Source organism: Gymnoscopelus braueri (assembly GCF_963280865.1).
Source record: "Gymnoscopelus braueri genome assembly, chromosome: 5".
NCBI lineage: Eukaryota > Metazoa > Chordata > Actinopteri > Myctophiformes > Myctophidae > Gymnoscopelus > Gymnoscopelus braueri.
The window spans coordinates 18572503-18625002 of NC_137606.1; the positions used below are offsets into that span (position 1 = coordinate 18572503).

The 52500-nt window shown below is 40.9% G+C and overlaps 1 protein-coding gene across 3 annotated transcripts; it reads right to left on the reverse strand.

The window, feature by feature from the left end:
* Positions 1-11242: 11242 nt before the first annotated feature.
* LOC308085386 (acetylcholinesterase-like) lies at positions 11243-34815 on the reverse strand. Of its 3 annotated transcripts, none has more exons than XM_080428536.1 (10): positions 34735-34815; positions 25960-26267; positions 25228-25456; positions 17292-17424; positions 16959-17110; positions 16075-16261; positions 15412-15722; positions 14832-15041; positions 12510-12667; positions 11243-11561 (listed from the first exon to the last, which is right to left on the reverse strand). In XM_080428536.1, exons 2-10 carry the CDS (start codon positions 26246-26248, stop codon positions 11452-11454), a joined length of 1779 nt encoding a protein of 592 aa, XP_080284662.1. In that variant the 5' UTR covers positions 26249-26267; positions 34735-34815; the 3' UTR covers positions 11243-11451. The 3 variants fall into 3 exon arrangements, with proteins under 3 accessions (XP_080284662.1, XP_080284661.1, XP_080284663.1); XM_080428535.1 differs by having other exon boundaries at positions 25960-26264; positions 34735-34813; XM_080428537.1 differs by lacking the exon at positions 34735-34815 and adding an exon at positions 29958-29964.
* Between the last annotated feature and the right edge of the window lie 17685 nt (positions 34816-52500).

Consider the following 52500-nt stretch of genomic DNA (forward strand, 5'->3'; position numbering starts at 1 on the left):
TATCATGTCAGTATCATGTCAGTATCATGTCAGTATCATGTCAGTATCATGGTCAGTATCATGTCAGTATCATAGTTATCATCATGTCAGTATCATGTCAGTATCATGTCAGTATTCATGACATTTGTTGCACTTAAGTATCCAAGTTATATTGGAGCCCTAACAGTTTTTATTTTTCTTCTACTATTAAGTGTAACTACACAGTAATGTATCCGTTGTATAAATGAAAACAAAGCGGTTCATGTCCTACTCGGGAGTGGAACCCGGGTCCCCAGCGTGAGCACTAAAACTTTTACTGTGGAGCTATAACGAGTCAAATCAACCCAACTGAGTGTCCGGCTTTAAACCAATTTGTAATTTGACACGGGAACTGTCCATTTACCATGCCACGTAATTACTGTAGAATGTTTGTGTACCTACATAGTTACTAACCCAGACATTTATGAGAATATTAAGTGTAAAAGAGGAAGGACATGCACATCCCAAAACCAAAATTGGTTAGGTGCTGAGCAAAGATCAGTGCAAGATGAAAGAGAAATAAATGCTCACACACAGTAAGGCTCAAATATAACAGATACTTTATTGCACCAACTGACATTGTCAGTATCTTGGTTAGTATCTTTGTCAGTATCATGACAGTATCATGTCAGTATTATCGTCAGTATCATGTCAGTATCATGGTCAGTATCATGTCAGTATCATGGTCAGTATCATGTCAGTATCATGGTCAGTATCATAGTTATTATCATGTCAGTATCATGTCAGTATCATGGTCAGTATCATGTCAGTATCATGTCAGTATCATGGTCAGTATCATGTCAGTATCATAGTTATTATCATGTCAGTATCATGGTCAGTATCATAGTTATTATCATGTCAGTATCATGGTCAGTATCATGTCAGTATCATGGTCAGTATCATAGTTATTATCATGTCAGTATCATGTCAGTATCATGGTCAGTATCATGTCAGTATCATGGTCAGTATCATGTCAGTATCATGGTCAGTATCATAGTTATTATCATGTCAGTATCATGGTCAGTATCATGTCAGTATCATGTCAGTATCATGGTCAGTATCATAGTTATTATCATGTCAGTATCATGGTCAGTATCATGTCAGTATCATGGTCAGTATCATGTCAGTATCATAGTTATTATCATGTCAGTATCATGGTCAGTATCATAGTTATTATCATGTCAGTATCATGGTCAGTATCATGTCAGTATCATGTCAGTATCATGGTCAGTATCATAGTTATTATCATGTCAGTATCATGGTCAGTATTCATGACATTTGTTGCACTTAAGTATCCAAGTTATATTGGAGCCCTAACAGTTTTTATTTTTCTTCTACTATTAAGTGTAACTACACAGTAATGTATCCGTTGTATAAATGAAAACAAAGCGGTTCATGTCCTACTCGGGAGTGGAACCCGGGTCCCCAGCGTGAGCACTAAAACTTTTACTGTGGAGCTATAACGGAGAGCCCATTTGGTAAAGCAAGTTATTTCCATTTGAGTTTCATGCAATACCTCTTTGTCAACCAGTAGTGGTCCTACCTGACCACAGGATCTAAATGTCTCTCTAGAAGAGCAGGTAGACCAACTACTACCACCACCACCACCACCACCACAGTTGTGATACTTATATTATATTAAAGACGGGGTGCCGTGATTTTCAGTGATCCCCCCCCCCCTAAAACATAATCATCAGGTATTATGGTTATACTAGGAGGAAGATTGTTTTCAAAAAAGTGTACAGAAATTGTTAAAATTATGTTTTTATGTGGACACGTCTCCAGTTCATTAAGTATACCTGGTTCTCACCTTAGCACCTCCTCCACCACCTTAGCACCACCCACCTGTCTTAGTCCCTCCGCCTCCTCAAGCCCACACCTGTTGTGTTATGATAATGAGGGGGAGGGCATGTTTTTACTATGTCACTAAAGCGCTGTTTTTCTATTGGCACGTTTGACCCTCAAGGTTTCAGCCTCCAGGTAGAAACTCAAAATAGTCAGAGAAGACATAAAACACCATAAAACCACCACCGGGGGGGGGCTTAATGAAGTTCTATCAACCTCATAGACACATGAAAAACAGAAAAAGTGCAAAACTATGGCACCACCCCTTTAACGTACTCTGCCATACAGATTGGTTAAAATATCATTGTATACAGTACACTCAACAGGTTATGTATTGCAGCTATACCACTCAGCATTGTACAGTGCTGTGAATAGCTATTATTTTGTATGTATTGCATATTGAGTATCCCTCTGGGTCTGAACATCCATGCACAACCACCAAGGAGAGTGGTATTTGAGAGAGACTTCAGCACCATGGACAGTGCATAACTGTAATTTACATGTTGATGGTGATGATAGATTGAGCACTGGTTCCCAAACCTTTTCAGCTGAGATGCAAAAGATACATTAGGTATTTGGAGACACTAAACTCACCCAAACAAACAAAAACACATTATGAATTAACCACCTAAGCACTATTTTATAGTGCAAATAGCTGATCAACAATGCGGCGCATCGTGCCGCGTTGAGGGCTTGTAGATCTGCTATTTTCCCTACTTCTTAAGGTTTTTTTAAATGTGTGGGGATTCTTTCCTGAAATTCTTTTGATTTTCTTTTTCTGAAAAGGTTATTTTCGAAAGTCTTTGTAACATTGATAACCTCTTAACTCTCCCATAAAATCTAAGATGGTATATGGCCACAAACATTACAAAGTAATTACATCATAGCTACACTTTAACATAAGTGGACAAATCTTGTACTACTGTTGTATAGGTACTAATAATAATAATAATGAATTGCATTTATATGGCGCTTTTCTAAGTACTCAAACTTACTCAAAGCGCTTTACAATGGTTCATTCATTCATACAGGTACTGTTAAATTACAGATCAGTTTAAGCACTGTAATAGTAAAACCACTTAAACCCCTACAGTATATAGTTGACTGGAGTCCCCCAGGGGTCTATACTAGGCCCCTCCTTTTGACCTCTACACCAAATATCTTACTAGCTGACCTACAAGCTCACAACAATGCCACAACTCTTGTAGATCTGCTAATATTTCTGAATAGGGACGGTATAGGGTTCACTCGATTAAAGCTGTATGGAGTAATAGGACTCTATAGTCTCTACTGTACGTCCTCCCGGTGGAGGCTCCTCACTGGCAGGTGAGTCAGTAGGATACGACAGCAGTGACAACACACACATGTGTGTGGGGAGGAATCAATTGGCATAACGACTACATCGGGGAGAAAAAGGGGGTAAAAAGCACAAAGAAAAAGAAAGAAAGCTGGACGATCGGTTGGCTTTACCATGTTACAACACAAACATTCAACAACTACACTACCACATGGTCACTTTAAACAAGTTGGCATTTACCGGCTGCAGTGTAAGTGTCCTCACATTAGATGTGATTGTATACACCCTGTAATACACTAGCAGAGTAAAAGGTGTTATTGTAAAACCAGCAGTTCATAGAGTACAAGCATATTAGCATAATTGCCCTCTCTCTGTTACACATGTACAATTCCCTGAGTGATACAATTCAGTCATGAACCAAAACGGAAGTGGATACACATGTATTTGCATAAGCTGTACTGATGTCATTAAAGGAGAAATCCGGACATTTTAAGTGTTATCTTTGATGTGTAGTTACTCACTCACCGAGTTATGAAGTGGTGTTGAGTTTTTCCAGCGATTCCCCTGTCTGTGAGTCTGGTCGACCCCCACTATTGGCATAGTGGGAGGCGCGTGTCTTAGTGCTGGCGTTCATGGTCAGCGACGTGAATGTTTTCCTCTCGCGTGAAATCTCGCGTCTCGCGAGATTTCCCGAGGAGCGCAGTGAGCCGAGCACGGGAAATCTCGCGAGACGCGAGATTTCACGCGAGAGGAAAACATTCACGTCGCTGACCATGAACGCCAGCTCGTGAGTGATAAACAGTGCATGTGAAAGTATCAGGAGACACCATGAGGAGGATTTGTGGGAAAACAAAGACATTTGGAGCTGTGGAATTAGGCGATTTTCACTAAGACACGCGCCTCCCACTATGCCAATAGTGGGGGTCGACCAGACTCACAGACAGGGGAATCGCTGGAAAAACTCAACGCCACTTCATACTCGGTGAGTGAGTAACTACACATCAAAGATAACACTTAAAATGTCCGGATTTCTCCTTTAATCTGTAACCATGCATACTTACACAGTTGTCACATTAGTTGTATACACTATTGTACAATTACATATTAACATAATCTGGGACCAATACAAATGATTCAACAACTGTTGTTGGGGGAGGGGGGGGCATAGTTGTTTTAAAGTAGACCTAAGTTATGCATGACTTACGCCTGAAGGTTATGGGGGAAATAAATGCCTCCCACTGTATCTCATTTCCATTTTGGATATTTCCCAAAGTGTGCCACTAATGAGTTCATAACAGTGCTGCAAAGTTGTGTTGTGATGATCAAACTTTGCCCGCCCCGTAGAGTTTTTCACCAAAGCAGAATCGTGGCTTTCAGCCCACCATCTTGCCACAGTGTAGATGTCTCTGAAACCCTGCCATCTCTCCTTCTATAATCTGTTTCATTTCCATTTTCGTCAGAGGTTGAAGAAGTACTCCATTTTCTTTTTACTTAGGTTAAAGTAGAAATACCACAATATAGAAATACTCGGTTACAAGTAAAAGGCCTGTATTCAAAAATGTACTTGAGTGAAAGTACAAAAGTATTGATTGCTGTTGATGGGCAAAATATACTTAAGTACCAATGTATAAGTACTCATTATGAATGGCCCATTTATTATTATTTTCCCAAAACATTTTAATAACAGATCTGCAAGTTCACAATGCGATGCGTTGTGAGCTTGTAGATTGGTTATTTTCAACTAGCCAAAGTAATTAGTAATTAAAGTTTTCAAATAATTGTAGTAGAGTAAATGTACAATATTTACCTCTGCGATAGTAGTTGAGTGGAAGTATAAATGATCAAAAAATGTAGTACCTCAAAACCTAACTTGAGTAAATATACCTAGTTAATTTCCACCTTCATATTCACACACGTTCCTGTCTCTTCATTCTCAAGTTGTCCGAATGGGGAAAAGGTGAGCGATATTGAGTTATTGAGCCCATGTGCCAGCAAGCGCATGCAGGCATGCTATTTTTGTTTTCTCTCCCTCTCATTCTGGAAACATGCTGGAGAGCAGGAGCCAAGTGGTGTCTTAAATGATGAGTTTTCCTGGCTGACCCACGGGCTAGAAGGGAACAAATGAATGGCAAAGGCAGAGAAAAGACAAACCAGGCCATGAAAACCGTTGGTCTAAAGCCATCTAAGTTTTAAATGGCAATTAAGAAGCATATGCGTGTGGCACGTGTGCATGTGCTTGTGTGTGTATTCTATATTGCTGACATGAGTAATGGAAAACAATTGTGCCTGAGGGTTGAGAACAATAATTTGTTGTTGAGTTTTGACACTTACAGTACATTGAACATAACCTAGTTGTTGTTTTCAAGAACCAAACATGGCATTTTTTAATTGAGGACATTAAGACACCCTATCTATGGACTCACTGACATGTTTTATTTTTATTTTATTTTCCAGATTCATATATGTGTTACCTATAATGAAATGAAGTGGTGAAACATGACCATATCTCCCATGATACCACATGTCACCAGATACAAAAAAAAACATTTTATACAAATAGTACAACAAAAAAAGTGGGAACAAGATACAGTGGAGGAGGCTGTTTAGGTTACTTGTTGCCAGGCTAGACCTCCCCCACTCTGTCTCTCAGCATGATCCCTATCACCATAATAAGTATGCTTAAGGTAATGAAAGATGCATTACCTGGCATATCAAAAGACACAGTGCCACTGAAGCCTGGTATTGTCTCCCCAAAGACGGCCATATAAAAGCTTTGACAACCGTTTTCTCCTTCACTCTTCCTCGCTCTCTCATCTTGACTGCTCTCTCCTCCCTTGTTTTCCTTTGTTTTCCTTCGTTTTTCTCTCTCTCTCTAACGGTATATTTTTTCTCTCCCTCTATTTATCCATATTATCTTCCTCTATTCCCCTTTTTAGTCTTTTCTGTGTGCCCGGCCCTCTTCTACCTCTCTCTCTTTATCCTCATCCATAATAGATGAGATATGCTAAAGACAATGATGTCCTCTTTGGGAAATGCCAAATGTTTTCATAACTGAGGGCATGGTAATGTCACTTCAAATGTTAACAGTCAGCTATATATGTTCTCTGCACAAATTTCTCTCACGCACGCACACACACACACACACACACACACACACACACACACACACACACACACACACACACACACACACACACACACACACTACATTAAATGCATATGTGTGTATATATATATATATATATATATCGTCGGTGTCCAGGACGAACCAGATAACTCCATTTTCAGCTTTTTTATTTTTTTCATAAATCAACACTATTGTCTGTGTAAAAAAAAAATTTGAACCAATGAAAAGTATTAAAAAGCGCCTCTGACAAAACCTAACAACTCCATTGGATCCTCAAACTGTCCGTCAATACCACGCAACTCCCTCCCTCTCCTCTGCTGCTGCCTGCACAGACAGAGCGCGCTGGCTGCGCAGTCAGAGGAGGAACACGGAGCAGCAGGGTTTTTCTCCCCGTAGCCTGTTAAAACTATGCAGTGTACCTGTTTATCAAACTTAGCACTGACGCTAATGTTATTAAAACAAGTAATTATATTTCTAAAATCTATGAAGTGTTTAATGAGGAGAGCAATGTGACAAGAAGAAAGGAGTTCATAGCATTTCTGTCGCGCTGGTTCTACTAACTCTTTGCAGAAGTTATTGTAATATTTAAAGTCCTGTTTATTATTGTAGGCCTATATAATAAGTGTCATGAAGCATCAGGGCATTAATTCACACGTTGTGATGCATTGTGAGCTGGAGATCCATTGTTAGCTTTTGGGAATTTGTACCCTTTTGAAACCTCTCCCTCAGCAGCGAGTGGAGCTATTGTTGTTCTCCATTTCAGCTTGATTTCTGCTCGTCTGAAACTACTAACTCCACTTGCACTAGATTTGGGTGTGCGTTGATAATATAATGTGTGTGTTGATGATATAATGACAAATGCAAGTATCTGACAATATATAAAGTCACTATACCAACTTTGATGAGGCAGTATTGCTTTGTTTTAAAAATATAAGGTTTTCTTCATTTCCTGAAAAACATATTTATTTTTTTCGTTTCCTGAACAATGAACGTTTTGGAGTTAGCAGGTTCGCGCTGGACAGCAGAGATATATAAAATCTAAAATGACACAGATGCTTTCCCGGTTTTAATGGGTTAAGTGGTGGCCAGGAGTCACTTTTAAAAGGTCTGATAGAAAAGAACATTGCAAATCGCGTGTGATATTGTGTGTATGCATGTGTATGACTGTGTGCGCGTTTGTATTTAAACCCATATAGTGTGACCATTCAAACGTATTATGACTAAAATAAATGAGTATGGCATTTAACAACACTAAACTCATTTTTTATAATCTCCCAAAAATAATGTCAGTAGTACACACGCACACGCACACGTACACGCACACACACACGCACACGCACACACACACACACACACACATGTGGAAAAGGGTAAATATTGCGGTACAAAAATATGTAATATGACATGAAACAGGAAAATGAAATGTGAGTAGAAACATTGTGCATGTAATGAATTACCAAATTAACAAATACATCCTGTTGCTTAACTCACTGCCTGCCAATGACGTCTTTTGACGGCTGATTTTACTAAGCCCACACTTTTGACGTCTCTTTAAAAAAAAAATGCATCACATGCAATTTTTGGTTGTTGTTGTTATTAGCAACCATCAGGGGATCAATCATAATTATTGGAGATAAATATTCTGTGACTTCTTGAAAAGGCAAGATAATTGCAAAATCCTGGCAGAGGGACCACAGGCTTGAAATATGATGGGATAATCAGACAAGTCATTTCAGATTCATTTTAATAATTTTTATAGGAAAAAAACGGATATCCAGAATATTAGCAATGGAGTAAATTATCAATAAATCTGACATTAATGACATATTACAAACAAGAATAAAATAAAATTTGAAACGTCAGTGATGATCATGAGTTTTTTTTAGGACATTACACAATCTATTATACATTCTTACCTTCTTGTATCCAAGAACATACTGTACAGTATCATGTAGCGTAGGGGTATGGCTGTGGGTGTTGTTTCTCCATAAAAAGGCCAGGACATATTGGAATCAGAAGAGTGAATACCTCTGGCAACACTATGCAGTTGTCAAGATATGTCATTTCCATATGTGGGAGAGTTCAGCACTTCATTAATTTTGTCCAGTGACTTGAGACGATCACTCCAGCAACAACATTTTGTTGTTTTGTAACCAATAAAATGTAATGTAGGGTTTCAAGTATGATAAAGATAAAGAAAGATAAAGAAAACTTTATTGTCCATTAAATGGAAATGTGTCTTTGGCACACCAGCAGTCAGTTACAACAATAAAACATTACAAAAATACACAGGTGCATTAAAATACTATATAAAAATGCACTCACATTAACACAACAACAGTGGTCATGAGCAGTGGCGATAAGACTATTTAAACGATCTACACCATGAATTAAAAAAAAATATTTGATATTTAATATCATATGGTGTATGTCCCTCAAACCTTTTTAAAAAGGTTTGAGCCTAAATCATCACTCAGATATACTCATCCCAAGTCAATTGTCTCTGGCTTATACAGCACTTTCAGCTGCAATACCAAAACGTCCTCTTGGGCAGGGGGGGGCTACTGAGCAATTCTGTCTGGCCAGCATCAATGCAATGGCAATGCAAGTGATGTCACTTGCATTGCCATTCTGAAATGGCCTGTTCAGACACGCCCATTCTGAAAATCTCTGAAATGAGTGAATGACTGAATGTTAAAAAAAAATATTTTTTGGGGTACAAGAGACACTGGGGAGCCCAAAAAATACCCCCCCCCCCAAAAAAAAATGAAATTCATGGTGTGGCTCCTTTAAACATTTTCTTATTTAAAATGTCCACAGCAGTTGGCACAAACGACGTTTGTTTGATCAGAGTTTTTTTACGTTATGTTGTGCGAAGCTACAACCCTGATGAAGCCTAATTTATACTTTGCACATTTCTCGCACCCAAAGTAGCGGATCTACAAGCTCACAATGCGTCGCAGTTCTGAGCTTGTAGTTTGGCTAGTTTCCGGGCGAGACACCAAAAATAGCTTGTTGGAGGAAATGTTCTAAAGTTACAGGCCATTCTGTGGGAAGCCTCACCCACCAACACTCCCCTTTTGACCGATCAATGTGAAAAGTGAACCAGCTGTTCTCTAACGTAGAGAGACTATCTCTCCACCCAACATATTTCATATGGGGAATGACCCCACCTCACTTGAGGTGGGCTCATCCCCCATACATATGTTGGGGGGAGAGATAGTCTCTTCACTCAGAGAACAAAGGTTACAATGTAACCGAACGTTCCTTGAACCAAGAGCAACCTTTCCTCAAAGCTGTTGCATCAATGTACGGAAGTTACTGGCCTTTTTATGAGAAACAACAACCACAGCCACACCCCTACGCTACATGATACTGTACAGTACGTTCTTAGATACTTTCTTTCTTTCTTTTTCCTTTATTTACAAGAAGGTAATAATGTATAATAGATTGTGTAATGCCCAAAAACAACTCATGAACAATTCATTGTCTCCGCCAGGCCGAAAGGCATGGCGAGAGAGTATGTTTTACCCCCTGTCCGTCCGTCCGTGTGTCTGTGTGTCCGTAAATATTACTCCTACAGATTTTATCCAAACATCACGCAAATCAGTACACAGTATCTCTATAGTCATGTGATCAACACATCTGTCTGATTTTCCATATTCCATCCTGATTGGCTAAGGTTGGCTTCCAAAGTTTGCAGAACTGGTCCATTTTGAACTAAATGCCTCAAATCATGAACGCAGCTTGCGATTTCCGTGAAATTTCACACGCACATTCCCACTAGGCCGAGGAAGACATTTTCCAATCAGCCTCATGGTGGCGCTATAAAAGGCCAAATTGCGTTTTTAACTGTAACTGCACCGATCTGCGTGAAACTTTGCACGCATACTCCCTAGAGGCCAAGGAAAAACATCTGCCCTGCATTTTTCACATTAGCCTTTTATAGCGCCACCAGGAGGCCGACTTATGTAAAACACATATTTTGAGATTAACCCTTCAGATTTTATCCAAATTTCACGCAAATCGGTACACATGATCTCTATAGTCATGTGATCAAGATGGATCTGTTTGATTTTTCATATTCCATCCTGATTGGCTAACATTGACATCTAAGGTTTGCAGGAGTGGCCCGTTTTGAACAAAATGCCACAAATCATGAACGCAGCGTCCGATTGCGGTGGAACTTTGCACATACATTCGCACTACGTTGAAGAACAAACACCACCCTTTTAACATTGCCCTATTATAGCGCCACCAGGAGGCCGATTTTTCTTTTTTATATTACTCCTACTAGGGGTGTGCCGATTTCATGAAACGATACGATACGATATTGGGCTCACGACATCGATACGATATCGACAATATATGGCACGTTTTTATTATGAAAATATATGGGGGGGGGGGGGAAGCAAATGCAAACAAATATTTCTGTTTTGCCAACAGCAAAGACATGCAAACTTGTAGCTTTTCAGCCAATAGCCGTTTTGAATCCAAATAGGGCAATAGTGTGACACCTGACCCGGAAAAAAAAAAACATGTTGTCACCCTTTTCACCTCAGGGCTGTTTGCATGCCTGATTATTATTATTGTTAAAAAAAAAATCTAAATGATATTTTTTCCCCCCAAAACGATACATATTGTCACGAAAACTCCTAAAAAGTTTGTCCAAACATCATGCAAATCAGTACACATTATCTCTATAATAGTCAAGTGATCAAGATGGTTCCGTCCGATTTTTTATATTCCATCCTGATTGGCAAATTCTGATCATTGAGTGATATCCTGGTAGTGAACTCCATGGTAGTTTGCATTACTACTTTGAACCTGGCGTCCATATTTTGGGAATAATACTGTAGGTAAAAAAAAATGAAATGAAATAAATCAAAACATACAAAAAAATGCAATCATTTCACAATGTGTCAAACCTAAAAATAATATATATTATTAATATCATTTTTCGAAAATAGGACTTAAAGCTCAAGTGGTTAAATATGGGGTGAGGGAACAGACTGCAACAAAGTGGTTATAGTGATTACTGGCTTTCATGTTGAAACAGAAAAAAAGGCAAGTAAAGAAGAACTTAGTTTTTCAGTGTTTCTTTTGACTGTATGACATGTCAATGTGTTGACTTTGGGGTAATGGGTACAACAGACAGCTCTCTTCAGCCCCTCAATAGGCAGTGGGTCACAGTAAAGAACAGTAGTAGAATGAGGGGTGTGTGGTTACTTTGCAGTGCAGTTCCATCAGCATGTACACATGACAGTAGTTCATCTAGAGACAGGGAGACAGACAGACAGACAGACAGACAGACAGACAGACAGACAGACAGACAGACAGACAGACAGACAGACAGACAGACAGACAATGAAAGGCACTTTTAATATTCATAACAGGAGAACAATAAATAGTGACTTACATTTTCAAGGAAAACATATTAACATGAGCGTGGACATGTAGTGTGCACACAATTACAGATGCACACACTGCCCTCCAACTGTCTCTTTCTCTTACAAACGTGTGCACACACACAAACACACACACACACACACACACACACACACACACACACACACACACACACACACACACACACACACACACACACACACACACACACACACACACACACACTTCTCAAGGTTGGGGTTGGAACAGAATAAGATAATCAACTGAGTGCTTTTGTGGCTGATTTTCACTTCATGACCGCTAACCTTTGGCCTCCAACACAGTGGGCTAACACTGACAAATTCAACATGATCACATACTGTAAAATGATCTTTCCAAAGAGGACAAAGGATCATCGAGTGCACTTTAACTGACTTTCACTTGCATTTGAGTGGGATAGTGCTGACTCAATAGTTGAATAACAACGATTTGGGCATGACTGCCCCCTCATAGTATGTGTCATACTGCACGTACACGGAAAGCTAAAAGAGGGAGATGTAATGAGTAGTCAAAATATTCATCACGACCTATCTTTAAACTGGTGGTGCCAGGGGTTCTGCGTGTGAATCAAACGCAGAGGTGTGTGTGTGTGTGTGTGTGTGTGTGTGTGTGTGTGTGTGTGTGTGTGTGTGTGTGTGAGAACAATGTAGGAGTGTAAAAAGGATTATTCACACAGCGTGTTCAGTGGAGTGACAGCTCCCCCCCTGTGGGCGTGCGTGCGTGCGTGCGTGCGTGCGTGCGTGTGTGTGTGTGTGTGTGTGTGTGTGCTCTAACCGGAAACTTGCTGTATTTTAGGTATCAAGTTGTCCCAGAACTGACACCATTTAGCTTCCATTCTGCTCCTGGTATCTGGAGGCCTGGAGTTCAGAGTAACATACTCTTGCTTCTCCAGAGTGAAAATGGGCCAATCACTACCTCCGATGGCTGGGTTCCTGACAGGCAACAGCAGAGAAAGGCAGTCATTTAGATCAGTGGTTCTCAAACATTTTCATGTCAAGGACCCCTAATTGATATGTATTTGGCCGCGGACACCTGCTTGAAAATATGATGTGATGCATTTTTTCTTTTGATACAGACATGATACTGACATGATACTGACATGATACTGACCATGATACTGACATGATACTGACCATGATACTGACATGATACTGACATGATACTGACATGATACTGACCATGATACTGACCATGATACTGACATGATACTGACATGATACTGACATGATACTGACATGATACTGACATAATACGGACCATGATACTGACCATGATACTGACCATGATACTGACCATGATACTGACCATGATACTGACAATGATACTGACATGATACTGACATGATACTGACCATGATACTGACATGATACTGACCATGATACTGACCATGATACTGACCATGATACTGACAATGATACTGACATGATACTGACCATGATACTGACATGATACTGACATGATACTGACCATGATACTGACAATGATACTGACAATGATACTGACAATGATACTGACCATGATACTGACCATGATACTGACAATGATACTGACCATGATACTGACCATGATACTGACATGATACTGACATGATACTGACCATGATACTGACCATGATACTGACATGATACTGACATGATACTGACCATGATACTGACCATGATACTGACATGTCACTGACCATGATACTGACCATGATACTGACATGATGCTGACATGATACTGACCATGATACTGACCATGATACTGACATGATGCTGACATGATACTGACCATGATACTGACATGATACTGACCATGATACTGACATGATACTGACATGATACTGACCATAATACTGACCATAATAATACTGACCGTACATATTTCACTTTAACTCTTTGACTGCCAGAGTATTTTCATAAAGTACTCCCCCAGTGCCAGCAATTTTCGTGTTTATTTATTTTTATATTTTGAATTTTTCTCATGAAAATAATTTAAGGACACATAATTTAAAGACCCAGCACAAATCCGCCACTAGAGAGCAGCACATGACAGCTTGATCATGTCGTTGGGTCTCTCTCACCCTTCTTGATAGATTAGACAAGGAAAAACATGAAAACGGATGTGACGTCGTCCCAGATTGTTTTGATCGGCGAAAATTACGATGTGGTACACGACGGCGATGACTGATCGTCACCCAGACCATAGATTATAGAAGAGAACCTGTCCGTTTGTCCGTTATACCGTGTGAAAACCCGTTTATTTACCTATTTTGGACGAAAATGACTGGGGAAAAAAATCAAAAACCGGAAACGGAATCCAGGACATGAAACCGGATGCAGATGTCCGTGAAGTAAGTGGAACTCGAGAATAACATTGAATATTAAGCAGCATAGCGCAATCAGAGATTAAACAATGAACGCGCGTCAAGCGCGTCGAACGCGTTGACGGCCAACTGGACAAAGTAGCACTTGACGCGTTATCGCGTCGTCCGCAGTCAAAGAGTTAAAACCCATCTGAGGTTATATTAAAGTCTATTCTGGCTTTTGTGTGCACCGGCACCCCAGACAGTTCTTGAGTTACTTGATTCAATATTTATTTGGTATTCATTTCATCAGACACACCTCACTCCTACTGTGATGCGAACTCCATTTGAACCATGTTAGACTCATTGAAAACACATGTCCCTTGTTCTAGTGACTGATATTGTCCTAATGTGTGAGGGGGCTGTGTTATTTCAATACACTTTTTTTTTTTTTTTTTTTTTTTAAGTTCTTTAAAGTAAAACCCCCTCAAGGAACCATGGTGATCCCTGGACCCCACTTTGAGAGACAATGCTATAAGTACAACACCAACCAATGTCATCCCACCTTGAATGTATCCTGTTTGAATAGTGGGAGCCAATATAAAAGTCTCCCCACTGTGGGATTTTAGTAGACAAACCATCAAAGTATCAGTATATCCACAGTGCATTGACCAAGGCATTTCTTTTATACTTAAATAGAGGTAATGTTACGTATGAATCTACATTATGTACAACATATAATACAAACATAATAAATATTACATTAATAAAAATATAATATTGGATGGATGGATGGGTGGGTGGATGTTTACCCTGTTCGGGCGAAGTTGGCCCAGTGTTTCATTATCTTCTTGCTCATGGTCACTTCCTCCTGTGTGTATCGCAGGGTTCGATTCAGTGGCATTCCGAAGACAAACTCGATCTCATAGCCATGCATAACACCCATCCACTTTGGCCAGGGGTTGGTGGAGGAGCGGTGGTCAAATAGGTATAGGCGGGGTTTCCCTCCATGTTCTGCATACCTGGGAGAGGAGGTGACCATATTGTATTACTTTGACTCTAGAGAGTTTAAAGAAGACAACTGCACAGCAAGCACACTTTTTTTCTTTTTGTTTTAAGAATGCAGAGGGAAACACAATCCCTGTGTATCTTTGGTTTCCGCTATCAGTGTCATTTAGCACTAGCAATTAAATAAAATTGATATTACAGTGGAATAAGGCCATGGATTCCACGCATCTCCCTATACTCCATAAAGCTGTCCAAGGTACCCACAGCAAGTGCTATAAAATCCGAAGAAATTGAACTGGGATTCAAAATGATGACTTTGTGATGGCCCTCCCTAACTTCAAGGCTTCCTAAAATCAAGTAGTCAGAGTAGCCTGGATCAATTACCTGTGACTGAAGTCTAAGACAGGACAAGCGAAGTCCTGGTCTCCAACCAGGTGACCCAAATAGTCTCGAAGTTTTGTGCTATTATTCTCATCTGTCCAATCTGTGTAGAGGAAAGCAGCTGTCTCCACTGTGACATTACTGGCTCCGGGCATTGCAAGGTCAACCCCCTCCAGGAAGTCCCTCCTACTGATCAGACTCTCACTGGTGACGTCATATCCTGGTGATCCATAGATTAGGAAGTAGGTTCCTTCATCTTGGTTGACGCCAATCAGTAAATCTGTCTTCAGGAAGTTGCCAGTGCGAAGAAGCACCTTTATGAGTGAAAACAAAATAAGAGTCTCAGTTGTTTGCTTTTACAAATTTTAAATGTGTCAGTTTCTAGGGGGACCTATCAATGTAGTATTGATTCTTTTGGATCCAGCTATAGAAGTTTGTTCTAAGCTCAACCTTAATGTGTGCATGCTATAGCATGCTTCAGATTCCCATTCAAAACATGCACATCTGAACGTGCACAACATCCACTACATTCCAACATGCGGCAACACCAACATCATCTTCTTCAACACACCTTTACTGCGAAGCACAGTAGTATGGCCCACCCACATATGTGTACACCCACAAATTGCAAGATCACCCTTGCAGAAACTGCACCCACACACCTACTTCTGGTTCATCTGGTAGGAAGTTGTTATCTACAGTTGGCACGAAGGGCAGGCCTAGGAGCCCAGGTTCAAGAGAAACGCCATATTGCCGGTTCACGATGACCTCCGGGTCTGCCTTCTGCAGACACGCCTCCAGATCAGCTGCAGGGGAGAGCGGGCAGCCTAGCAGCTGTCCAAGACTCACAGACCTGAGAAAAGAGATAGGAAATGACAGAGAGGAGTGAGAGTGCGGAGGAGAGAGAGGGATTGAAGGAGGAAGGAAAGATGATGATATTGGGGAAATTGAGAGAGAGGGAATGTGGAAGGGTGAGAGAGAGAGAAGAGAGAAAAGAGGAAGGGATGTAAATGAAGAAAGGGAGGTGGAAACAGGGAGAGGGCGGAAGATGAATGAGAGCAGTATGAGCCATGGTGAACATAATTGAGTTTGCATGCATCTGAGAACAGCGTTTGAGACGTGTGTGCCACTACTTCTGAATAATAATGATGAACTGTCTTCCTCTCTTCAACACGGTTGAAGAGCGGAAGAGAGGGTAGATATTTCTTCTGTCTGAGTGCCCTTCTCTTAATGAGCATGGATGTTTGGTTGGCCTTTGTTTGCTACCCGGTACACTCTATGAATCACTAATTATAATTATGAGTGTATTCGTATCGGTCAAAATAACAAAGTGCGTGAGTCATAATACTTCAATGAATGAGGAGACAGAATTATGATGTGGTGTGAGTGAGTGAGTGAGTGAGTGAGAGACAGACAGACAGACAGACAGACAGACAGACAGACAGACAGACAGACAGACAGACAGACAGACAATGACTGGCTGAATGAATGAATTCACAGCTGATTCAACCGTTGAAGCAGTGTCATGGTTCATGTAGGCTATACTGTACCTCTCCCAGGCCTCGATCTGACTGAGGAAGGCCCAGGGTGCAGTAGGAGAAGCACTTTGCATCGCTGCTCTCTGAAAGAGTCCATGGCTGCCTGGGGAAAGAAGGTGGTAGCCAACAGACGCTGCCCCAGCGCTCTCCCCAAACAAGGTCACCTGGACATACAGTAACAGCAAGGCGTTACCTTATACTTTTGTTTCTCCCAAATGATTTCCCTCATGAAAAGTCTTATATTGCATGGTGCTAAAACAGTCAATTGTATTTATGGTAAATAGCATGATATTTAAAATATATTAAATCTGCATTATATAATAAATAATGAATAAAAAGCTGTACCTTAGAGGGGTGCCCTCCAAAAGCAGCAATATTGTCCGTTACCCAGCGGAGGGCCAGTTGCTGGTCTAGTAGACCTGCATTTCCACGAATAGACTTGCTCTCAGGAAGTGACAGGAAACCCAGTGCTCCGACTCTGTCACGGATCAAAAACAGTGGTTACAGTATGTGCATATACAGTATGTACCAGTCAGTCAGTTTGGACACAATCTGGGAACCCAGAATCAAATGAGAAGGAAAAACAGCGCCCTCTGCTGTTTGTACTATCTCACTTGGCTCTGGGACAATGACGACGTAGCACCCGTGCGCAAGGAAACCGGGGTTTTGGTCTGCCTTCAGCGTTTCACTTCCGGTGGTGCGAGTATGTTTTCATTCCCACTAACAATATTTCTACACGGAACACTAACACCACTTCTCCCAGAGAACATGGATCGTTTTGGTTATAAGCCCAGTTGTTTCTATGATGAAAGAGCAAGTTAAAATGTGAATATCTTTTCGTGGTTTTGTCTGCTCCGCGGACGCTATTGTTAAATTAGTTTTGGTTGGTTTCGAGTGGGGAAGGATCGGCGGACACGTAAATCCCGCCCACTACATTTGATTGGGTAAAGCGCGGCCTGCTTCCTGATCTGAAGGCACGCCCACTTGTAGCCCAGTGTGTACACGTTATGACGAACCTTCACGACAGATTCCAACGCAGAGCAGAATCTGTTCTTGAGAGATTAGTTTGGACACAACTATTCATTGAAGGGGTTTTCTTTCATTTTAATTTAAATGTTCTTTTCAACATAGTGGAATATTAGTGAAGACAGGTTTTAATGATTAAAATATATTTTATATTTCCAGTCCACTGTTGCTTTAAAAAAAAAACGTAATTATCATTTTTTTTCCCTATGCCCTGATTTTACCTATAGTTTTTAATTTAACCCTTTAGCCTAGTAGGGTCCCATGTAATTATTTGGTTGCTGTGCTGTTTTATGCCATGTTTTTAAACCCTGTAGCACTTTGAGATTTGCAAAAATGTAAAGTGCGTTGTAAATAAAAAACGTATTATAACTATAATTATAATTATAATTATAATTATAATTATAATTATAATTATAATTATAATTATTATTATTATTATTATTATTATTACATTTACCCATATTAATATTATTATTATTAGAGTTATATAGTACTCAATTGCTTTACACGAAAAACGAAAAACTATCTAAGAACTAACTAACTAAGAAATAAAAAGGTGAAATAGTGCCTGAAAAGAGTATAATCAAAGTGTGGGGGGAATCGGTTTTGTGGGCGTTTTTGAAGGACAAGATGGTGGGGCATCTTTGATGTGGTTAGACAGAGCGTACCACTGGGAGAAGTGAGCAAGTGAAGGCCCTGTCACCCCAGGTTCAGAGTGGACCTAGGGGTTCAACGTCTCTTTATTGGTACCCAAGGGTAAAGCTGTTGTGCAGATGGGACATTCAGCAACCCAGACTTAAAAACAAGACAACATAGCAATAGAGATCAAAATACATCAAAATCTATCTGGGAACCCATCGCCAAATGAAAAGGAAAAACAGCGCCCTCTGCTGTTTTTTACTATCTCACTTGGCTCTGGGAGGAAGTCGACGTAGCACACGTGCGCAAGGAAACCGGGGTTTTGGTCTGCCTTCAGCCTTTCACTTCCGGTGGTGCGACTATGTTTTCATTCCCACTAACAATATTTATACACGGAACACTAACACCACTTCTCCCAGAGAACATGGATCGTTTTGGTTATAAGCCCACTTGTTTCTATGACGAAAGAGCAAGTTAAAATGTGAATATCTTTCCGTGGTTTTGTCTGCTCCGCGGACGCTATCGTTAAATGAGTTTCGGTTTGTTTCTAGGGGAAGGATCGGCGGACACGTAAATCCCGCCCACTACATTGAATTGGGTAAAGCGCGGCCTGCTCTGAAGGCACGCCCACTTTGTAGGCCAGTGCGTACGCGATATGACGAACCCCTCCGACAGATTCAAGCGGAGAGCAGGATCTGTTCTTGAGAGATTACATCAAAATAAATACTTTAAAACAGTATCATCATTGTATCAAAACAGAATTAAAGTACAGTGTAAGGACTCCTGAGAAGGTCCTGACAAAGTGCTTCTCCGTGCGCACTCACACACACGCGTGGTGTAAATTAACAAATTACATTTACTCAAGTACTGTACTTAAGTACAATTTTGAGGTCTTTTTTACTTTACTGGAGTATTTTCAATTTTCAGTACTTTTACTTCTACTCCACTACAGGCAAATGTTATACTTTTACTCCACTACAATTATTTGAAAACTTTAGTTACTAGTTAGGTTATAGATTTTGATTATTATTACAAAACATGCATTACCCACTTCAGCCCTACAGTATATACATTTCGGCAATCATTGTGAGATTGAAGATTTGCTAGTTTTTTATACTTTTGAAAACGTTGACATTCTGCATGATGAGTACTTTCTACTTTAAGTATATTTTGATGCCAATACTTTAGTACTTTTACTCAAGTACATTTTTAATTCCGGACTTTTACTTGTAACAGAGTATTTCTACATTGCAGTATTGATACTTTCACTTAAGTAAAAAATGTGAGTACTTTTTCCACCACTGCGCTCACGCACACGCACACAATTGATTTTACTGTGTGTACGCACACACGCACGCACGCGCACGCGCGCGCGCGCACACACACACACACACACACACACACACACACACACACACACACACACACACACACACACACACACACAGGTTAGCAGGAGGTGGGGATATTATGTTGGAGGGGGTCGGAAAAAGAAGTCGAGTGGCGTATTGGTGATCGGTAGTATTGTGAAGTAAATAATGTGTTTGACCAGGAGCGGCTACTGGTAATATAAAGGTGGTCATCTGAGTGTTGAAGATTTTGGAATTTATCAAGGACTTTAGTAGTGATACAATGGAGGATGTTGTTGCAGTAGATTGGATGTAATAAATGTGTGAATGAGTAGTGGAGAAAGACAGAGAGGGCCGGAGGCAGGCAATATTCCTTAGATGGAAAAAGGCAAGCTTTTGTGCTCCGGATTATGTGGGGGAGGAATGAGAAGGCGGGGTCGAGGATGATTCCGAGGTTGAATACGTGGGTGGAGGGGGTGACAAGCACTCGATATTGAGTGAGAAATCCCGGGTTGAGCAGGTGACAGAGTTGGGCTGATGATAATTTCTGATTCATTGCAGTTGAGTTTGAGAATGTTATTTTGCATCCATGTGTTCACGTCTGTGAGGCAGAAGGTGAGGGTGGAATGGTTGGATTTGGTGAAGAGGAAGAGTTGTGTCTCATCGGCATAGCAGCGAAACCGGAGGCCATGGCAGCAAGTGGTAGAATGTACTGTATGAAGAGGAGTATTATTGTATTGATTTTGGTCAGAGTGGTATGATTTCAGCAAGGAAAGGGCAGTGCCAGTTATGCCTAAGGTCTGTGATGAGGATGGAGTGGTTGATGGCGTCCAAGGCAGCACAGAGGTCCAGGAGGATGAGGATGGAGAGGAAATTCAACAGATAGACTGCTCTTAGAGGTCACCAAAACATTATTCTATGTACTCTGTATGCAACAGAGGAATCACCACACGCACGCATGCACGACCGCACGCACGCACAGACGGACGGACGAACGTAAGCACACACACTGTCATAACGGATCTTAATTCTACTACTGATGATACTAAGCAAGGCATGGCAAGCAGTTTCTGGTGATAAAAAGCAGTTTTCAGAAATATGGCACACTTTCAGGAAGGAAGGAAAACCTGCTGTCGTCTGTCCCCTGCTATTGAGCCTGATACATACAGTGGACCAATATGAACTACACAGGTCAGCTGACACTGCTATACCAATCACAGCTCACCTCACCCTGCTGAGCTCACATTAGCACATCATTGCTGCCTTGTTCACAAACTGCACACCTAGTAACTTGCTATCAATGGTTACAGATTGCACGGACACATTAAAGACATGGTGGTGACAACAGTAAGTTTTGGACAGGGGGTACAGGGGATACGAAGCCAGAAGACAGGGAGGAAGTTTAGGACTTTGGTGATGAGAGCAAAGAGTGAGGGTAGACAGGCCATAAGTCATTATTACTTTAAGCCATGAAGGTCAATTTAAGAAGAAGAAAAAAAAGGAGAAAAAAAAGAACTTGCAGTCACAAACCACGAACATCAAAGCACTATGATGAAACTGGCTCTCAAGAGGACCGCCGCAGGAAAGGAAGACCCAGAGTTACCTCAGCTGCAGAGGATAAGTTACCGGGTTCAGAAATTGCCAATACATGGTTTGCTGTTGATGCTGTTGGTGATGTACAGTACAGTACTTCAAAGCATACGTACTGTAATCAGCATGACTACCACTCCCCAGTATTACACCATGCCATCTGGTTTGCACTTAATGGGAACCGCAGCATCCTGCAGCATTAAGCCAACCCATCTGGTTTGCATTTAAAAGGAAACAATGATTTAGTTTTTCTACAAGACAATGACCCAAAACACACATCCAGGCTGCTGCTGGCTGCTGTATCAGATGACCTGGCCTCCACAATCGATCAACTAACCCCAATTGAGATACTTTGGGATGAGTTGGACTGCAGGGTGAAGGAGAAGCAGCATGAGTGGGACAGTGTCGCAGCCAGCCAGAACGCTAGAATAGGCTGGGCCTGAGCAGGAGTGGGTGGGCAGCACGTGCATGTGTCCCCGACCCGCGCGCGCGAAGCGGTTATTGCGCGGATAATGGGCTTTTTTTTGTTTCGGTTTTAGGGTTAGGGTTAGGGTTGGATTAGGGTTATGTTATTTAATATTTTTTTTTGCCCGATTCTACCGATTCTTTATCCAAAAATGTATTATAAAAAAATTAAAATTCCCCCTAATTTTGTTTTTTTAAATCGATTGGGTCGGCCAGCTCTCTATGTGGGTGGGCCACGGCCCACCCAGGCCCACCCATGGCTACGCCCCTGGAGTGGGGACTCCAAGAGTGTGTAAGCTGTCATTAAGGCAAAGGGTGGCAACTCTGAAGAACTACCTGGGGGCGGAAGTAGATGAGTGGGTAGAAAGGCCACCTGGGAATCAGAAGGTCACCGGTTCACCGCCCAGCTGAAGTGTTCCTGAGCAGGACACCTGCCTGAACCCCACTCCCTGTGCGCTCCCCATGCACCTGAGCAGCCATCTAGCTGGGTGAAGCTTAAAGAGGTGGTGCCGTGGTTTCGCACTTTTTCTGTTTTTCATGTGTCTATGAGGTTGATAGAACTTCATTAAGCCCCCTGGTGGTGTTTTTATGGTGTTTTTTTGTCTTCTCTGACTATTTTGAGTTTCTACCTGGAGGCTGAAACCTTGAGGGTCAAACGTGCCAATAGAGAAACAGTGCTTTAGTGACATAGTGAAAACATGCCCTCCCCCTCATTATCATAACACAACAGGTGTGGGCATGAGGAGGAGGAGGGACTAGGACAGGTGGGTGGTGCTAAGGTGGTGGAGGAGGTGCTAAGGTGAGAACCAGGTATAATTAATGAACTGGAGGCGTGTCCACATAAAAACATAATTTTAACAATTTCTGTACACTTTTTTGAAAAAATCTTCCTCCTAGTATAACCATAATACCTGATGATTATGTTTTAGGGGGGGGGGGGTGGATCACTGAAAATCACGGCACCCCGTCTTTAAGTACATGTTTTAGTATTGCAGCGATGTCATCTGACGCTCAGTCACTATACTACATGTATGTACTGTATATGTTACTGTCATGTGTTTTGTTTTGTTTTGTATTGTAATGTATTTTTTAACATATTAACTGTTAACTGTGAGAGTACCTCAATGGAAACTAGACGCGTCGCAATTCAGGGCAATTGCAGAGTGTGGTTGCACCGACGCTAGTCGCGGGTCGCTGCCGCCGGGACTCGAGGAATACGCTGGGAGGAATACCGTCGGAGGCTGTGCCAATTACATTGTCACGTAACTCCTGAGATCACTTGCGTTTCATTTTGAGAGGATTGATCCCCCCAAAATATGGTTTTTGCATCAAACGGTTACATTTTGAGCATTTGTGGCGCCCCCTATGGATCAAAGTTGAAATTCTTTTGGGAATTTGTTGAGTAAACCACACTTGACATGTGATTCAAATTTGGGATTGACTGGACGTTTTGTTCGGGATTTGTGGGCTTTTTTGTAAAACGGGCCCCTCCCGCTAACTTTGGAAGCCATTTACGGACGAACGGTATGGACTATCAAAATTCTGTTTCGGTCCAGATTATCGCATGGGTCCAGAGATCATGTGTACCGATTTTTGTGAAATTTGGACAAAATATATGGGAGGAGGAGCTAAAAGTGTGTTTTGAAGAAAATTCAAAATGGCGGAAAATCTATCCTGACGCAAATGGGCGTGGCCTATATGGGGAGTTGCGTAATGACCCAAGGAATCTAGGGGAAAATTTTGATTTTACGACCTACGGTTCAAGAGTTATAGGCCAAAACGTAAAGGGCGCTGTTATAGCACCACCATGTGGCCGATTAGTGTAATTATTTTTTCAATAATTTCGGACTAAATTATGAACCTCCATTCAAAGTCTTTTAACTCTAGCACTTACGGTTTCCGAGAAAAAAATACTTTGTGATTTCTGGCATTTTTGGTAAAACGGTTCCCTCCCACTAACTTTGGAAGCCATTTACGGACGAACGGTAAGGACTATCAAAATGCCGTTTGGATATGTTTATCGCATGGGCCCAGAGATCATGTGTACCGATTTTTGACATAGGAAATTTGGACACAATTTGTGGGAGGAGGAGCTAAAAGTGTGTTTTGAACAAAATTCAAAATGGCGGAAAATCTATCCTGACACAAATGCGTCATGACCCAAGGAATCTAGGGGAAAAAAGATTTTTATTTTACAACCTACGGTTCAAGAGTTATAGGCCAAAACGTAAAGTGGGCTGTTATAGCGCCACCATGAGGCCGACTGGTGTAATTATTTTTTAAATAATTTTGGACTAAATCATGAACCACCCCTCCAAGTCTTGAAACTCTAGCCCTTACGGTTTCTGAGAAATAAATACTTGAATGGGAGTTTTTTCATTTTCCCATGAAAGTGGATGGGGAAGTTTAATGCACTAATAAATCAATATCAATTAAACTATGGAACCAATCTCTTAGCAAAATACAAGCGCACGATTCCCGGTCAAGACGGTCATTTTGACATATGGCACGACATTGGGGGATAAAAACTGTGGGAGGAGAGACGGTCTAAACTAAACCGCTAGGGCCTCTGGAGGATAACAATAGTCTGGTTGCCCTGTTAGGGCAACCACACTAATAATTGTGTCATCCTTGAGCTGCTGTAACTATGTGTTTTTTTTTTTGCTTTTCAAATAAATCGAATCAAATAAAAAAATACACGCAAATCATCAAGCAAGTAGGAGTAAAGGCCAACCACCACATGTCTCATGATGTCCAAGGCAAGCCCCTATAGGGGTTACTGCCCCTTACAAAGGACTTTGTATGTTTGTTGCGGATGACCACACCACAAAGGATGCTGTGTGCCTTTATGGTTACCACATGTTGTGATGATGGGTACTTTGATTTCACTACTGACCATATATGAACATACAGCTTATTGTTAGACTTGATGTAAATGGCACGCATAGATAATCATGCTTGTTTGAAGTGAAATGCATATATATTCCTTGTAAGAAATGTTTGTTTGGAGAATCTTGTATCCTGTACGCCTGCTAAACGTACTACTACTGTAAATACACATCATATGGAGAGAGAGAGAGAGAGCGAGAGAGAGAGAGAGAGAGAGAGAGAGAGAGAGAGAGAGAGAGAGAGAGAGAGAGAGAGAGAGAGAGAGAGAGAGAGAGAGCAGAGCAGAGCATACACTATACTGTACTTTGATTACGTGGCCTTACCTGTAATTCATCGACACCACAATCACACCTTCTGACTGGCTCAGGAAGCGACCGTCGTATACATCCAGAGAGGCAGTTCCTGTGCTGAACCCGCCTCCATAGATCCAGACCAGTACAGGAGCCAGTGGGGAGGCCATGGTGTGGTTGACTTGTGGTGACCAGACATTGAGGTAGAGACAGTCCTCACTCAGGGGGGTGTTGGGGTTCCACATCTCTGCCCCACTGTGCCCTGGGAAGAATAAACAGATCAACAAGCTGGAATAAGGCAGTTGAGCTAATTGACTGACTGATTGACTGACTGACTGACTGACTGACTGACTGACTGTGTGTATTTAGCAATGACTAGCAATGACATACCATGCAGTAGAAAATAAAGCAATGTTGCATGATCCAGCAGCAAATAAGGAAATAAATATAAACATAAATAAAAAAAAAAAAAATATATACATATATATATGCAACATGCATTTCAAGCTTCAGAGACGAGACGAGACTCAATAGACTTCTAAAAGGAGAGAAGTTCCAATCTATTCATAAAAAAACTGGCCCGAGCCCAGCTTCAATCAACTGTTGGTGTCAGGGCTGACGGGCTTGCAGACCTGTGTGTGCTTGCATGCGTGCGTGTACGTATGCAACACGTTATCTTTTATTTCAGTAGGGACACATACAGAAAAACTGTGTTTGTGTTCACAAGTACTATATAGCCATGAATGCGTGTTTCTTGTCTTGTACCTGGAAAATACGTATCCGGAAGCTGGTAACAGGTATTTGGGAATTTCGTGGCATCTTTGACCCCCTCCCACCCTCCTGCTGGTTCAGGAGGGCGGAATCTCAGTTCACCCACCGGGGGTTTTCCATAGGGAATCCCCAGGAACGCCCTGACGGCGCCTCGTCCTGCTCCCGGCGTGGAGACCAGTTTACCTCTGACCCTTCCGTTAGGCGTGTTGACCACGAGGTCGTTCTGAGCAGCTACCAAAGAGCCGAGGAAGAGGAGCAACTGGATGTATACTAGAATGGCCATGTGGGAGGATTGGAGCCTGCTGGGAGGAAGCACACACAGACGAAAGTCTGGTTTACGACGGTATCAATCACCAAAAGTAGCCTATCTACAAACGCACAACACGCCACGATGTGACATGTTGAGAGCTTGTAGATCGGTTATTTTCGCCGTCATGCAACAGTGTACAAATTAACCACATGAACCCCAGCATCCCCATTCTGTTTTTGGGGACAAGATTTGGTGTAGATTGAAAAAGAACGCACCAAGTACAGTAGGTACAGTGCAATTGAGGTCTGTTTTACTAAGTATTATGTGGTGAAGCGTAAGACTGACACACAGATTTAAAAAAGCAGACGTGGATGGCTTGGAGGTTTCCGGATATATTTAGAGAACAGGTGCTTTGTGTTAAACATGGTGTAACATAATACTGTACACAGCTGAAGCAACCCAGTGCAGTACAAAAGGAACAGTTGCATCATGACAGTTTTATCATTCCTCTCTCACTTATGTTCCCACTTGAAGTTACATGTGAGGCACTAGAACCCAATTCTAAATTGTGGTTTACAAAGATGCATTGCACTTATTTTACTGTATTGTACTGCACTATATATATATATACATATATATATATATATATATATATATATATATATATATATATATATATATATATATACATATATATATATTAGGGGTGTAACGATACGTTTTAACAACGATTCGATACGTATCACGATACTTGGTTGTCGATACGATACATGAACGATACAGGTTAATTTAGAACGATACGATACGTTTCGATTCAGCGATTTAGTCGATACGATACATGAACGATACAGGACAGGTTAATTTAGAACGATACGATTCCATTCAATGATTTAAAATCGATATAGTAACTATTTATTTACCCAAAAATTCTGTGTGAAAAATAAATACCTGGATATAAACCCCTCTTTCTCTTTTTTTCTTCTTAAAAGTACTTAGTATTGATATAATTGATTATTTGCATTGCAGAACGATTCGATACGATTATTTGCATTGCAAAACGATTCGATACGATTCAAAGTCAAACGATACGATATTTAGCTGTTTGCATATCGATATAGTAGATCGTTGAAAATTCAAAACGATGCATCGATGCAGTTACTGTATCGTTACAGGCCTAATATATATATATATATATATGGTATACATATATGGTGTACACACGCTTGCTCGCTCACTCACTCATTCACTCTCTCTCTCTCTGTCTACACACACACGCACGCACGCATGCACGCACGCACGCACGCACGCACACACACACACACACACACACACACACAGTAGAACAACACTGCATGTGTAACTGAACAATACAAAACACATTCAATTTTAACTTTGTGTCTAATTTAGTGTTTAGTGATGCAAAATTTCGTATTTTTAATAACAATTTTACCATGTTCTCAAAATGACTAAAATTTATAATTTCCCAGACATAATAATTATTCTATGCACCTGACAGGTGGCCTGGCCATAACACTGACATCTGTCTATGCAACAAGAGTTCACATTACCTCGCAATCACATATCAGAGCACAAAGTTCAACATCCTTGTTTACAGGAATGGACTGCTTGCAGTGGTGTAAAGTAACTAAGTACATTTACTCAAGTACTGTACTTAAGTACAATTTGAATGTAGCCTACTTTTACTTTACTGGAGTATTTCCAATTGTCACTAGTTTTACTTCTACTCCACTACATCTCAGAGGCAAATATTGTACTTTTACTCCATTACAATTATTTGAAAACTTTAGTTAGGCCTACTAGTTACTTGATTATTATTACAAAACATACATTAGCCACTTCAGCCCTATATATATTTATACATTTGAAAACTTGTGAAATGGGACATTCTGCATAGTGAGTACTTCTACTTTTGGTACTTTAAGTACATTTTTATAACTGTCATGATTTATGACTTTCATCTGCTTGACTCAGCATCTAAGTAAGCATATTGTTATCCGTGATACGATGACCATCAAGTACTTTATCAGAGAAACTGACGTCTGTTTCTCTGATAAAGTACTTGATGGTCATCGTATTACGGATAACAATATGCTTACTTAGATGCTGAGCAGAGCAGATGAAAGTCATAAATCATGACAAATACTTTTGTACTTTTACTCAAGTCAATTTTGAATTCCGGACTTTTTCTTGTAACAGAGTATTTCTACATTGCAGTATTGATACTTTTACTTAAGTAAATAAAATAAAAAAACTTTTCCACCACTGACTGCTTGTTGGTCCTCTCGGTAAACTTTCCTCTCTCTGAAGCTTCTTATTGTAATCCTATCACTTCGTTGGGAACATATTAAGGCCACGCGCGGCTATAAAATAAAACATAACAGCCTGATTAAATAGAGCTCATCCACGCTCGCGTTTATAATTTAAAACAATTAAAAGGCATGGCAACAAGCCTCCGGCTTAACGCTCCACTGGCACAACGTTACACACAGCACTGGTTCAAACATGGGGTCGGGACCAATTTGTGGGTCGCGGACACATTTGTATGGGTCACGAGTAAATATCCCTTTAACTGTTTGTTTTTGTATAAGTATTATTTTAAAACATTTGTTTTTAATCCAAAGAAATGCCAACTTTTTTATGACTTAAAAACATATTCCAAAATAATTTCATGAATTCAAAAATAAATAATCAAAGACCTAAATTAGAAAACAAATGTAGAGAAGTAGTGACAATAGCCGTTCTACAAGCTCGAGCTTTTCACTAGCTTGGGTGCTGGGGAGTGCGTTACAGCAGTGGTTCTCAAACTTTTTCATGGCAAGGACCCCCAAATTGACACTTATTACTCCACGGACCCCCATTTGAAAAGATAAGCCAGGGACCCCAATAAGAGAAGGTTTTTAAGGCTCTCTAGCAGTGATTCTCAACCATTTTAATTTCAAGGACCACCAGTTTGACATGCAATAGGGCTACGGACCCCCATTTAATGGTATTTATACCTCTGGGACCCAAATGTATATTATAAAATCAATGTTAATTTAACTCTGAGAGTGTACAAATGGAACCAAATGGACCCTACGGGTCCATTTGGTTCCATTTGTACACTCTCAGAGTTACAGACCCTAATGGTCCATTTGGTGCCTAATCTATCATTTAGCTGGGGACCCCCTGGAACTCCCTCAAGGACCCCTGGGGGTGAGAACTAATGCGTTACAGGATTAAGAAGACGCACTTGGAGAGTTTTGTGAGCGCAGCAGAGCGCGGCGCGCATAGAGCTGCGCGAAAGCATGATGGAACAACCTTTCATAAACAGCCACACTGTAGCAATTATCCAGCGGTGTAAAGTAACTAAGTAAATTTACTCAAGTATTGTAGCCCTACTTAAGTACAATGTTGAGGTACTTTTACTTAATACTAGAGTATTTCCAATTTGCTGTAGGCTACACTTACTCCACTACATCTCAGAGGCAACCTTATTCCACTACAATTATATGAAAACTTGAGTTACTAGTTACTTTGTAGATTTTGATAAGGCTAATATTACAAAACAAACATTAAACACTTCAGCTCTATATACATTTTGGCCATTTGAAAATAGCCGATCTACAAGCTCACAATGCCTCCCGATGCGAGGCAACCATCTTAATTAATAGCCTATAGCCTACATTAAGTATGGAAGCAACAATGAAAAGAAACCCAGCAATGACCCAGCAATGACCCTTACCTTCTCTGTCACGTTAAGTGAGGAGTGAGGAGTGAGGGAGAGCAACGTTCTAACAGGGTGGCAGGCAGCAGGGTGTCTCTGCAACCCCCTTATACTCCAAGCCTACTCCCATCTATGACAATCAGTGGTGGAAAAAGTACTCAAATGTTTTGCTTAAGTAAAAGTATCAATACTGCAATGTAAATACTCTGTTGCAAGTAAAAGTCCGGAAGCCAAAATGTACTTGAGTAAAAGTACAAAAGTATTAATTGGTATCAAAATATACTTAGAGTATACCAAAAAGTAGAAAGTAGCCTACTCATTATGCAGAATGTCCCATTTCACAAGTTTTCAAATGTAGGCTATACAAATACAATATAGCCTACAAATATTTTGAAAAGAGCCGATCTACAAGCTCACAATGCATGCATCATGATGCATTGTAAGCTTGTAGATCGGCTATTTTCCAAATGGCCAGAATATATAGGGCTGAAGTGGTTAATCTATGTTATGTAATAATAATCAAAATCTACAAAGTAATTAGTAACTAACGTTTTCAAATAATTGTAGTGGAGTAAAAGTACAATATTTGCCTCTGAGATGTAGTGGAGTATAGGCTAGAAGTAAAAGTACTGAAAATTGGAAACACTCCAGTAAAGTAAAGAATTCCTGAGAAGTGTACTTATAAGTACAGTACTTGAGTAAATGTACTTAGTTACTTTCCACCACTGATGACAATGAGACTTTTGATCGGCTGTTTTCGGTAAGCGACACCATAACAGAGTATAGATTCAAAGCTGACACAGATTTGAAAAGGGCAGATGGGGATACGGGCTAAAAAAAGAAATTCCTTGGACACAGGCAGGAGGTATACAGATATATCTGGACGACAGGTGCATGTGGTCAACAGCATGGTTCTCAAACCTTTTCATGTCAAGGATCCCCAATTAACACTTAGCCCGCGGACCCCCAGTTGAAAAGATATGCCAGGGACCCCCATAAGAGCAGATTTTTACGTCTCTAGCATTTTAATTTCAAGGACCCCCAGTTTGACATGCATTAGCCTACGGACCCCCATTTAATGGCATTTGTATCTCTGGGACCCCAATTGATATTGTAAAATCAATGCTAATTTAACTCTGAGAGTGTAGAAATGGAACCAAATGGACCCGGTCTCAGAGTTACAGACCGATAAGGACGTTGGTTCCTAACTATCCATCATTTAGCTGGGGACCTCCTGGAACTCCCTTAAGGACCCCTGGGGGTCCCCGGACCCCACTTTGAGAACCAATGGCAACAGGACGTATAGGTCATTGGTTCTCAAAGTGGGGTCCGGGGACCCCCAGGGGTCCTTGCCCCCCAAGGACCCAGTACCAGGGGGGTCCCCAGCAAAATTAGTTAATCATTTTAACCCTATATTTTAACCCTACATTTTAACCCCATATTTTATACTTTGACTACTCAAAAATAGCAGATATCAAAGCTCATAGCACGGCACCAAGTGCTATGAGCACTATGAGCTTGTAGATCTGCTTTTATTTTTATTTTTATTGTGAACATTTATGCAAATCTTTGAATATATATATATATTTTAAAGCAAACATCTGTAACTCAAATCTTTGCTTCTGGGGGTCCCTGGAACAAAATATTTTGAGATGGGGGTCCGCGGCCAAATACATATCATTTTGGGGGTCCTTGACATGAAAAAGTTTGAGAACCACTGGTATAGGCTATAGCCTACTAACTAGCCTTGGCTCACAAGACGGTCATCTGTCCATGACAGTCTTGTATCAAGGCTAACTGTATACATACAATGACTGGAGTGTTGTGTTTCTGATATGAACAGCTGGTTAAAATAGCCTTTGCATTATCCATGTTCTCTATCATAAAAAAATTTCTGTCTCTTTTATTTTTTTTACAGGGGAACTATAACGTATATGCAACACAGAAGCATTACTTAATTTCTCCTTTTTTTTCAATACACCATTGGCAGCACTGCATGCACACCCTTTAATGTCACAGTAGCCCAATCTTCCTACAAACCAGTGATTGCAATCAAATAGGGGAACAGTAGGGGAGGGCGGGTGCTGCGGGGTCAGTATAGTTATTCTCCATTTAAGCCAATAGGGCATAGCAGTGGCGGCCATTTGCTGGTTCCACTTCAAAATAGTCAATGCATTTTTTCCATTGACATTTCCAAAAATATTTATATCAATTCAATTAAGCCTAGAATCAAGCCATCCAAGGTCCTGGTGAATCATGACCATAAAAAAAAAAATTCTGAGATTTATTTTTATTTTATATTTAATTATATGATATACTATATTTAATAATTACCCTTTGTTTTGCCGTTTTCAAAAAAGTTTTTTCACAGAATCAAACATTTTATGGTCATGATTCACCAGGACCCTGGATGGCTTGATTCTAGGCTTAAAATAATTGCTATAAATATTCAATGGGAAAAATGCATTGACTACTGCCACTGCTATGCCCTATACAATGTCAAATCAAATGCTGTCAATCAGTTTTCTGACCTCTTTGGAACTCCCCTTTCTGGGTCATCACGGCTGCAAACCTGTGCAAAGCTGATTTCACTTTCTTTCCTGATCACCTCTTCAAGATGCAGACCAAAAGCACATCTATAGTGATTTGAATTTAGTCCTCTAACAGTCACAATATACCTAATTTTAATCATCTATCTGCCCTATCATCACATGTAAGTTTTGACTGTCAGTATCAAAAAGCAAGACCTATTATTATGTTTTACAAAAAACGTTGTCAGGGGGGTAGGTTGTGTATATAGGTCCGGGAACAACAAAGTGGTTCGGTTGTGCCTCTCAGACAACAAGGAAGTGACAGGGAAATTCACACCTGCTTTCAAAGTGATTTCAAGTAATATGGTTTATAGGATAATGTCCTTTTGCACACCTACGAACGGATAGGTGCGTCTGAGTATGAATGCTGAATATGGAAGAAAATGGGGAAGGGAGAGGGTGTCCCGCACCCTGTCTTCACTTAGGAATCACATTTACTGTAGGATGCAACGTTTCGGTCGCTTGGACCTTCATCAGGTTGCATCTTATATAAACTTCTTTATAAGTGACAGTGTGCAGGACTCCGTCTCCCTTTCCCTTTTTCTTCCATATCAAGTAATACGATTTAGAATAAAATAAACTTTGTTTACATTAAGTTAAAGAAAACATGTCTCTGAAAGCTGTGAGTTGCTGTGAATTTTTCATAAATAATTCACCGTGACATTTAGAATAGAGGAACAACTGACCCATATAGATGGGAATAATCGACCCCCCCCCAATGGGGTTGGTTGTTCCTGATCACTTTGTTGGGAACATATTAAGGCCATGCGCAGCTATAAAAACATAACTGCCTGATTAAATACTAGAGCTCATCCACGCTTGCGTTTTATAATGTAAAACAATTAAACGACATGGCAACACGCTTCCAGTTTAACGCTCCACTGGCACAACGTTACAGGATTAAGACCAATGGTGTAACTAAGTACATTTACTCAAGTACTGTACTTAATTTTGAGGTACTTTTACTTAACTGGAGTATTTCCCATTTTCAATACTTATACTTCTACTCCACAAGCCTACATCTCAGAGGCAAATATTGTACTTTTTACTCGCCTACAGTTATTTAAAAACTTTATTTAGTTACTTTGCAGATATAAATTATTATATTATGAAACATACATTAACCACTTTTGCTCCATTTTATAGGCTACTATACGTTTGTGCTTTTACTCAAGTCACACTTTGAACACAGGCCTTTTACTTATAACAGAGTATTTCCACACTGTGCTTTTGCTTCTTTTACTTAAGTAAAATATCTGAGTACTTCTTCCACCACTGATTAAGACTCACTTGAAGAGTTTTGTTAACCAGCAGAGCGCGACGTGCACAGAGCTGTGCGAAAGCATGATGGAACAACCTTTAATATACAGCCAGTAGTGGAAAAAGTACTCACATTTCGTACTTACGTAAAAGTATCAATACTGCAATGTAGAAATATTCTGTTACATGTAAAAGTCCGGAATTAAAAATGTACTTGAGTAAAAGTATCGGTATCAAAATTACTTAAAGTAGAAAATACTCATTATGCAGAATGCCCTGTTTAATAGAATAAAATGTATGAAAATCTTTTGAAAATAGACAATCTACAAGCTCACAATGTGTCGCACCATTGTGAGCTTAGATCTGCTATTTTCAAATGACGAAATGTATAGGGCTGAAGTGGTTGCTGTATGTTTTGTAATAATCAACATCTACAAAGTAATTAGTAACTAATGTTTTTGCATAATTGCAGGGGGAGTAAAAAGTACAATATTTGCCTCTGAGATGTTAGTGGAGTAGAAGTAAAAGTACTGAAAATTGGAAACACTCCAGTAAAGTAAAGAATTCCTGAAAAGTGTACTTAAGTACAGTACTTAGAGTAAATGTACTTAGTTACTTTCCACCACTGATGACAATGAGACTGTTAGATCGGCTGTTTTCGACGAGCGACACCATGTACAACATAGTATAGATTCAAAGCTGACACAGATTTGAAAAGGGCAGATGGGGATACGGGCTAAGAAAATAAATTCCTTTACTGCATGTATACTGCAGTAAAGTAAAAATATACTCCAAACTTGTACTTAAGTACAGTACTTGAGTAAATGTACTTAGTTACTTAACAACACTGAATCAGCCTACTGTAACAAACATCTTTAAGGATACATTGTTTGGAAGCAACAAAAAGTTTCCTCTGAGATGAAAATAACCCTGCACTGACTTACCTTCTCTGTCACGAAGTGTGAGGAATATGAACAGGGTGGCACGTGGACAATAAGTGACGATGTGTCTCCTGCCACCCCCTGATCCTCCAAGCCCACTCCCATCTACGACAAATTCACTGATATGCTGTAGATCGGCTATTTTCGGCGAGCGACACCGTGTATGACAGAGTATAGATTCAAAAGTGACACAGATTTGATTAACAATTTAATTGTGTTTTTGCCATTGGACATAGGAACATATGAATACAATTTCTATTTCTGTTTGTTTTTTAACCTTCACAATCACAAATTGCACAGGGTAGATATGAAAAATAACTTGTATATACAAAGACATTATTGACATATTTAATAATTTTATACTTGTAAAAATAGCAGAAATTGCTGATCTAAAGCTTACAATGCGTCACGAAGTGACGCATTGTAAGCTTGTAGATCTGCTATTTCTACGTTTTTTTTATATTTCAAAATGTGTGAACATTTTTCAACATCGAAAAGATTATAATGATTATGCAAAAATAATTGTGATTATCTCAAATAATTGCGATTAGACGATTATTTAATAATTGTGACAGGCCTAATGACAGGTGCATGTGGTCAACAGGACGTAGGCTACTGTTAGCTCTGGTCCATAGCCAGAGATGGGCAGTACTTTAAATAGGCCTACATGTACAGTATTTGAAATACGTATTTGAAATACTTTTTTGTATTTTGGCTGGGATGGAAAACATGAGATGTAATTTGTATCAAGATACTTTCAGATCTAGTATTTTCTGTATTTTGAATACAATATATATAATAATATATTTAAAAAAAACATTTGTTTTCATGTCATTTTATACCCAAATTGACACATTTTAAACATTTACACAGGTTTACACTGTGGAATAAATAAATACAAAACTAGAAAAGTGTGCTCTTCAGAGTGCAGGTCTCCCTCTCCTTTTCTTTTTTACAGGGGAACTAAAACACAGAAGCATTAGATAATTTCTCTATTCTTCCCCCCAATACACACCATTGGCCACACACCCTTTAATGTCACAGTAGCCCAATCGCCCGACATCTTCCTACAAACCAGTGATTGTAATCAAGTATCATTGTTGAATGAATGAAACATATACTGTATGCTACTAAGCCAAGCAACAGCTGCAGCTGATCAAATTGCTAATGGTGTGTGTTAGATTATTAGTGTGCCCTGAGCCATATGAGTATGCCAATAGTGGAAGCCTAGAAAGTAGTCAACATTATTTGCACACCTATATCTAACACACGCATTATAATTGTATTAGCTGCAGCTGCATTACTACAAGGCTAAAGGTCATCGTGTCATGTTTTTGCCCTTGTGTATGCCTCGTTTTTAACCTGAACCAGAAAACTAATCACTAATCAAATAATCTGGCATGCCCCTTCAAGTAACAGCCAGAGGGCTAAGAGCTGTGACATTGAGACAGAGGGCAAAACTTGTCATGAGAATACGAATTAATCTGAATGGACAGTAATTTGATAAACATTAAATTATTGCCAGTCCAGTTTGTTTTTCACAATTCAATTTGGGTCAGGGAAAACGGCAGGATTTGTCCCTTTTTGCCCTTCAGGACAATCCACCAGTGTTTCCAATATTCAGTAGCTCTCATTATTTGGTCCCCTACTTTGCTGTCCCATACATTCCTCTGTCTCACCAAGCATATAAATTATGCTGATAACAACAGCGCTTTTCAAGCTTTTAAATTCTTTCCTCTGGGTAGCGGAGGTCCCAAAATGGTTTTGCAGGCTCTTATTTAGTTCACCCAACAGTTGGTGCTTTAATTGTATTCATTTTATTATTATGGAATAATTCCTTGGATGTTATCAGAAAGGGTTTATTAAGTGGCTCAATTCTTTGAGATTGCAGTTGGTTTCTGAAAAAAAAACACATCCATCTTAAAGCTGCAATCCTGAACTTATTTTAATGAATAAAGTTAACCAATCCATATTGAGCAGTGGTTCTCAAACATTTTCATGCAAGGATCCCCAAATTAATATGTATTTGGGCGCAAACCCTGTGCCAGGGAGCCCATACAAGATTTGTGTTGTTGAAATGTTTTCAAATTTTTCAAATCTTTCAATATTTGTTTGAAAATAGCCGATCTACAAACTCACAGCTGAGCTTGTAGATTGGCTATTTTCAAATAGCTGAAGTATAAAATAGGGTTAAAGTGGGTCAAACTGAATGTGATACCATTATTATTAACTGTTTTAGCTGGGGACTTCCAAAAAGTGAGACTTAAGCCAATGACATGAATCTTACCTTATATTAGGCTGTATTCGATAACGCGGGATTGTAAGCTTATCAAAAAGAACTGACAGCGATGCGTTGCCTGGTAAAGTTCTTTACAAGGCAACAAAAGCGACACCGCCAACAACAAAATATAGGCTAAATTGAGATAAAGCCTGCAGTTTTCTGCTCTCACATGCAAATAGGGAGCGTTTCATGTTGTATACTTCGACGAATGTGAATCTCAACCCTCCCCTCACCTTCCTCACATGTACTGAACGGTCCTGACTCCTGTCATGTCATCACTTCTGAAAATCTAAGTTATTTCATTCCTCAATTTTTATTGGCATTGGCATAGTCTGGGAGACTTCGGCTCAGAGCCTGGACAGCAGGGGCGTGGCCACTGCGTTCTGATTCAAATCAATAGCCAATGAAGAAAAGAGGGCGGGATCCACATGCAGTGGGTGTTGCATGTAGATAGGAGCGACGGGAAGCAATTTCTCCTTGAGAAATTGCGGCCGCCATTGTTGTGTACTGCTGTTTGCCTCTCGTCGGACTGTTTAGACGAGTTGCACAGCTCTCAGACCGGTAAGAGGCATGTCCGCTCACATTCTGAGCGTAAGTTACATCCCGCCCACAAATACAGGGGTTTTGGCCCAGAAATTCCTCGCCCCCCCCCCCCCCCCCCGTTTGTATGCGAGAGCTGGCGAAAACTTCTGGGAACTCAGATTAGCATTGGCAATACAAGGCTTACAAGCATAAACACATCCCTCCCATTCTTTATCACACTACCCATTACACTATCTGTTGATTTTTGGGAGGAGAAAAGTAAACCTGACCATAGAACTTTCTTGTGGTTTGCAAGTATATTTAATGCTTGCGTGTGTGTGCGTGTGTGTGTGTGTGTGTGTGTGTGTGTGTGTGTGTGTGTGTGTGTGTGCGCGCGCACACACACGTGTCAATGGGAATACAAAATATGTAAATGCATGACATGCACAAACCCATCATCATGATCTAATATTTATCCTCTCCCTCTCATCCTCAATCCCCATCTCCTAGCCTGGGTTCAATACCATTTTCGGTTTTCTGATCCGGTCTGGAGCGGAAATATAACTTTACGTCATCAGGAGGCCGGAACACACGACCGGAACCTTCCGGCGCCGTGCACCTCCATAATGATTCCACTAGTTTAAAATATGTTTCGTTTGGTATAATGGTTTTGTTTCTTTTGTTATAATAATCGTTTGGTATGTCCATCTCTTATTCTAACTCGTAATGCGACTAGCGAGACTAAACTAATTGATTTGCATTATTATTATTTTTAACAGAAACAATGCGACGCCAACCAGAACAAACCACCGGAACATGATTGTTTTTTTCCCCTTTTTTATAAACCAGATCACACGGCACAGTTTTAGAAGGAAATACCAGGCCTTCCTCCGCGGTGGAAAGCCTGGTGACGCGAGTTTACTTTCCTCCTTGTCTCTCCCTCCATGTCTTTCTTTCTCACTGACTTTTGCACTCTCTCTGATTTAGGGCAGGTGCACACTGTAGGACTTTTACAGTGGTCGCGGAGTCATCTGATCGTTAAGCATGTCACACTACAGGAGTCTCTTTCTTGAACTCGGCTGTCATATATTGTTGTGGTTTTCACACTATACGATTGATCGCCGACAAGGGATCACACACACTGTAGGATAGTTCACGTCTCACAAAACTGTGCAAGGCTCCCGTGATATATGAGCGAGACCGAGACAGGACGCTATTGTCTCTCTCTCTCTCTCTCAATGAAACAAACAAGTCAATCAGCTTAACCCTTGCATTGTGTTAGAAACCTGCATCCACTTGTGGTGTTAGCGGGTCAAATTTGACCCGTGATTTAACTCCCAGCCCAAAATACTCACAGAATAATTATTTTCATTCATTTCTTTCTCCCACCTCATAGCTGACTTGTAATGCATTCATATCCATGTTAACATTTGTAAAAATATTATGTTGGGTGAGGGTTAGGGTTTCATCTTTCAATGTATGTTGTTTTTAATTGTAAAAAGGTTAAAATGTCCTATAATGAAGACAATGGATAATGATGTTATCTAGCTATAATAGAATAATTAAGAATAATAATTAAAACACACTTCCAAAAAAATAAAAGAATACAAATACTTGTTTTAGTTTTTTAACGTAAAAATAATAATAACTTATAAAAAATAGTGACACCTGTGGTGTTAGCTGGTCAAAATTGACCCGTATACCATAGAATATTTTTCATAAACTCAAACTCTATATTACTGATAGCAAATTCTAATTGAGGACAAGTCTCTCTCACTTTCAAACGTGTAAACATTGAATATTGACAATTTGGGGGGAATTGAGCCACACTTCTCTGCCGGGTCAAATTTGACCCGCTAACACCACAAGTGTCACTTTTTTTTTAAGACCATCAGAATTAACAAAATGGTGGTAATTAATTTTGTTGCGTTAAAATGTCTCTGAGGATATCGTGAAGCCTTGTTCCAGTAAAGACATGTAAACGGTACTTTTTACCTATTTAAACTTGAAAATGGGTCAAAAATGACCCTAACACAATGAAAGGGTTAAAAGTGCACAATGCAACTCAGAAACAGTGTTGCCATGTCCGCTTATTGTATGTGACTTTGGGCTTGTTTTTCTGTAGAGTTGCTTGTAAATATTGGTAGTTGTGGGCTGTGTTTTTTTGGGCTTATTTCTAAAGTGTAGTTGCTTATTTGACCTTGTTTCCTAATACTGTTTAAACCAGTGGTTTAAACAACACATATGTATTTGTCCGCAGATCCCTCCCCCCCCCCCTTCTGAAAATGATGTTATAGACCCATAGACCCCCATACAAAATGTTCACATGTTTTCAAGATTTTTCTTTGAAAATAGCTGCAAGATGCGTTGTGAGCTTGTAGATCGACTATTTTCAAATATCCAATGTATTTGGGCGGCAGTGGCTCAGGAGTGGCCGGTGGAGCAGCCGGATGGGAACCGTGAGGTTACCAGTTCGCTCCTGAGCTCCCCCAGAGTTACTGTCGAAGTGTCCTTGGGCAAGACACTGAACCCTACATTGCCTCCAATGAGTCGGTCGGCGCTAGCTTGCCACCATCGGTGTGTGAATGTCGGAAAAGTGAGGACACTGGTGTCGGCTCTTCGCCGCTTCACCTCCCAATGTCCCCCCCCCTGTATGTATGAATGAATGAACCATTGTAAAGAGCTTTGAGCACTTGGAAAAGTGCTATAAAAATGCAATTCATTATTATTTGTATATAGGTTTAAAGTGCTCATGTGGCCTAGTCGCTTTTGTTTAACTTAAACAGGACTGGACGGTAATATTCCGGTACTATGCGGGGGACTTTTTGTTGCAGTCAGGTCCAGCGACCCTCGCCACGGTGGCTGTAATGTGCTCTCATTGGCTGTAGCGCGGATCTCTTCGCAGAGTGATCACAACTTAATTCATACTGTATGATGTCCAGTCAGCGACAGAGCCAAATATCAAACCTGCTAGATATCTAGAAATGCTCGGGAAGGCATCGCCGAGCGCTATTATCGCGGGCAGCTCCTCTCGCAGAGCCTTTCACACACAGCGAGCAAAATCTCGGCGATCAAAACAGCATAATTGGAGCAAATAGTATCATACAGTGTGTACTAGCCCTCTACACGTTTAACTGATCAGAATCAACGCAAACTTGAGGGAGTGAGAGAACTGAATTTTTCAGAAAGGACATTATTAAAACGCATTTTCCATTATAATTATTATGCAGTACCAGCACAGAGAGAGAGAGAGAGAGAGAGAGAGAGAGAGAGAGAGAGAGAGAGAGAGAGAGAGAGAGAGAGAGAGAGAGAGAGAGAGAGAGAGAGAGAGAGAGAGAGATTGTGTTGCACACCAAAAATAGCCGGTCTAAAAGCTCACAACACGTCTGTATATCACTATTTTCAGAGTGCGACACCAGTGCACAACCAAGTATACCGGGCCCTTCAGAGTTAAATTGTGCTCAGCAGGGGGTGTGGATGGATAGATGGAGGCAGTGAGACAGATAGAGTGGCCCAAGGAGGGAAGCGGTTTGTTTGTGACAGAGAGACGTTTACTCCAGAATGCACGCCGTCAGGGATTAGGTTGCTAAATGGAGAACTGACAGGCATTTGATGTAAGCCTTTGAGGGACTCTTATTCTAATATCAAAATAGGCTGGTGTGTGCACAGATGCACACACACACGCACGCACGCACGCATGTGCACACGCGCACACACACACACGCACACACACACACACACACACACACACACACACACACACACACACACACACACAAAAACACACAGGACTTCATTTCACCAATGCCCTTTTAATGTCAATCTTTGCCATTATTAACACAGGGATATGCTGAGAGGGAAAATGCTCTTTATTCATCTGGTGTGTAAGCTCTGAGAAATGAGATAGCAAATATCCAATCACAGTGTCACAGAGTAGGATATGGGTTTATTGCACCCACACTCTCTGGAAAATGTGTGTGTGTGTGTGTGTGTGTGTGTGTGTGTGTGTGTGTGTGTGTGTGTGTGTGTGTGTGTGTGTGTGTGTGTGTGTGTGTGTGTGTGTGTGTGTGTGTGTGTGTGTGTGTGTGTGTGTGTGTGTGTGTGTGTGTGTGTGTGTGTGTGTGTGTGTGTGTGTGTGCGTGTGTGTGCATGCGTGCGTGCGTGCATGCGTGTGGACAGAAAGAGAGAGACAGATAACAGCATATTGAAATACTTTGAAATGAGTAAAAAAAACATACCCTCGATCCTCTCTGTCCTCACAAGTGACATCTGTAAATAATTAGTACAACTGCAGACATCTGCAATCTGAAAAAGTTATCTTTCTATGTATTAAAATGGGCCTTTTACACCACAAGCACAAATGCCATACTATCAGACCATAGACAAATGCTGTAATGACAACAGAGCTAAAATATGTGACAAAAGGTCTACTGGAATGAATGTTACACAAATAAAACCTACAAATTCCTTTTCTAACTAATCCTAAGCACACTTAGAACTGACTTGTTTGAATATCCACAGTTCATATCATCTGTATGTGTTTGTCAGGAGGGCTGTAGTAATCCTGATCTGTTTACTGTTCCCTTGCATAGTTACAGTACAGATGACCTCACACGCACGCACACACACACGCATTATTATTATAAAAATACTTGCAAACTACGAGAAAGTTCTGTGGAAAGGTTTACTTTTCTCCGCCAAAAAAACAACAGATAGTGTGATAGATTATGGGTGTGGAGTGTAGATGCTTGTATTGCCAATGCCAGTAAAGGAAATACTTGTGAATTGTATGGGTCAGCTCTGGAGCTTCCTGAACTCGACTGTCCTGCTGTTTAAGGGTTTATTTAAATCCTGCTCTTTTATAACCACTTTCAACCTGATCTGGACCCCTATTTTTCGGCATGTTATTATAATATTATATTATATAATTAAAATGTTCAATAATAGCAGATCTGTACAACCTTACAATGTGTTCTGATGTAGCGTGGAATGGATATAGCGTTAAAAAAGAACATTTCAACAAGTATTTTAACATGCTGTTATCTCTCTCTCTCTCTGTCCGCACGCACGCACGCACGCACGCACGCACGCACGCACGCACGCACGCACGCACACACGCACGCACGCACGCACGCAACTGCATGTGTGTGTGTGTGTGTGTGTGTGTGTGTGTGTGTGTGTGTGTGCGTGTGCGTGTGTGTGTTTACAGAATGGTCAGATGGGCTGTAATGGTCAGATGGGCTGTAAAAGCCTAAAATGAACCCATGAAATAAAAGTTGTCAAAGTCTGGGAGGAAAAAAAAGGTTTATGGAAATCACTGGAATAGTTTGTTTATTCATTGCACTCCATGTGTAATGGATGGTAATAAGTTCCTCTTATCAGTACATCTCAAGTGGTTTGCAACGTAGTTTTGCTGATTGCAATGATTTGAATTGCAAAGTTGTTTGTGGGCTGAAACCTAGGTCTATTGAGGGAGGACCTGTGATTTGTTGTGCAATTGAAATGGTCGAAGGAATGTAAAAAGCAAAATAAAATCTTACAAATAATATTTGCTCATTTAGAGTTAACCTGGGAGTGTTGACAAGTGAAGTAGATTTCAGTTCAACTCAGACATACAGTAGTGTGTATACAGACACACAGTCACACCCAACACTAATGAGCCTAAGAAGGTGCGTGTGTCCATACACGCCCACCCATCACAACACACTTTCAAGAAAACGCATGACATGGACCGACACACTGTCACAATCTGCACCTGTTCCTCTGCTCCTGCCTGCCTTGTGCTTTTGTTAGGATTTTACCCTGTCCTTGAGCTTTTGGTTTGCTTTGTGTGTGGCTGTGCTCAACCCCGGGTGTTCTGATGTTTCATTGTTTTGTTTGTATTTGTCCACCATGTGCTTTTCCTTTTCTCACCTATTGTACCTTAATGTGTGCTGTTGTTTGAATGTGTTCTCCCGTCTTATCCTCCCCTTGTCTACTCTGTGTCATGTATTACACCTGTGTTGACTTCACCTGTGCCCAGGGGTGTAGTGCTATTTTTAGAAGTGGGGGAGCAAACCCTCTGTATTATGTGTACGCACATGCATGCACACAATATGAGAACATTATGCACATGCAATATGATTGTGACAGCGCACACTGACAAATATGGAAACATTATATTACATTAAATTACATACAAATATAGCATCTAAATGTGATTTACATAAATACTAAATGAATGATAAAAAGTAGGCTATAGCCTTCATGAATATCATAGGCCTATGACTTGCAGAACAAGGGTGCAATTTGTATTTTTTTTCTTTCTTTATTTTTCATTTTTGTAGCCTTCATTTGTGTAGGATGTGAAACTTGCAACTAACTAGGCTACTACAAATAAACACTGCTGAATTAATGGATTCTGTCTGCTTCAACTGCTTTGACCACACATTTTATTTTCAATTGGGACACTTTCACAATTGTATTAGACCGATGAGAAGCTCATCAGATGGGGGAGGGATTCCTTTCAGAAAACTGGGGTGTAAAGCAGGGGTTTTCAATGATTGTGAACCAGGGACTAAACCTGACTATGTTGCTTTAAAGGAGGAGTTCACCCAAAAAATGTCATATTTTCTAACAATTGCACACCCCATAAAGCCTTGAATTCATGGATTTATTTTAGTTTTTGTGGCATTCCTAAGCCAATAATTTGATGACCGGGTGTGTATCCGGTAGAAGACACAAATAATCTACTTTGTGTCTCCTACCGGATACATTAGCCGGTATGAGACAGGAATTAAATTATTGGCTTAGGAATGCCACAAAAACAAAAAATAAATCCATGGATTCAAGGCTTCATGGGGTGTGCAATTGATAGAAAATAATTCATTTTTTGGGTGAACTACTCCTTTAAGGCAAATGTTCAGTTTATTTTTCCCTTGAAGTAATTTGATGCTACATGTTTCTATTTCTGTTTACATTAGAAAGGCTTGTGAGTACATTATTGTGAAGACATGTATGTATCTATACATTTTATTTTGAAAACCCTTCTTGAATAGAGAGAGTCACTTCCTGGCAGCACCATTTTTGATGCAGCAGTGCACAGAGAACACAGGCTTTTCAGAGCTGTGAGCCTTAAGATCATCTAACCTACTTGGAAGCATTTTAGAGGCAATGTCGTAAGTTGTGTTGTTAATTGTCTCCGCCAGGCCGAAAGGCATGGCCGAGACTATGTTTTGCACCTGTCTGTCCGTCCGTGTGTGTCCGTGTGTGAACAGCTAATCTCCGGCACTGTTGGCTTGATCACAGCGAAACTGTGCACACACACTCCCTAGATGCGAATTCAGAACCTCTGCCCAAAATTATTCACATGGGCCTGTTATAGCGCCACCCGGAGACGGCTTTTTGCAAAACCTTTTTTTTTTGTCCAAACATCACACGAATCGGTACACAGTATCTCTATAGTCATTAAACTAAACGGGTCTTTCCAATTTTTGGATATTACTCCTTCAGATTCTATCCAAATTCCACGCAAATCGGTACACATGATCTCTATAGTCATGTGATGAAGGCGGATCTGTTAGATTTTTCATATTCCATCCTGATTGGCTAAAATTGACATCTAAAATTTGCAAGGGTGGCCCGTTTTGAACAAAATGCCGCAAATCATGAACGCAGCGTCCGATTGCGATGAAACTTTGCACGCACATTCGCACTACATTGAGGAACAAATGCCACCCTTTCAACATTATAGTGCCACCAGAATTCCGAACATTACTGGCCCACACTAACCTACCTGACCTGACGGAGACCTGTGCTCCGGGGAGCACTTTTTCACTTTACGTTCACTATCTGTACAATTTTGTGATGGTTGTTAATGTGTATTTGAAGAGAGGACTTTTTTTTTTTCATTAACCATGTCTGCTGCTGTCTGCAGTGCTTAGTAGTGCACAGGTGTATGTCATTTTGCTAATAGCTTTGAAGTGTGTCTATGGGATTTGCTACTCACCTGGTTTATTTTTGGTTTGCAATGATGAGACACTGAATGCTTGTATTGTTTTTTATCATTTTACAGTTTTCACCATCATGACAATGAGGAAGAGCAACAGTAAATGGTCAAATCTTACTTTGAGCTCTGTATTCATTGGCTGCGGTTTACCTTGGTCATTAGTGACAGTTCCCTACACTGCATGAGATGAGATATGCGTGATGTGGTGTGGGGGGGAGGAGGGGGGAGCTTGATATTAAATAATGAGTGTTAAGGGCTTGATATAATTTGTTGTTGGGTGGGGTGTCTTGTAATATGCTAGTGGTCCATAGATCAAAAAAAGGTTAAGAAGCACTGATCTATTCTTATCCCTCGTTTATACTTACTAGAAGTTCGGTCCGCTGCGCGGGCCTCACCTCTAGCACCCGCGCCCACTTGGCAGCTCATATCAGTGGCGTAGCATCATGAGGGCCAATGGGGCCATGGCTCGGTCAGTAAAGACCCTCTAGCGCGTCTGATATCTGGCATAGAGGGGCGGATTCAAAATCTCCAGAGAAAACATCCGTGGGCTGTCATTGGTTCGCTGATCTGTGCGCCCGCCCCACCCTCCTCCTCCCCCAATGTGCAGTATTGAGAGCCCTGAGGTCACAACATTTGGAGCGATGCGCACTGCACTTCCTATGCCAGGAATGCCAACAGCCTGGTCCAGCCTCTTAATTTTTTAGCAAAACGCGAAGGAAAATAAAAGCCTGGAGATCCAGGCTAGGGCCCACCTAGGGCCCAGGTAGAACCCACGTATAGCCCACACGGGCAAGCCCAAGTGGGACCCAAGTGGATCCCGCTGACATTGCCCACTGTAGGCCCTTATAGTTCAGCCCACCTTGAAACCATATGGGACCCACGTCAGCCCCACATAACTTGCCAAGTTGGGGTACACCTAGGGCCCAGGTAGAACCCACGTAAAGCCCGCATGGGCAAACCCAGTTAGGACCCACCTCGGTCCCACATAAACTTGCCTAGGTGGGGCCCACCTAAGGCCCAGGTAGAACACACTTATATCCCACAAGGGCATCCCAGTTGGGACTCAAGTGGATCCCGCTGACATTGCCGACATGGGGCCCATATGGTTTAGCCCACCTTGAAACCATATGGGAACTACGTTGGCGTCCTGGCTGGAATGCAAACGCTGCGTCATACCTGTAGTGTGTAGTTTGATGTTGTGTGTGTAACAGACATACCTGCGGTGTCTAGATCGATGTCCATATGAAAGTCAGTGAAAGAATCAGATGATATCATAATCTGATTCTTTAAACGTTTTACCATTTAAAGTGCATCACAAACTGTCTATTCTGCTCCATCTCTTCTGCACTATCTGTTCCTCCAGGAGCTATTGTGAGAATCTATTATTCACCATTGTTGTAAAACAAATAGGTCCATTGGAGTGAACACACACACACACACACGCACACGCACGCACACACACACACACACACACACACACACACACACACACACACACACACACACACACACACACACACACACACACACACACACACACACACACACACACACACACACACACACACACACACACACACACACACACACACAGGCGTGCACACATACACATGTGCGTGCACACCAAATTACCCGGTCCATTGTTGGCATCCAATCAACCTTAACAGGGAGTAAGACAGCATGAGTGAGACACACATTAGAGATGCACGGATGATCCAGTTTATAGATCCGCACCTCATACTTGTATAAACAATGTCACTCACCACTGTCGCCATCACCGATGTAGTGACTGTATATATTCATATCCATGGTAACAGCAAGCCCTCCGTCACTTTCTCACATCGCAACTTTTCATAAGACATATCCAGCACTTGACTCGTAGTCGGCAGGTTAAATACCTCACTAAATCACTCCTACGCCAAACTTCTATTCCTCCCTTCTTTTTTTAATTTAGTTTTAAATACTCAGTTATAAGTTTCTTTCACTTTAGCTGCCTTTAGTCCAAGACGAAAACTATCTTTGCTTTAGTCCACTCTGTTGTTGTTTTGAAGTGGAAGAACCCATTGCCGGCAAAAGCATACAGTAGGCGGCTAATTTGTGCCTAAAAATGATGTAATATTAAAATACTACCAACAACACGCACACCGAGATTTTGTGCTTTTTAAAAGCTATAATAGGCCTATAGATAGATGTCATTAATTTGTTGCCCGCATTATTTCACCTGCGGTTTATCCATTAATCAATAATTATTTTTGATTGACCCAAATCCACCCAAACTACTGGACTACTGGAATGAATGTTACACAAATAAAACCTACAAATTCCTTTTCTAACTAATCCTAAGCACACTTAGAACTGACTTGTTTGAATATCCACAGTTCATATCATCTGTATGTGTTTGTCAGGAGGGCTGTAGTAATCCTGATCTGTTTACTGTTCCCTTGCATAGTTACAGTACAGATGACCTCACACGCACGCACACACACACGCATTATTATTATAAAAATACTTGCAAACTACGAGAAAGTTCTGTGGAAAGGTTTACTTTTCTCCGCCAAAAAAACAACAGATAGTGTGATAGATTATGGGTGTGGAGTGTAGATGCTTGTATTGCCAATGCCAGTAAAGGAAATACTTGTGAATTGTATGGGTCAGCTCTGGAGCTTCCTGAACTCGACTGTCCTGCTGTTTAAGGGTTTATTTAAATCCTGCTCTTTTATAACCACTTTCAACCTGATCTGGACCCCTATTTTTCGGCATGTTATTATAATATTATATTATATAATTAAAATGTTCAATAATAGCAGATCTGTACAACCTTACAATGTGTTCTGATGTAGCGTGGAATGGATATAGCGTTAAAAAAGAACATTTCAACAAGTATTTTAACATGCTGTTATCTCTCTCTCTCTCTGTCCGCACGCACGCACGCACGCACGCACGCACGCACGCACGCACGCACGCACGCACGCACGCACGCACGCACGCACGCACGCACGCACGCACGCAACTGCATGTGTGTGTGTGTGTGTGTGTGTGTGTGTGTGTGTGTGTGTGTGTGTGTGTGTGTGTGTGCGTGTGCGTGTGTGTGTTTACAGAATGGTCAGATGCTCAATGGGCTGTAAAAGCCTAAAATGAACCCATGAAATAAAAGTTGTCAAAGTCTGGGAGGAAAAAAAAGGTTTATGGAAATCACTGGAATAGTTTGTTTATTCATTGCACTCCATGTGTAATGGATGGTAATAAGTTCCTCTTATCAGTACATCTCAAGTGGTTTGCAACGTAGTTTTGCTGATTGCAATGATTTGAATTGCAAAGTTGTTTGTGGGCTGAAACCTAGGTCTATTGAGGGAGGACCTGTGATTTGTTGTGCAATTGAAATGGTCGAAGGAATGTAAAAAGCAAAATAAAATCTTACAAATAATATTTGCTCATTTAGAGTTAACCTGGGAGTGTTGACAAGTGAAGTAGATTTCAGTTCAACTCAGACATACAGTAGTGTGTATACAGACACACAGTCACACCCAACACTAATGAGCCTAAGAAGGTGCGTGTGTCCATACACGCCCACCCATCACAACACACTTTCAAGAAAACGCATGACATGGACCGACACACTGTCACAATCTGCACCTGTTCCTCTGCTCCTGCCTGCCTTGTGCTTTTGTTAGGATTTTACCCTGTCCTTGAGCTTTTGGTTTGCTTTGTGTGTGGCTGTGCTCAACCCCGGGTGTTCTGATGTTTCATTGTTTTGTTTGTATTTGTCCACCATGTGCTTTTCCTTTTCTCACCTATTGTACCTTAATGTGTGCTGTTGTTTGAATGTGTTCTCCCGTCTTATCCTCCCCTTGTCTACTCTGTGTCATGTATTACACCTGTGTTGACTTCACCTGTGCCCAGGGGTGTAGTGCTATTTTTAGAAGTGGGGGAGCAAACCCTCTGTATTATGTGTACGCACATGCATGCACACAATATGAGAACATTATGCACATGCAATATGATTGTGACAGCGCACACTGACAAATATGGAAACATTATATTACATTAAATTACATACAAATATAGCATCTAAATGTGATTTACATAAATACTAAATGAATGATAAAAAGTAGGCTATAGCCTTCATGAATATCATAGGCCTATGACTTGCAGAACAAGGGTGCAATTTGTATTTTTTTTCTTTCTTTATTTTTCATTTTTGTAGCCTTCATTTGTGTAGGATGTGAAACTTGCAACTAACTAGGCTACTACAAATAAACACTGCTGAATTAATGGATTCTGTCTGCTTCAACTGCTTTGACCACAAATTTTATTTTCAATTGGGACACTTTCACAATTGTATTAGACCGATGAGAAGCTCATCAGATGGGGGAGGGATTCCTTTCAGAAAACTGTGTAAAGCAGGGGTTTTCAATGATTGTGAACCAGGGACTAAACCTGACTATGTTGCTTTAAAGGAGGAGTTCACCCAAAAAATGTCATATTTTCTAACAATTGCACACCCCATAAAGCCTTGAATTCATGGATTTATTTTAGTTTTTGTGGCATTCCTAAGCCAATAATTTGATGACCGGGTGTGTATCCGGTAGAAGACACAAATAATCTACTTTGTGTCTCCTACCGGATACATTAGCCGGTATGAGACAGGAATTAAATTATTGGCTTAGGAATGCCACAAAAACAAAAAATAAATCCATGGATTCAAGGCTTCATGGGGTGTGCAATTGATAGAAAATAATTCATTTTTTGGGTGAACTACTCCTTTAAGGCAAATGTTCAGTTTATTTTTCCCTTGAAGTAATTTGATGCTACATGTTTCTATTTCTGTTTACATTAGAAAGGCTTGTGAGTACATTATTGTGAAGACATGTATGTATCTATACATTTTATTTTGAAAACCCTTCTTGAATAGAGAGAGTCACTTCCTGGCAGCACCATTTTTGATGCAGCAGTGCACAGAGAACACAGGCTTTTCAGAGCTGTGAGCCTTAAGATCATCTAACCTACTTGGAAGCATTTTAGAGGCAATGTCGTAAGTTGTGTTGTTAATTGTCTCCGCCAGGCCGAAAGGCATGGCCGAGACTATGTTTTGCACCTGTCTGTCCGTCCGTGTGTGTCCGTGTGTGAACAGCTAATCTCCGGCACTGTTGGCTTGATCACAGCGAAACTGTGCACACACACTCCCTAGATGCGAATTCAGAACCTCTGCCCAAAATTATTCACATGGGCCTGTTATAGCGCCACCCGGAGACGGCTTTTTGCAAAACCTTTTTTTTTTGTCCAAACATCACACGAATCGGTACACAGTATCTCTATAGTCATTAAACTAAACGGGTCTTTCCAATTTTTGGATATTACTCCTTCAGATTCTATCCAAATTCCACGCAAATCGGTACACATGATCTCTATAGTCATGTGATGAAGGCGGATCTGTTAGATTTTTCATATTCCATCCTGATTGGCTAAAATTGACATCTAAAATTTGCAAGGGTGGCCCGTTTTGAACAAAATGCCGCAAATCATGAACGCAGCGTCCGATTGCGATGAAACTTTGCACGCACATTCGCACTACATTGAGGAACAAATGCCACCCTTTCAACATTATAGTGCCACCAGAATTCCGAACATTACTGGCCCACACTAACCTACCTGACCTGACGGAGACCTGTGCTCCGGGGAGCACTTTTTCACTTTACGTTCACTATCTGTACAATTTTGTGATGGTTGTTAATGTGTATTTGAAGAGAGGACTTTTTTTTTTTCATTAACCATGTCTGCTGCTGTCTGCAGTGCTTAGTAGTGCACAGGTGTATGTCATTTTGCTAATAGCTTTGAAGTGTGTCTATGGGATTTGCTACTCACCTGGTTTATTTTTGGTTTGCAATGATGAGACACTGAATGCTTGTATTGTTTTTTATCATTTTACAGTTTTCACCATCATGACAATGAGGAAGAGCAACAGTAAATGGTCAAATCTTACTTTGAGCTCTGTATTCATTGGCTGCGGTTTACCTTGGTCATTAGTGACAGTTCCCTACACTGCATGAGATGAGATATGCGTGATGTGGTGTGGGGGGGAGGAGGGGGGAGCTTGATATTAAATAATGAGTGTTAAGGGCTTGATATAATTTGTTGTTGGGTGGGGTGTCTTGTAATATGCTAGTGGTCCATAGATCAAAAAAAGGTTAAGAAGCACTGATCTATTCTTATCCCTCGTTTATACTTACTAGAAGTTCGGTCCGCTGCGCGGGCCTCACCTCTAGCACCCGCGCCCACTTGGCAGCTCATATCAGTGGCGTAGCATCATGAGGGCCAGTGGGGCCATGGCTCGGTCAGTAAAGACCCTCTAGCGCGTCTGATATCTGGCATAGAGGGGCGGATTCAAAATCTCCAGAGAAAACATCCGTGGGCTGTCATTGGTTCGCTGATCTGTGCGCCCGCCCCACCCCTCCTCCTCCCCCAATGTGCAGTATTGAGAGCCCTGAGGTCACAACATTTGGAGCGATGCGCACTGCACTTCCTATGCCAGGAATGCCAACAGCCTGGTCCAGCCTCTTAATTTTTTAGCAAAACGCGAAGGAAAATAAAAGCCTGGAGATCCAGGCTAGGGCCCACCTAGGGCCCAGGTAGAACCCACGTATAGCCCACACGGGCAAGCCCAAGTGGGACCCAAGTGGATCCCGCTGACATTGCCCACTGTAGGCCCTTATAGTTCAGCCCACCTTGAAACCATATGGGACCCACGTCAGCCCCACATAACTTGCCAAGTTGGGGTACACCTACGGCCCAGGTAGAACCCACGTAAAGCCCGCATGGGCAAACCCAGTTAGGACCCACCTCGGTCCCACATAAACTTGCCTAGGTGGGGCCCACCTAAGGCCCAGGTAGAACACACTTATATCCCACAAGGGCATCCCAGTTGGGACTCAAGTGGATCCCGCTGACATTGCCGACATGGGGCCCATATGGTTTAGCCCAC

What these genes read in the sequence shown, in the direction of transcription:
- LOC308085386 (XM_080428536.1), bottom strand. Translation starts at nt 26,248, where the DNA reads ATGGCCATTCTAGTATACATCCAGTTGCTCCTCTTCCTCGGCTCTTTG. An exon ending in GTGGTGTCGATGAATTACAG is followed by an intron (nt 17,425 to 25,227) that starts GTAAGGCCACGT and finishes GATCCGTGACAG; the next exon opens with AGTCGGAGCACTGGGTTTCC. An exon ending in TCCTACCAGATGAACCAGAA is followed by an intron (nt 15,723 to 16,074) that starts GTAGGTGTGTGG and finishes TCACTCATAAAG; the next exon opens with GTGCTTCTTCGCACTGGCAA.